At 36.6% G+C, this 72,089-nt stretch overlaps 1 protein-coding gene across 1 annotated transcript; it reads right to left on the bottom strand.

The window, feature by feature from the left end:
* Window positions 1-31,442: 31,442 nt before the first annotated feature.
* On the bottom strand, window positions 31,443-32,105 carry LOC149213608 (putative sucrose-phosphate synthase 2). Its single transcript, XM_089389087.1, has one exon. The coding sequence runs from the start codon at window positions 32,103-32,105 to the stop codon at window positions 31,443-31,445; it is 663 nt and encodes a 220-aa protein (XP_089245213.1).
* Between the last annotated feature and the right edge of the window lie 39,984 nt (window positions 32,106-72,089).

Genomic DNA, 72,089 nt, shown 5'->3' with positions numbered 1-72,089 from the left:
CAGACTCTCTAAAATTGAAAAGGACCGAGTTATCTTTGTCGTTAAACTCGTTAAAACTTAATAGCGACAAACTTGTCTATAGACGAGAATGAGTTTCACTATCGCTAGGCTCGTTAAAACATAGCGATGGGTTTACCCGAAGGGCAAATTATAGAACAAGCATATGTTATCTTCCTCAAGCTTGACAAAAATAAAGAGGTACTGGTCAGCAATGATTGGGGAAAAATTGGGAAGAAAACTTGAAGAAACTTTGTTGGTAGCAAGTCGCTCTTGAACATGACACTTTCACTCCGCATCCTAGTCGGGTTGGGTTGTTCCATTCACTGGTCACATCACCATGGTTCCATCACACCATGCACATTTGGGGTTAATGCTACCAATCCATCATGTCAGTGTCGCCGATATGTTTAAGAGAATTCACTCAGAGAATTCACCCGTGTCTCACCCGCTGCAATACATTCACGCTCCATTCTTTCATGACCGCCACCCTGAGCCTTATATCACCAGATCGTTTTCACCTCCATTATAATCATTTGCTCCGTTCCATGTCATTGATGTGGGATTTATTAAGGCCCTCCTATGATGGATCGCTTCTTGTCAACATCAGCTCATTATCCAAGAAGTCGATCTAGGAACACCCCTTTCAGTACTTTGAAGCTTGCATGCCTTAATGGCAAGTTTCTCACTTCTGGCGACAGGTTTACATCAATGGCCTTCGACTGAAAGATTTTGCGTGGTGTTCGACGCCAAGTCCTTTATTCACACCACATGAATTGTACTGTAGTACCTTGAGGATCATTATCATTATCGGTGATTCCTCTCGCGCCTGTTAACAGCTTACATCATTGGCTGGTAATCAGGCAATGTCTTTCCATGTTCGACTCCAGAACATCTCTCACATGGATCGACTTGTACTTTGAGTGAAGATCGAACGAGATTGAAGACCCCGGATCTAGTTTCATCCATCCGGGCTGTGATATATATTCAAGAAAATAAAGACATCAAATGTACATCATTGCTACACAGATAATCATCCAATCAAAGGGATGATGGCTCTACCAGAATCATTAGTCTACACTCAGACGATTGTCTGTCCTATGTACATGAAAATGAATTTATAAAACTGAGCATGGGAATGCCCGCCTCAGCTAGATCATGAAAATATTATGAAGATAATGTATTGTATTGTATCTTATTACAGGTCTCCTCTCAGCTTGAAAGAAACTTCAGATCCTCATGATAAAGCATTTCACCCGACATCCAAAAAAGATTAATGACCTCATGCTTTAGGGGGCAACTGTTATAGACATTTTTGGGCACTGCAACCCCAAGCATAAAATGTCCATAAACCAAGGGCTCCTAAGTCCCTAAAAGTGTTGTTCCAACCCCTAAAGGAACAAGGTCAACTAATTACATCTTCTCCTAGAATTTCTCCATGAAAAACTACTCAGAACTGGTCAAAACAGGATCATTTCACCTGCTACATAGGCAAAGTGCGTTGCATTGCACCTAACTACACTCAGTGGGTGCGTTGCATTTCAAAAAGCCCTTCTATGGGGTGCGATGGGTGAGAAGAGACAAATGGCAGTGTCAATTCGCAAGGTGGAAAAGCATGGAATCTTCCATAAGCTTCTCCTGTGACACTTGCCTCTCTGAATTCGACCAAGGATGAGTAAGAGATCATCAATCTCCAAGTGGAATCAAGAACTATCAGAGAGAAGACACTAATCAAAAACCTAGAGCTGACTCACGCCTCTGCAAATATCTATATATAGATCTCTCATCCCAGAGATCCAGAGGTTGAAGGGCTAGAATTTTGCATATTGTAAGGAATTGCTGTTGGTTTCTTGAGACAACATCAGAGTGTTGGGTGATCTAAGCTTGGTATGAGGTGAAGAAGGGCTTACTTGCTGAGAGGATGATGCTGGGTCAGAACAGTTGGTTGTAACTCTCTTGGCTTTTTCTTGATTATCAATAAAGCTATTCTAGTTTTCTTCCATACTCTTGTGTAATTTATGTTTTGTGCATTTGTATGGTCAATTTACATTTGACCCTAGATTGTTTATGATAGTAGATCCATGTTCTTGTATAGTTTTATGTTGCTGTGATCCTACAGGTACTCTATGAAGCTGGGTATACGAGAAGGCGAGTAACAAAAGACCATCAGAAGAGAGAGGAACCGAACAAGGAGCCAAGCGCAAGACAGAGGTTGGTCTCCTATTCTGCTCTCATCTATCTTTCATAAAAGAAAATGAAAGTAGACTTTACTTTGTTTGTTTCTAAGGTAGCTACCACACCTTAGTGGGATAGAGCAGTTCTATATAGACACTTTTCCCTGTAACATGATGGGTGTACTGGACTTTGGGCCAAGGGTCTATTTTGTTCATAACTTCATATTTCAGTTGGATCTAGGCATTTAGTGCATAGGGGATTTTTAATGTTGCTCCTATGTTGACATTATGGTAGTGGTCGATCTATTCAAGCCACACATTCACACAATGGGTGGTGGATGATGGATCTAGTGGGAAGGTATGGGTTTGTTGGAGGGTTACATGTTTGAGGTGGCATTTAACTGGAGGGAGGAAGATGGATACAATCAAAATCTGTGACCAAGTTCCTGGTGCAGACAGGGAACCTTGGAGGGGCTGTTAAACAAATCTTTGTACGAGGAAGAATAGAGGTAGCCCTGTGCCCCCAACATGGTTGACATAGAGGGGATTAGAATATATGCAGAAAAGACAGAATTCAAAGGCCAAGGAGAAAGCAGATGAACCGAGTAGACTGCATCAGATCTTTATAGGGGGTGCTCAGCACAAGCTACTGCACTTGTTCAAGTGAACCCAATCATATTAACTGCAAAAAAGGATTTGAATAAAAGAGAGAAGCATCTTTATGTTGGCTGCCTCTAGAAGCAACAAAAGAAAATATTAGAGTGTGATAGGAGAGGGCATTTTCATATGAGTGCAATGCTTAATAAAACTTAGACGACCATTTTTTTCTTAAAATGCAATAAAGAGAAGCATTAAAACTTACTACACTGGAATTTTGCACAAGAGACACATAAGCTTGAACAGGATAATAGGATAGTGATTAAAACACAGTTAACAGACTTATAAACATTTATCAAATACCATCACACAAATGGCATGGTTAATATCAACAAAAGGCACGGCTATTAGTGCAGCAACGATGAAGCATTTGGCACACGAAGAATACAGCAATGCAGTAGCTAGATATAGTATTTGAAAATGAAAAATAGGAGATACTAGAATGCCATAGTTGACATTGTAACATAGTGCTTGGCACAGTTAAGAAAGAAAATAAACATAGTTAGAAAAGGCTATTGATTGCAGCAAAGTAGGCACTTGGACATAGCGAATTCAGATGTCCCATTTGTGGTTTGATATTCCTTTTTTTTGCTCTGCATAATGAATTTCCGGAGGAAACCCACTGGGTACTTCCCCTCATTCTGAGAATGGTAGCCAGGGTAAACTGGATTCTTCAGGGCTCAAGGCCAGCTCAACTGTCAGCAATTAGCTCATGAAGAGAGCAAGCATGTCACAAAGTGGAATATGAACCCATATTTAGGAGGATAACTACTTTCCTCTCAAAACCTAGAGCTGCACCCAATTGACTTATGGTTTTATAATTGGCTAAATTTGATATCTCTTTGTAAGACAGTTCTCTCATGGGGAGTGGGTACAGTAGATGGAGAATTACATTAGATCAAGTCAGAAATGTGAGAGTAAATAGCCATGAGAGAAAAATCTATGGGAGACAACTTTTTCGTGTATGTAGAGAAGGATACTAAGAGCAAGGCTTAATGTGCAAAGGTGGTGGTACGCAAAACAAAGAAAGGAAAAAAAAGATCGAGGGGATAAACAAAAATGTCTCCTCTTATTTATATATTTTGCTGATTTGAAAAAAAGCTTACTCATTTTCATTCTTCTTCCTTGTCTGTTTGTTGTCCCATTTTCCGCTGCTGTTGACTTCTTTCTCTTTGAAACCAGCCCATTTCTTTATCTCTTTATGTCCTCATCCATTCTCTTTCAAAATGTTTCGATTAAAGGTTTGCTCCATGAATTTCACATAAACTCATCATCGATATCTATTGATCTTCACCATTTGAGTCTCAGCAGGACCATTTTTGTCTCTGATACCTATTGCCATGGTTCTTTCATACCTTCAAAGGAGAAGTAGCTTCAACATGCACAACCATGAGAAAAGCACTGGGAAAAGATGAAGAAGACAATGGAGATGTAGGACAGCAAAAATATCTCTATTTCTAATTGATTAATTGCAAATAAATGATAGTCTCAAAGTGTGGTAATTGAAAGGACAACTGCCTTCAAAGTAAGTTCATTTTTTCCCTTTTTGAATGTAACATGGCATATTAAGGTTTAGGAATCTCTTGATAGGAAAGTATCTTTGAATTTAACACAACATATTAAGGTTTAGGAATTCCCCGATTGGAAAGTACTACTAACGAACACTTAAAAATGGAATTACCATACGCTATGATATCCATGATGGTTGGATCACCAAGAAACTAGTACTATTATGCAGCATGGATGGACTGTTAAATTTGAAGACAGAGTATGGTTGGATCACCAAGAAACTAGTACTGATATGTAGCATGGATGGATTGTTAAATTTGAAGACAGAGTATAGTAAGAAACATGAATTCTCATTACGCACTAGTTTAAATCAATGTTCATTGCAAATGAGATAAGGTGTCCTTCAAATCACATTATACACTTGTTTGAATCATCACTGCATTGAGCCATTGCTAACAAACAGTTTGATAACAGAGACAGTTTGCTAACAGGGACAGTTTGATCATATGTTCCAAGTACAAACTCAAAATACTAATGGAAGACAGGTGATCCTCATGCATTGGAGACATAACATATATGTTTTCATAGACGTCATCTTTTCACAACTAAAAATTAATTCCCTATGGGCCTTTCCACTGTACATGATTAATTAGCTTTACAAAAAACCCCTTTTCCAATCTATCTACTACCTGAGGTTATATAACCTTATATTCTTCAAAAAAATCCTTACTTTATAACAGAAGGAACATGATAGGAAGACTTCAAAAAAAAGTCTGTAGAATCTTTCATCACACCATCAAGAACTTGTAAATATTTATGGCAACAGGGGACAAAGTCAAAGTCTCCTTTGATAACTCATTCGCTGAAGTATTGAGTTCATGAAGAATGTCCTTGAAAGAATCTTTGTCAAAGTTTGTTGAAGTGTTGAGTTCGTGAAGAATGTTCGTGAAAGAATTTCATTTAAAAGATATAATTGAGTTATAAAAGTCCACCAACAAATGACATAGATTTATATTTATTAATTGATGCTTTCCTATTGGCCTAATCAATACAAGCTTGGAATCACTCATGATCTGCAACTTCTTAACACCTCTAAGCATAACAACCTCAATAAGTTTTCTTAGGGAAATAAACTATGCTTGGTTAGTTGATCCTCTATCGAGAGAATATTGAATATGGAAATAGTGATCAGGAATGAGAAAAAGAACAACACATACCCCACAAATGCAGGGATGGTCTTAACTAACACCATAAATAAATAAACTCAAAATCCAAAGCTATCATTACTGATAGCTTAGGCTTCCTTGTGGGTATATCCTCCAACCTTTAATGAGCTAGATATAATAGAGCCAACAGTAATAGAAAGAAGAATGTCCTTGTCTTGAAAAATGCTAGAGTTCTTTGTTTACCAAATACCATATATGAGTAACACTACAAGAGCTTCAAAGAATTTAAGAAACTTATTAAAGAACTAAGCTTATGCACATTCCATCAAAATAACATAGGACCAGGAACCTTTGGCTTGAGCTCAATGAAAAATTTAAATAGGATTTGAACAATATAACGACAAGAGATAAACAAATGATGAACATTTTCCTCATTGTTTTTGCACAACAAACATTGATTAGGCCCAACCTAACCTATTTTAATTCCACTTGCCCAAGTGAGAAGTTAATTTGATAAAGCTAATTACAATGTAATTATAATTTCCAAAGGAACATGTAGTTATCATAATAAATCCCACCACCACTCACTTCTCTTGAAAATTGAGATTCCATAATTACCTTATACCTTGTTTAATAGTGAAATCACTTGTACTAACTTTTTTACACCAAAGTGGAACATCTTTTATATCATCTTTAAGATTTCCTTGATCTTATGCTTGACATTCTGGGTTATGATCTTCCAGTGATTTTTTTTTTTTAATTATTTGTGTTTATTATTATTATCTTCTCACTAAAAGTCTTGGTAGGATAAAATTTCAGCTCTTCCCACTTTGAAGTAGAATGATTTAAAGAAAATGATTTGTTGATATTCCTACCTGGGAACAGAACTGGCAGTTAAGTTCTCATATTTGGCTGCTCCTAAGATTAATCATTACATCATAGATGTGCGTAGGTTATACATTAGAAGATATATACAGTCATGTATATCCCTTATCACTGGGAAGTGCAAATGTCATAATTCAACGGAGCACATGCTGTACTACCATTAAGGTGCATTACAAAACATGAAGTACAAGTTTGATACATCTTTGAAGTCAAGTCCACTAGGAACTAGGAACTATGTCTGATCAACGAGATTTTTGTAGGTCTAACAAATCCACAGTTGTGAATAATTATTCCCTACAAATACATGCCCAGGTGGACAAAGTTGCAATGGATCTTCAACATTTTGTTAGCTACTTGAGCATTGAAGAGGTGCCTTTTGCATAATGAGTAGGGTCCCGGCTAATGATCATCAACTTTGCTACTTGTGCCATCTCAATGCTCAAGACAAGGCTTTGAGTAGTGACAAAGTACAAGTCAGTGAGTGTGAGAAATAAGGGAGAGGTGCTAAGTTTGGCTATGCCACTGCCATAACTACATCTAGTAGAGCATACTTTGGATGAAAAGGTACCCTGCATCCTCTTGGGGTTATCTAATATGTTGTGACCTCAGGATGATGTTAATGAAGGATGGAACTTCCAGTGATAGTTATGTTTCCCAATGTTTTGGGATGCCCTTCAAAGCTAATCAATGATGACCCTCCCTATTCTACTACGGTGCAGGTGTTCAAGTGCCGTATCATTTATTGTTCATTATTTTGTTGATGCAACTCACCCTTCAAGGTTTTAATTATGTTGATGGTTGTACTGGACTTTGGGCCAAGGGTCTATTTGGTTCATAACTTCATATTTCAGTTGGATCTAGGCATTTAGTGCATAGGGGATTTTTAATGTTGCTCCTATGTTGAGATTGTGGTGGTGGTCCATCTATTCAAGCCACACATTCACACAATGGGTGGTGGATAATGGATCTAGTGGGAAGGTATGGGTTTGTTGGAGGGTTACATGTTTGAGGTGGCATTTAACTGGAGGGAGGAAGATGGATAAAATCAAAATCTGTGACCAAGTTCCTAGTGCAGACAGGGAACCATGGAGGGGCTATTAAACCAATCTTTGTACGAGGAAGAACGGAGGCAGCCCTGTGCCCCCAACATGGCTAACATAGAGGGGATCAGAATATATGCAGAAAAGACAGAAGTCAAAGGCCAAGGAGAAAGTAGATGAACCGAGTATACTGCATCAGATCTTTATAGGGGGTACTGAGCACAAGCTACTGCACCTGTTCAAGTGAACCCAATCATATTAACTGCAAAAAAGGATTTGAATAAAAGAAAGAAGCATATTTATGTTAGCTGCCTCCAGAAGCAACAAAAGAAAATATTAGAGTGTGATAGGAGAGGGTATTTTCATTTGAGTGCAATGCTTAATAAAAACTTAGACAACCATTTTTTTCCCGAAATGCAATAAAGAGAAGCATTAAAACTTACTACATTGGAATTTTGCACAAGAGACACATAAGCTCGAACATGATAATAGGATAGTGATTAAAACATAGTTAACAAACTTATAAACATTTATCAAATACCATCACACAAATGGCATGGTTAATATCAGCAAAAGGCACGACTATTAGTGCAGCAACGATGAAGCATTGAGCACACGAAGAATATAGCAATGCAGCAGCTAGATATAGTATTTGAAAATGCAAAATAGAAGATACTAGAATGCCATAGTTGACATTGTAACATAGTGGTGGGCACAATTAAGAAAGAAAATAAACATAGTTAGAAAAGGCTATTGATTGCAGCAAAGTAGGCACTTGGACATAGCGAATTCAGATGTCCCATTTGTGGTTTGATATTCCTTTTTTTTGCTCTGCATAATGAATTTCCGGAGGAAACCCACTAGGTACTTCCCCTTATTCTGAGAATGGTAGCCAGGGTAAACTGGATTCTCCAGGGCTCAAGGCCAGCTCAACTGTCAGCAATTAGCTCATGAAGAGAGCAAGCATGTCACAAAATGGAATATGAACCCAGATTTAGGAGGATAACTACTTTCCTCTCAACAACTAGAGCTACAGCCAATTGACCTGTGGTTTGATAATTGGCTAAATTTGATATATCTTTGTAAGACAGTTCTTTCATGGGGAGTGGGTACAGCAGATGGAGAATTACTTTAGATCAAGTCAGAAATGTGAGAGTAAATAGCCATGAGAGAAAAATCTATGGGAGACAACTTTTTCATGCATGTAGAGAAGGATACTGAGAGCAAGGCTTAATGTGCAAAGGTGGTGGTACGCAAAACAAAGAAAGGAAAAAAAAGATCGAGCGGATAAACTGAAATGTCTATTTTGCTGATTCGAAAAAATGCTTACTCATTTTCATTCTTCTTCCTTGTCTATTTTTTGTCCCATTTTCCATTGCTATTGACTTCTTTCTCTTTGAAACCGGCCCATTTCTTTATCTCTTTATGTCCTCATCCATTCTCTTTCAAAATGTTTCCATTAAAGGTTTGCTCCATGAATTTCACATAAACTCATCATCGATATCTATTGATCTTCACCATTTGAGTCTCAGCGGGACCATTTTTGTCTCTGATACCTATTGCCATGGTTCTTTCATACCTTCAAAGGAGAAGCAGCTTCAACATGCACAACCATGAGAAAAGCACTAGGAAAAGATGAAGAAGACAATGGAGATGTAAGACAGCAAAAATCTCTATATTTCTAATTGATTAATTGCAAATAAATGAGAGTCTCAAAGTGTGGTAATTGAAAGGACAATGGCCTTCAGAGTAAGTTCATTTTTTCCCTTTTTGAATGTAACATGGCATATTAAGGTTTAGGAATCTCTTGATAGGAAAGTATCTTTGAATTTAACACAACATATTAAGGTTTAGGAATTCCCTGATTGGAAAGTACTACTAACGAACACTTAAAAATGGAATTACCATACACTGTAATATCCATGATGGTTGGATCACCAAGAAACTAGTACTGTTATGCAGCATTGATGGACTGTTAAATTTGAAGACAGAGTATAGTAAGAAACATGAAATCTCATTATGCACTAGTTTAAATCAATGTTCACTGCAAATGAGATAAGGTGTCCTTCAAATCACATTATACACTTGTCTAAATCATCACTGCATTGAGCCACGGTATACGAATTGTAGGGATACCCAAAGAGCAGGCAGTAGCTAAAATTATTTATGCCAACACTATGGATCTAGAGGGAATGGATTCAATGGAGATCAAGACCTTACATTGTGTTTTTGTAAGTGGAAGAGGTCCCTAGAAATTAAAATTTTCCTGGAGATAGGGACAAGCAACTAATAACAAGCAAAAGCACTAACAATGCATCAAGGAGTCAGGTTCGTGAAGGACACCTCGAATTGATGATCTATATCAGTATATGTCAAACAAAAAATAAATTCAGACCGCTTCAGTCTAATCCTAAAAAAAAATTATTGTAGGCAAACAAATTTGCAACTAACCAACCAATGTGAAATGAATTTTCAATGAAATTATCAAATGTACTACACAAATTGATGATATATATACGAAAGACAGAGAATTTATCAACCAAAATTAAGACATCACATCTGTAAAATTCCAATCATTGTACAATTGTTCTCTGTTTAAAAAAGTGAATACAATGAGAAGTACCTGTATTTTTCATGAACTCTAGCTTCCAAAAGAGGAAAATCTAAACCCTGCTTGTAAATTTGAAGAGTTGTTCTTCTGAAAATTAGACAAAATCGTGCATGGAAGTAAGTTTAACAGCTCAGTTGTGGTGGGATCAATCTTGGGATCAGAACTGCTCTATTTATACTGAGTGATGAGATCAGATCAGATGATGGGGAGGGGTCAACACTTAGTTTATTATGAGCAACTTTATTCTTACTAACTATTTTCAGTTACTTCAACAGCCTACATTTACTCACAAAATCGTGCATGTATTTGCTGACAAAATAGTGCAGTAGATGCAGGTTGTTATTTGTAATGGAATTGCAAGTAAAATTTCCATTTGAATGCATAAAAAATCTTATTTTTTATTTTTTTTTAATTAATATCAAATAAGGAATTTAGAAATTACTAAAAGAAAAAAAATTAGAGATTTTTCCTTATTTCAAATAAGGAACTAGTTCAAATAAAGAATTTAGTAGTTATTAAAAAAGCTAAAAGTAGAGTTTTTTCTTTATTTCAAATAAGGAATTTAAGAATTTATTAATTATTCCGTATCTCTATTTTTCTAGCAATATATACTTGTCTTATATAAAACCTCAAGCAATAGGCTTGGTAACACCCCTGAAATAATATTTTCTCTCATTTATTAAATATTTTGTATTTCCACTTTTCAACTTGAGTCACAAAGAAATAATAAATCTAGTTAATATGCCAATATCGAGGACAAGTTTGACATGGAATCTAGGTTAGTTGGGGCTTTTTACACAATTAGGTGATGGGGAGCACTATTTGCCATCATTATAAACCATAGGTATATAGATGTTGTATGGGTGTTAATGTGAGGATAATTTTTCCCCACAAGGATGGCTTTGTTTGGGGCCTTGGACATCATCTAAGGAGAAACACCATTATCATCCCAGGGCATATGAGTGGTTTTGGTTGGTTCAATAATAATACAGACTATGCACATGGTACAAAACCACCTCCCAGTGCCTCTAAGGTGAATGGTTGGCCTAGTGGTGCTCATCGCCAACATCAAGGTTTCTTGTTGGTGGCTAGTGTCCTACTTACTAATGTCTACTACCCAATATTGTGACATTTTGATAGGTCGATGTACCAACTAATACATTGCATTAGTGTTGGTTGACCTTGAGGTGTCCTTGATACAGTTAGCCCGAAATTTGACCTAGACTTGATGGACTATAGTCCCCAACCATGGAGTGAGAGTCCTTGAACCCCCTATCTAGATGAGCTAATGGATAATGTAGGATGATATGCTAATATCGAGGACAAGTTTGACATGGCATGTAGGTTAGTTGGGGCTTTTTTCACAATTAGGTGATGGGGAGCACTATTTTCCATCATTATAAACCAAAGGAATATAGATGTTGTATGGGTGTTAATGTGAGGATAATTTTGTCCCTGGACAAGGATGGCTTTGTTTAGGGCCTTGGACATCATCTAAGGAGAAACACCATTATCATCCCAGGGCGTATGAGTGGTTTTGGTTGGTTTAGTAATAATACAGACTATGCACATGGTACAAAACCACCTCCCAGTGCCTCTAAGGTGAATGGTTGGCCTAGTGGTGCTCATCGCCAACATCAAGGTTTCTTGTTGGTGGCTAGTGTCCTACTTACTAATGTCTACTACCCAATATTGTGACATTTTGATAGGTCGATGTACCAAAAACTAATACATTGCATTAGTGTTGGTTGACTTTGAGGTGTCCTTGATACAGTTAGCTCGAAATTTGACCTAGACTTGATGGACTATAGTCCTCAGCCATGGAGTGAGAGTCCTTGAACCCCTTATCTAGGTGAGCTAATGGATAATGTAGGATGATATGCTAATATCGAGGACAAGTTTGACATGGCATGTAGGTTAGTTGGGGCTTTTTGCACAATTAGGTGATGGGGAGCACTATTTTCCATCATTATAAACCAAAGGAATATAGATGTTGTATGGGTGTTAATGTGAGGATAATTTTGCCCTTGGACAAAGATGGATTTGTTTGGGGCCTTGGACATCATCTAAGGAGAAACACCATTATCATTCCAGGGCATACAAGTGGTTTTGGTTGGTTTAGTAATAATACAGACTGTGCACATGGTACAAAACCACCTCCCAGTGCCTCTAAGGTGAACGGTTGGCCTAGTGGTGCTCATCGCCAACATCAAGGTTTCTTGTTGGTGGCTAGTGTCCTACATACTAATGTCTACTACCTAATTTGTGACATTTTGATAGGTCGATGTACCAACAACTAATACATTGCATTAGTGTTGGTTGACCTTGAGGTGTCCTTGATACAGTTAGCCCGAAATTTGACCTAGACTTGATGGACTATAGTCCCCAACCATGGAGTGAGAGTCCTTGAACCCCCTATCTAGATGAGCTAATGGATAATGTAGGATGATATGATAATATCGAGGACAAGTTTGACATGGCATGTAGGTTAGTTGGGGCTTTTTGCACAATTAGGTGATGGGGAGCACTATTTGCCATCATTATAAACCAAAGGAATATAGATGTTGTATGGTTGTTAATGTGAGGATAATTTTTCCCTTGGACAAGGATGGCTTTGTTTGGGGCCTTGGACATCATCTAAGGAGAAACACCATTATCATCCTAGGGTGTACGAGTGGTTTTGGTTGGTTTAGTAATAATACAGACTGTGCACATGGTACAAAACCAACTCCCAGTGCCTCTAAGGTGAATGGTTGGCCTAGTGGTGCTCATCGCCAACATCAAGGTTTCTTGTTGGTGGCTAGTGTCCTACTTACTAATGTCTACTACCCAATATTGTGACATTTTGATAGGTCGATGTACCAACAACTAATACATTGCATTAGTGTTGGTTGACCTTGAGGTGTCCGTGATACAATTAGCCCGAAATTTGACCTAGACTTGATGGACTATAGTCCCCAACCATGGAGTGAGAGTCCTTGATCCCTCTATGTCGATGAGCTAATGGATAATGTAGGATGATATGCTAATATCGAGGACAAGTTTGACATGGCATGTAGGTTAGTTGGGGCCTTTTGCATAATTAGGTGATGGGTAGCACTATTTGCCATCATTATAAACCATAGGTATATAGATGTTGCATGGGTGTTAATGTTAGTATAATTTTGCCCCTGGACAAGGATGGCTTTGTTTGGGGCCTTGGACATCATCTAAGGAAAAACACCATCATCATCCCAAGGCCTACGAGTGGTTCTGGTTTGTTTAGTAATAATACATACTATGCACATGGTACAAAACCACCTTCAAGTGCCTCTAAGGTGAATGGTTGGCCTAGTGGTGCTCATTGCCAACATCAAAGTTTCTTCCTGGTGGCTACTGTCCTACTCACTAATGTCTACTACCCAATATTGTGACATTTTGATAGGTTGACGTACCAACAACTAATACATTGCATTAGTGTTGGTTGACCTTGAGGTGTCCTTGATACAGTTAGCCCGAAATTTGACCTTGACTTGATGGAATATAGTCCCCAACCATGGAGTGAGAGTCCTTGATCCCTCTATCTCGATGAGCTAATGGGTAATGTAGGATGATATGCTAATATCGACGACAATTTTGACATGGCATGTAGGTTATTTGGGGCTTTTTGCACAATTAGGTGATGGGGAGCACTATTTTCCATCATTATAAACCATAGGTATATAGATGTTGTATGGGTGTTAATGTGAGGATAATTTTGCCCCACAAGGATGGCTTTGTTTGGGGCCTTGGACTTCATCTAAGGAGAAACACCATTATCATCCCAGGGTGTACGAGTGGTTTTGGTTGGTTCAGTAATAATACAGACTATGCACATGGTACAAAACCACCTCCCAGTGCCTCTAAAGTGAATGGTTGGCCTAGTGGTGCTCATTGCCAACATCAAGGTTTCTTGTTGGTGGCTAGTGTCCTACTTACTAATGTCTACTACCCAATATTGTGACATTTTGATAGGTCAATGTACAAACAACTAATACATTTCATTAGTGTTGGTTGACCTTGAGGTGTCCTTGACACAATTAGCCTGAAATTTGACATAGACTTGGTGGACTATAGTCCCCAACCATGGAGTGAGAGTCCTTGATCCCTCTATCTTGATGAGCTAATGGATAATGTAGGATGATATGCTAATATTGAGGACAAGTTTTACATGGCATGTAGGTTAGTTGGGGCTTTTTGCACAATTAGGTGATGGGGAGCACTATTCACCATCATTATAAATAATAGGTATATAGATGTTGTATGGGTGTTAATGTGATGATAATTTTAACCCTAGACAAGGATGGATTTGTTTGGGGCCTTGGACATCATCTGAGGAGAAACACCATTATCATCCCAAGGCCTACGAGTGGTTTTGGTTGGTTTAGTAATAATACAGATTATGCACATGGTACAAAACCATCTTCGAGTGCCTCTAAGGTGAATGGTTGGCCTAGTGGTGCTCATTGCCAACATCAAAGTTTCTTTTTCGTGGCTAGTGCCCTACTTACTAATGTCTACTACCCAATATTGTGACATTTTGATAGGTCAATGTACCAACAACTAATACATTGCATTAGTGTTGGTTGACCTTGAGGTTTCCTTGATACAGTTAGCTCGAAATTTGACCTAGACTTGATGGACTATAGTCCCCAACCTTGGAGCGAGAGTCCTTGATCCCTCTATCTCGATGAGCTAATGGATAATGTAGGATGATATGCTAATATCGAGGACAAGTTTGACATGGCATGTAGGTTAGTTGGGGATTTTTTCACAATTAGGTGATGGGGAGCACTATTTGCCATCATTATAAACCATAGGTATATAGATGTTGTATGGGTGTTAATGTGAGGATAATTTTGCCCCACAAGGATGGCTTTGTTTGGGGCCTTGGACTTCATCTAAGGAGAAACACCATTATCATCCCAGGGTGTACGAGTGGTTTTGGTTGGTTCAGTAATAATACAGACTATGCACATGGTACAAAACCACCTCCCAGTGCCTCTAAGGTGAATGGTTGGCCTAGTGGTGCTCATTGCCAACATCAAGGTTTCTTGTTGGTGGCTAGTGTCCTACTTACTAATGTCTACTACCCAATATTGTGACATTTTGATAGGTCGATGTACCAACAACTAATACATTACATTAGTGTTGGTTGACCTTGAGGTGTCCTTGATACAATTAGCCCAAAATTTGACCTAGACTTGATGGACTATAGTCCCCAACCATGGAGTGAGAGTCCTTGATCCCTCTATCTCGATGAGCTAATGGATAATGTAGGATGATATGCTAATATTGAGGACAAGTTTGACATGGCATGTAGGTTAGTTGGGGCTTTTTGCACAATTAGGTGATGGGGAGCACTATTTTCCATCATTATAAACCATAGGTATATAGATGTTGTATGGGTGTTAATGTGAGGATAATTTTTCCCCACAAGGATGGCTTTGTTTGGGGCCTTGGACATCATCTAAGGAGAAACACCATTATCATCCCAAGGCGTATGAGTGGTTTTGGTTGGTTCAGTAATAAACCCAACACGACTTCCTAAGAATAGTAAATCCTCCTTACTACTACTGCGTGGTGATCCAAGAAACAAGATCTGGGTTTTTATTGCTTTTTGGAGGGAAAGCATTCCTCCACTCAAGGAGTTTTCCTCCTATCCACTTGTACAAACAATAGGCTTGATTAGGATAATAGGATTAGAAGAAAATCATAGGAAAACATGTGAATAATACGAGAGGTTTAGATTCCAAGCATTTTTTGTAACTTTGTCATGTACAAAGTTACAAACAACATGTTTGTTAATCGAAGTGATATTTGATTTCAGCTCTTAGTTTAGCTTTCTTCTAAGGTTTTTAAGTTTCCTTGTGTTAACTTGGCCCATTGACCTAGGTGGTCAATATCCCTCTTGTATCATTTATGTTCACACATTTGTTTATGAGCAATTTTTTCTTACAGCTTATCTTAACATTTGTTGATGATAGTTGTAGCACTCTTACATTAGTTAGATAGAATTTTTACTTTGAATTTAGTTCATTTCCATTACTATTTTTAATTTTTTGTTCATTATGTGTTATTCATTGTTACTTACACTCTACTCTATTTTGCAACTACAAGAAACACTACAACCTTGCATTTTGGTAGATTAACCCTACCACAAGTTGTTTTAATGCATTGGATATGTTCACTTTCCAATTTTCCAACTTCTCATTAGCATCATTGCCATCCAATATCACATTTAGCATATTCACCTTCACATTAGACTGTTTCTTGTAGAAAAATAAGGACACCTGTAGCAGTTTGCAACCCGACTTCTAAGCTTGCCCAAATTCACACGAAACACATGATAATCTGTGATTCAACGATTTGGGAAACTTTTGAACAGACAGATAATCAGTGATCCGTGTGCTTTGATAATTCGTGATCCGTGTGCTTTGATAATCTGTGATCTGTGTGCTTTGAGGAGCGGATGCACACATTATCTCCAATATGGTCGGGGAGTATCCTGTAGCATTAACAGGTGAGGCGCATCTGTCAACAACCCTTTCGGATGGCCAAGACAATTTTATAAGCTCTGCATTTAATACCATTTTTTTTTCTGTGAGGCCGATCTTCCATAGTTTTTGCCTAAAACAGGTATGTGTTTAGGCTTTCTATTTGTTTTATTAAAAAATAGCTCTTTGAATAAATTATTATCATATCCTGTTGCCTGTTCAGATTGTTGGGGCTACCTTTAGATTATATCTTTTTGATTGTACATACTTTAAACACATATCCAACCCATTTCCTTGTAAGCTCTACTAAGCATAGGATGATAATACATTGCATTTTCTTGGATCAAATTCCAACTTAGTTATTTCCTCTACTTTTGGGCATATGTAAAGTTAAGTGCATTTTAATGGAATTTGATTGCTTGTTTCTTTGTGTTAAGATATTTGCAAATTTCCTTGCTGACACTCTGACATCAATGTAAGTTCATCCATATGGCACCAATAGGATGCTCATCAAACTGAGTCGAACATGGTCAACCCTTGACCCAATACAGCTCCCAAAAACACTGATAACTGCTTGCTGCACTAGCTATAACTACTTTATGAGATATGGTGTCAACATTCAATCCTCTTCCTTCACACAGTTACCAATCCATGACTTAGAGGTGCAGCTCCACCATTGTCATGCTTTCAAGTCAATACCTTTGCTGCTAGCTATGGCCTGTGGTCTAGCATAGCGGCAAGTCTGGCCTTTGATCTTCAGTCAACAAATAATATCAATGCAGTAGTATAAGTCGTACAAGGACTTGAATCAATCTGAGTGTACTGATTTGAACTTTGGTCTAGGATAGATTTCATCAATGTAATATGATTGTAGGTTACCAACCTTATAAATAGTCCTCAGGAATAGTTTCAATCACAATGCTGTCATCATCATGTTGCCACTGAAATACTAAGACGTGCTAGGTCTCCTTACTTGAACAACACCTAAAACACATCCTTTAGGACTGTGTGTTGAGTCTCTTTCTTATTGTGGATTAGGGGTTCATTTAGGCTCCCTTTGATTGCGTCTTAGCTGTGAATAGAAGACTGCAACTAGGGCTCTTTTGGAGCTTCCTTTGACAGTGTATGGAAGCCTCCTTGCTGTGATGAAGAACCTTCTTTTGGGACAGCGAAGGAGCCTCTCTTCACTATGATTTAATCCCTGTGAGTGCACCTTTTCCAGGCCCCAAAATTGTCCCTCAGCATTGACTTCATGTGGATTTGTTAGAGGTTTGTTGTCTACATTTCCTTTTAAAAATCTAGTGCATGAATGATTGTCCACATGTTCATGGAGAAGAGAACATATTTGCATTTGATGTGGTCCAGAGAGAAATTTTTTATTTGGTCAAGCTTGTATTCTTCATCAATGATTTTCTTGACATCGTTTTCATTCTCAGCACTGTAGTTGTATATGTCATTGAGGGTTTCATTACAGGTTTAATCAATCTTCTGGGGCTGTCCAACTTTGTTATTGTCAACAATAGAGCTATCTATAGGTGGAAATGGATTTGTATGACTTAAAGCTTCAATAATTGTGTGTTTATAACATACTCTTTGTTTGTCTACCAAGGAATATCCATCACATATGTCAATAACTTTGTCTTCCAGATGAGTATTGACAGTAAAAGGATGAGACTTCCTTATCCCATCTGGCTTGAGGAATAAATTCAGATCGTAGGCATAAAAAATAGCAGGACTATCGGATTCCATGATATAGGATCTTTTAGGATTGAACTATAAAATCTTTTAGGATTGAACTAGCAAATCTTCCCACAATCGTATTTAGGGAGTGCTAACCAAATCCATTTGAGTAGTGAATTTCCTTTAAAGCAGTCAAGGTAGTGATTGTACCGTGATTCAAATAGTTGAAAGACATTTATTTATCATAAGATGTGAATGGAAATGCCTCAAAAATCATTGAAATAATACTAGTATTCATGCTATCATAAAGGTGAATCCAATTTACCTCATTGGTTGAGAAAATAATTGTTCTTTTGAAAACTAAGTTGAGCCATCTTCACCCAAGCTTTTAAGGGCACAGTTTATGGATTCCTATACTTACAACCATGACATGAGCTTTGCATGAATCTGCACAATGAGAAGCAGGAGAGCCAACCAATCAGAGCACAACCAGTTACAAGTTACAACCATGACATGAGCTTTGCATGAATCTGCACAATGAGAACACAATGTCTTAAGAGCACTTTTTTGCAATCCAAGTTATATGATAGGAATAAAATAAATGTACAAGATTGAAAAATACAAGCTACTTGACATATCATTCTGATAGGAATAAAATAAATGTACATTTTGTTGTTTCCATATCCTCATCCTCTTTAAGATTGTTCCAGCTACTTGACATCATTTTGTCTTGCCTTGAAGTTCTTTGAAGTACATTGATAAGCAGAAAAACCTTTATCGCTTCCGAAACATCTTCACCATGCACTTTTTGGGTAGAAATGTTAGGACGTCTTATTATTTTCAATGGCATATTACCACAAGAACGCTCGAGATGAGGGATACCCAGATTACATCCAGAAAATATACAAATTGGTGTATTTTCAATGGCATATTACCACAAGTCTTATTATTTTCAATGGTATATTACCACAAGAACGCTTGAGATGAGAGATACCCAGATTACGTCGAGAAAAGATACAAATTGATGGTTCTTTTAGTGACCTATCCCTAGCCAGTTTCTCAACAATAACTTTCACCTTTTTCTCAGGAAGACTAATTTGAGAGGCTTCCATCTTTATACGAAACCACCCTCTTTCTTTTCATGAATAGAAGATTTTGATATCATTGGGCATGGACTATCTATTGTAACAATTCCGAACATAAGTCGTCAAAATGGTCATAGATTTTGTTCAATAGCACAGTGCTTGACCTGCAAAACATAAACCCCGTTTGTTAATAACATTTGGAGCATTAAAAAACACATTTTCCTTCACAATGAAGCAACATATAAACCCTCAAAATTGAAAATATCCATGCTTACAAGTAGTGGAAAGACTAAACTGTAAGTCCCATCATAAGTCGTCAAAATGGTCATAGATTTTGTTCAATAGCACAATGTCTGACCTGCAAAACATAAACCCCATTTGTTAATAACATATAGAGCATTAAAAAACACATTTTCCTTCACAATGAAGCAACATATAAACCCTCAAAATTGAAAATATCCATTCTTACAAGTAGTGGAAAGACTGAATTGTAAGTCCCATCATAAGTCGTCAAAATGGTCATAGATTTTGTTCAATAGCACAATGCCTGACCTGCAAAACATAAACCCCATTTGTTAATAACATCTGGAGCATTAAAAAACACATTTTCCAACCCTCAAAATTGAAAATATCCATGTTTACAAGTAGTGGAAAGACTGAACTGTAAGTTGAAATTCAATCCAATCATTCTTGGGAGGGCCATCATAATAGCATTTTTATCGACATCATGTTGAAATTGGGGTAGGGCTCACTGCAAAATTATTGTTGCATTCTGACTTGCAAAAGTCATCTTGATCATGTGAATGTATTGACTTTGAATTATGAAGGCTTTTGTCAAGAAATTTCAGGCCCCGTCCCCTGGTTTCTTTCAAACAGTGTCTTTGTCAGTTCCACTGTTCATAGTTTGTCTCTATGACCATTGTAGCTATCATGAGATAGACAAAGCTCGGCATCTGAGATACCCTTACTACCCTAGTTCTCCACACAAACTGCATTTCCATCTACAAATCAAGACATAAGACTGGAATGAAAGAATTCACTGTGTCTTTGTTGTGAAGGTTGATTCAACCATAAGTCCAACATTTTGTTCTTGATGACCTATTTAGTTGAGGCCACATAGCTTAGGAAAAAAATAACTAGTATTTTCGGCAATTGGAGTAGACGATGTTATTGATATAGAACAAAAATCCCCACAATTTTTGTTTGGAATACTCGTATGGTTTGACTGATCAGGAAATAGAATGTTATTTTCTGTTGAACATGTTTGTCTTGTAGGACTCTCTTTGAAGGCTATCATAGCTAATTCTAGGTGCCCATGCAGTAGTTGCATGAATAGTTATATGATAGGAATAAAATAAATGTACAAGATTGAAAAACATCCATGCTTACAAGTAGTGGAAAGACTGAACTGTAAGTCCCATCATAAGTCATCAAAATGGTCATAGATTTTGTTCAATAGCACAATGCCTGACCTACAAAACATAAACCCTGTTTGTTGATAACATTTGGAGCATTAATAACCACATTTTCCAACCCTCAAAATTGAAAATATCCATGTTTACAAGTAGTGGAAAGACTGAACTGTAAGTTGAAATTCAATCCAATCATTCTTGGGAGGGCCATCATAATAGCATTTTTATCAACATAATGTTGAAATTGGGGTAGGGCTCACTGGGAAATTATTGTTTCATTCTGACTTGCAAAAGTCATCTTGATCATGTGAATGTATTGACTGTGAATTATGAAGGTTTTTGTCAAGAAATTTCAGGCCCTGTCCCCTGGTTTCTTTCAAACAATGTCTTTGTCAGTTCCATTGTTCATAGTTTGTCTCTATGACCATTGTAGCTATCATGAGATAGACAAAGCTCGACATCTGAGATACCCTTACTACCCTAGTTCTCCACACAAACTGCATTTCCATCTACAAATCGAGACATAAGACTGGAATGAAAGAATTCACTGTGTCTTTGTTGTGAAGGTTGATTCAACCATAATTCCAACATTTTATTCTTGATGACCTGTTTAGTTGAGGCCACATAGCTTAGGACAAAACTAACTAGTATTTTTGGCAATTGGACTAGACGATGTTATTGATATAGAACAAAAATCCCCATAGTTTTTGTTTGGAATACTCGTATGGTCTGACTGATCAGGAAATAGAATGTTATTTTCTGTTGAACATGTTTGTCTTGTAGGACTCTCTTTGAAGGCTCTCATAGCTAATTCTAGGTGCCCATGCAGTAGTTGCATGAATAGTTATATGATAGGAATAAAATAAATGTATAAGATTTAAAAATATCCATGCTTACAAGTAGTGGAAAGACTGAATTGTAAGTCCCATCATAAGTCGTTGAAATGGTCATAGATTTTGTTCAATAGTACAATGCTTGACCTGCAAAACATAAACCCCATTTGTTAATAACATCTGGAGCATTAAAAAACACTTTTTCCAACCCTCAAAATTGAAAATATCCATGTTTACAAGTAGTGGAAAGACTGAACTGTAAGTTGAAATTTAGTCCAATCTTTCTTGGGAGGGCCATCATAATAGCATTTTTATCGACATCATGTTGAAATTGGGGTAGGGTTCACTGCGAAATTATTGTTACATTCTGACTTGCAAAAGTCTTCTTGATCATGTGAATGTATTGACTTTGAATTATGAAGGCTTTTGTCAAGAAATTTCAGGCCCTATCCCCTGGTTTCTTTCAAACAGTGTCTTTGTCAGTTCCACTGTTCATAGTTTGTATCTATGACCATTGTAGCTATCATGAGATAGACAAAGCTCGGCATCAGAGATACCCTTACTACCCTAGTTCTCCACACAAACTGCATTTCCATCTACAAATCGAGACATAAGACTGGAATGAAATAATTCACTATGTCTGTGTTGTGAAGGTTGATTCAACCATAAGTCCAACATTTTGTTCTTGATGACCTGTTTAGTTGAGGCCACATAGCTTAAGACAAAACTAACTAGTATTTTTGGCAATTGGACTAGATGATTTTATTGATATAGAACAAAAATCCCCACAATTTTTGTTTGGAATACTCGTATGGTCTGACTAATCAAGAAATAGAATGTTATTTTTTTTTGAACATGTTTGTCTTGTAGGACTCTCTTTGAAGGCTATTATAGCTAATTCTAGGTGCCCATGCAGTAGTTGCATGAATAGTTAAAGAATTCCTCTTCCTCTTTGATCTGCTCCCTATTGACAGTCCATGAAACAACAATGTTGATCATTTAATTGCTCCAAGGTGGAAGAAACAAAATACCAAACCCAGGTAGTGGAATTACTTCCTTGCCATTCTAATTTTTTTCTTGGAGGCCTTTGAGAGATGACATGGTTCCTTTATTGAGACTACCGAATGCAGAAGAGGTAGACTCTTCTTGACATCATTAACAACATGTGCTATCTATTTTCTAGACTGTAAGTTATCATAGACATTCTCCTGTCTCCCCTCTACCTCCTGGCCAAAAGGTTATCTTGCTTTTCATAAAGAGACATACACATATAACTAGATAGACATATAGTTCGAACAGAAACTGCCTTAATGTATTTTGTAAAGTTTAAAGTGAGTTTTCCCATATCTAGCCTTTATTTTTTACTAGAGATGCATGAAGCATTATATAAACATAATGAAATGTTTTGGTAAGTCCATTCAAATGTGGAACATTGCTATGGAAGAAACAAAATCCCATCTAAATCCTATCTTGCAAATTTAGGGTGCATCTTTATGTGCATTTGTGGCTTCTTCAGCACAAGCATACAACACATAGATGATTTGGTTTTGGGCTTGTGCTAAGGTGAGAAATGGCATTTTATGAACAATGCTGCTCAGTGTTCCTTGAACAGAGTTTATATTGTTATAATCCTTGTGCAATTCAGTACTAGTTTGGAGAATTGATGGCTATTTCATATTTGTACAGGTCATGCTCGGAGGCTATTTTGCTTTGAAAAGAGTTGAATATCCATATACAGACTTATTGAATCCATTTCCATTTGGAATCAATAAACCATTAAAAAGTTTTTTCACCGCCTTTGGAAGTAATAAATACCCTATTGATATTCATTTTTATCTCTAGTATATCAGCATTATTTATGGAGGAACAGAAAAAGGGACTGATGTAGTATGGTCGGATGTGTGCCAGCATTTGCTTAATTATAATTTATCATTTATATTCCCATAATGACAGTTTGCAACTTGGTAAAACCTTAAAGTTGGATCTTTGAACTAATTAGGCTGGTGAATTGGGGTCTCTGAATTATTTTTGTTGTCTTCGGAAGAAATTAGCAATCTATTTATTTCGATATTTATCTCTATTATATGAACATCATATATAGAAAGACAGAAAAATAGGACCCGTTTAATATGTTTGTGGTAGTTTTCAGTTATAATTTAGTTTTCAACATGGCACTACTACTGTGTGTAATTCAAAACTAGTTTGGAGAATTGATGGCTTGGACTTCCTTGATTGGATATGTTATGCCAATAGCAATTTGGCATGTTCTGTGATGATTAAGGCTAGATGTAAGAATTATTAATTAACCCTATTTCATGCCAAGCAAATCTTCCCACAATCGTATTTAGGGAGGGCTAACCAAATCCATTTGAGTAGTGAATTTCCTTTAAAGTAGTCAAGGTAGTGATTGTACCGTGATTCAAATAGTTGAAAGACATTTATTTATCATAAGATGTGAATGGAAATGCCTCAGAAATCACTGAAATAATACTAGTATTCATGCTATCATAAAAGTGAATCCAATTTACCTCATTGGCAGAGAAAATAATTGTTCTTCTGACAACTAAGTTGAACCATCTTCATCCAAGCTTGTAAGGGCACAGTCTATGGATTCCTATCATAGCTAATTCTAGGTGCCCATGTAGTAGTTGCATGAATAGTTAAAGAATTCCTCTTCCTCTTTGATCTGCTCCCTATTGACAGTCCATGAAACAACGATGCTGATCATTTAATTGCTGCAAGGTGGAAGAAACAAAATACCAAACCTAGGTAGTGTAATTACTTCCTTCCTTGCCATTCTCATTTTTTTCTTGGAGGCCTTTGAGAGATGACATGGTTCCTTTATTGAGACTACCGAATGCAAAAGAGGTAAAATATTCTTGACATCATTAACAACATGTGCTATCTATTTTCTAGACTGTAAGTTATCATAGACATTCTCCTGTCTCCTCTCTACCTCCTGGCCAAAAGGTTTTCTTGCTTCTCATAAAGAGACATACACATATAACTAGATAGACAAATAGTTTGAACAGAAACTGCCTTAATGTATTTTGTAAAGTTTAAAGCGAGTTTTCCCATATCTAGCCTTTAGTTTTTACTAGAGATGCATGAAGCATTATATAAACACAATGCAATGTTTTGGGAAGTCCATTCAAATGTGGAACATTGCTATGGAAGCCAAGTTAAGCATTGATTTTAGATCTTGCATGCACATTTCATGGATTGTTGTAGTAGTGACATAATACTAGACTAGGTCAGTTATATCATATATGTCAAAGATAGTTTAACTCAAAGAATGAAACTGCCATTTAAGCTATAAACCTGACTAAATGGTCCAAACCTGAAACTGTGACCCTTCCTTGCAAATTGTATGTGCTACCAATTAATCATAGTTAAATGGTTTTAGATTCAATATGAGAGTAATCTTATGGAGGAGCTATTGGGTTTGGAAAGTCACCACAGAACAAAGGCCAGTGGGTTAATCTCCTAAAACAAGGTGTTAAAATAGTCTGCTAAGATGTACATTTTGCATCAGGATATCCCCTAGACTAATATCTTTTTATGAGGAAGCAAAAACATGGAAAATGTTTGATTAGGTAGGAATACAGCTTGTCAATTTGGTCTAGCTTGAGTGATTAAAAGAGAAGGTTGTTAGGATCTCCACCATTTCATGGATTGATATAGAGATGAGACAAAGGAGGCTCTCTCTTGAGAATATATGAAATAAACCAATCTTATCTATGCATTCATAAGCAACATCTGACAAACACATTTGGCATCTAGCCTTTAGTTTTCACTAGAGATTCATGAAGCATTATATAAACATAATGCAATGTTTTGGGACGTCCATTCAAATGTGGAACATTACTATGGAAGCCAAGTTAAGCATTGATTTTAGACCTTGCATGCACATTTCATGGATAGTTGTAGTAGTGACATAAAAATAGACTAGGTCAGTTATATCATATATGTCAAAGATAGCTTAACTCAAAGAATGAAATTGCCATTTACGTTATAAACCGTACTAAATGGTCCAAACCTGAAACTGTGACCCTTCCTTGCAAATTGTATGTGCTACCAATTAATCATAGTTAAATGGTTTTAGATTCAATACGAGAGTAATCTTATGGAGGAGCTATTGGGCTTGGAAACTCACCATAGAACAAAGGCCAGTGGGTTAATCTCCTAAAACAAGGTGTTAAAATAGTCTGCTAAGATGTACATTTTGCATCAGGATATCCCCTAGACTGATATCTTTTTATGAGGAAGAAAAAACATGGAAAATGTTTGGTTAGGTAGGAATACAGCTTGTCAATTTGGTCTAGCTTGAGTGATTAAAAGAGAAAGTTGTTAGGCTCTCCACCATTTCATGGATTGATATAGAGATGAGACAAAAGAGGCTCTCTCTTGAGAATATATGAAATAAACCAATCTTATCTATGCATTCATAAGCAACATCTAACAAACACATTTGGCATCTAGCCTTTAGTTTTCACTAGAGATGCATGAAGCATTATATAAACACAATGCAATGTTTTGGGAAGTCCATTCAAATGTGGAACATTACTATGGAAGCCAAGTTAAGCATTGATTTTAGACCTTGCATGCACATTTCATGGATTGTTTTAGTAGTGACATAAAAATAGACTAGGTCAGTTATATCATATATGTCAAAGATAGTTTAACTCAAAGAATGAAACTGCCATTTAAGCTATAAACCTGACTAAATGGTCCAAACCTGAAACTGTGACCCTTCCTTGCAAATTGTATGTGCTACCAATTAATCATAGTTAAATGGTTTTAGATTCAATACGAGAGTAATCTTATGGAGGAGCTATTGGGTTTGGAAAGTCACCACAGAACAAAGGCCAGTGGGTTAATCTCCTAAAACAAGGTGTTAAAATAGTCTGCTGAGATGTACATTTTGCATCAGGATATCCCCTAGACTGATATCTTTTTATGAGGAAGCAAAAACATGGAAAATGTTTGGTTAGGTAGGAATACAGCTTGTCAATTTGGTCTAGCTTGAGTGATTAAAAGAGAAGGTTGTTAGGCTCTCCACCATTTCATGGATTGATATAGAGATGAGACAAAAGAGGCTCTCTCTTGAGACTTGACTAGGTTATTCATAATAGTTGTGGTGTTGGTGCCTTAACTTAGCCAGAAAATGCCAAAACTCTATTGATGAACAAAATTTATTACTGAATCTACCTCAGAGTATCCCATAGTCACTGAATATGACATGCATGGTTTTACCAAGGAGGCCCTAAACTTTTGAACAATGAAACTTTACATTGGTATGGTCAACCTACATGGGGAGAAATGAAACTTTTTTTAATAAGATGCTAGCAAAACCTGGACACTGCTATGTGGGATTATTGCTTGGTACCTGTAGATTGCACAACGACCTTTGTTGGTTGAGCCAACAGGAATTGATTTCTTCAGGTGGATCTTCCTGGTACAAATGTTCCTTTCCTTGTAAGACCTTCATAGGGGTTTATAGATTCTTGTCAATAGAATGCATATTTGTCTGTATAGTTGTTTATTACATAATCATCTAAAGGAAAACTGATTACATGAATATGGGTTAGGCTGCCTCATAATTGTATAGTTGCTGAGGCTCAATTGTGATTACGTGATCTTGGAAGATTTTGAGAGTATATAAACTCTTCATGTATTATGATTTCTCTGGCAATGTTCTCAAGGCAACTGTTCCAAAAATAAATAAATAAATATATTTTGTCATTAAACAGAGATTGTTTTCCTTTAGAAACAGAGAGAGATTGTCTTTACAATACCTTCTTTTGTTTGTGGCATGTAAGGAGATCTTGAGAGTAATCTAGAATAGGCAAAATAGCTGGTCAACTTGTGATAAAGGTGAGTAACTGCTTGGACACTAACTTTTGAGCCTGCCACATTCTTCTAAGAACATTGGATCTAGAAATCTCGAAGGCTTCAACTACATTGATTATGTCATAGAAGTTGGAAGAACCAGAGATGTCATGGATGTGTAACTGTTAACATTATGAAGATGATAGCACGTGTGTCTTTCAAGGTACATTACCAATCATAGTGCAAACAACAAATTTTACCACTAATATAGTTCATCGATGTTAATTTAGGTATGTTCTATGCTTAGAGCAATTTATTTCAATTTTCATAGTTAGCTCAATATCTTTTCTAGATTAGCAATCACATCAGCATTAAAGTAAACTGTAGATAGAACATAAACATAAATCACAGAAGACAAGCCAAGATAAGAGGACACAAGATGTGGTGCTAGCTAGTGACAAACCCCAATGTGGGGAAACCCTTGATCAATTCTTCTTATATGTTCTTCAATAGTTCAATAGAGAGAGAGAGTACGTTTACAAAAAGTCAACATTTTGACTTTTCTAGATAAGTGCATAGATCATCTCTTAGAAGATGATACATGAGATCAGTTGAAGACATGTTGCTTCAACTGATTCTCCATGGTGGCTCCTTCACCTATCATTGTATTGCATTTCGTCATCATGTTGCACCTCACCGTGCTACACCATGCTGCACCGATCATCACTATGCTGCATCTCATCATGTTTCATTAATCATGACTGTACCCATCACTGTACTGCATTATGTGCCATTGCTGCACCATGTTGCCATACTGACCTATGTGCTGGCTGCATCTTGCTTGCTTGTTGTCTCTAGCTTACTTGTTGTCCTTAGCATGCTTGTTGTTGCATGCTAGTTGTCCCTTGCATGCTAGTTGTAGCATTGTATGCTTGGTTTATTTGCTGCTAAGTACCATACAACTGTCCCAATGTTGGTTAGTTGTCCCTTGCATGCTTCTTTCCTTCAAAGAAAGATGCTTTGGCTGTTCTGGTAGTTCCCGACAGTTCTAGAAGTTCCTGGCAGTCCTGGCAGTTCCGATTGTTCCCGGTAGTTCTAGCAATTCCGACTGTTCCCAGCAGTCTTAGCAGTTCCGACAATTTCGGTTGTTCTCGACAGTTCTGACAGTTTCAAAAATTTCGGCTGTTCCCGACAGTTCTGGCAATTCCGGCTGTTCCCGATAGTTCTGGCAATTCTGGCTATTCTCGGTAGTTCTGACATTTCCAGCTTTTCCCGGAAGTTTCGACTTCTACCCTCTACGTCAGCTTCCCAACTGTTTCGGCAGTTCCGGCTGTTCCCGACAGTTCCGACTATTCACGGTAGTTTCGGTAGTTCTGACTATTCCCGTCAGTTTCAACAGTTCCAACTTTTTTGGCTATTCCTGGCAGTTCTGGCAATTCTCGATAATTCCAGCAGTTCTAGCAGTTCTGGCAGTTCCAACAATTTTGGCTATTTCTGGCAGTTCCAACCTTTCTGGCTTTTCCGGCTTTTCCCCACAGTTCTGGCAGTTCCGACTTTCTCGACAGTTCTAGTAGTTCTGGCTTTTCCCGGCAGTTCTGGCAGTTCCGACTTTTATCCTCTATGTCAGCTTCCCGACTGTTCTGGCAGTTCCGGCTGTTCTCGACAGTTTCGACTATTCCCAGCAGTTTTGACAATTTCAACAATTCCGGCTATTCTCGGCTGTTTCGGCTATTCCGGCAATTCCAACAATTCCAGTTATTCCTAGCAATTTTGGTTGTTCTTGATAGTTCCGACTATTCCCAGCAGTTCTGACAGTTTTGGCAATTCTGGCTATTCCTGGCTGTTTCGGCAGTTTTGATTGTTTCTGACAGTTCCGACTATTCATGGAAGTTCTGGTAGTTCCGACTATTCCTGTTAGTTTCTACAATTCCAACTTTTCTGGCTATTCCCAGTAGTTCTGGAAATTCCTGACAATTCCAGCGGTTCTGGCAGTTCTGACAGTTTCGACAATTTTGGCTATTTCCGGTAGTTCTGGCAGTTCCGACCTTTCCGGCTTTTCTGGCTTTTCCCGACAGTTCCGGCAGTTCCAGCTTTTCCCTGCAGTTTCGACAGTTTAGCTTCTATCCTCTGCGTCAGCTTCCTAGCTGTTCCAGCAGTTTCGACTGTTCTTGACAGTTCCGACTATTCCCGACAGTTCCGACAGTTTCGGCAATTCTGGCTATTCCTGGTAGTTCCGACAGTTTCGGCAATTCCGTCTATTCCTGACAGTTACAGCTTTTTCGGCTATTCCCGGCAGTTCGAGTAGTTCCCGGCAATTCTGGCTTCTGTCCTCTAGATTAGGGCAACATTATCCCTTAGGATCTCTCCTCCTACTAAAACTCAAAGAGAAGTAGAGAGGAAGAGATTCCAAGTGTGTTAAAATGACTTGAAGGCCACCTCTATTTATACTATAACGTTGAGCACAAGTGGGGTTTATTTGGTTGCTAGTTTACCTTGACGAATTGTCCCATAACACAAATAAATTCATATCTCCATGAATACTTATCAGAATTGGATGATCTTTAGATCAATCCTACAACTCTCGATGAGAGGGATCCAAGAAAAATATCAGCTCCCGACAGTTCCGGTAGTTCCCGATAGTTCCTGCAGTTCCGGCAATTCCGGTTGTTCCCGACAGTTCTGACAATTTCGGTTGTTCCCTGCAATTCTGGAAATTCTAGCTTTTTCCCTTTGCATTAACTTTCTCGCATGTTCCAGCAGTTCCTAGCAGTTTTGGCAATTTCGGCTATTCCCAGCAGTTCCGACAATTCCTACTATTCCCGGCAGTTTCGGCAGTTCCAGCAGTTCCAGCTTTTCTTGACAGTTCCGGCTTCTGCCATCTGTGTCAGCTTCTTGGCTGTTCTGGTAGTTCCCACCAGTGATCAAATTTGAACACGTCAGAGCCCTTCAAAGGGCCTCTGGCATGACGCAGAAGTAGGAAGAAAATTTTGCTATTCAAAAAAAAATTTTAAATTTGAATTTTTCCATTTAAAAAAAAATTAGAATAATAGTATAATTTTTTTTAAGAAGGGTTGTTAAGTTGTCAACCTGTCCATGAAATTTTTTTAAATTTCATTTTTTTTCTAAAATCTAGATTTTGGGAATTCCAAATTCCAAACTGTCAGTGCACTATGGGTCTATCACAAATTACAATGGTTGAACTTGTGAATTTCCTTTCTCAACTGATGTTAAATCCCATTTCAGAAACAACAGTTTCCAAATTCGGAGTTGCTCCCATTTCAAAAACAACAATTTCCTTTTGAATTGCTTTTTCTAATTGTAACTTGTGCATATGATGCAAGTTAGCGGTTGTGCCTATGGGTTGCCTGTAAAGCAAAGTTTGACGATGATTGGAGAGGATTGTAGATTCATCATTCAGCAGACACCTGTCAAGCAAGGTTTAAGCACGATTTATGCTTGGAGAGGAGCGCATTCGAGAGACTTAATAAGTTCATAGCATACTGGATTTCACAGAACTTCACATTATGCTTCAATATATACATCTGGGTCTTGTTGTTTATGCAATGTGAAGGAGCAAGATTGAATACAAATAGATCTGTAAGTTACTCATTCTGCTTTGATATCTATATTTTTCACTTACCTCTAAGAATATGCAATTCAAACATCAAGACAAAAATTAAATTTAATGCCTTAATAGCATGAATGAATCAAATAGTAATAAGATTAAATTCCACTGTTTCACCAATACAATTTACATTTCAATTGAATCAAATAGTAATAAGAATAAATTACACTGTCTCACCAATATAGTTTACAGTTCAATTGAATCAAATAGTAATAAGAATAAATTAAATCTCACTGTCTCACCAATACAGTTTATAGTTCAATTGAACCAAATAGTAATAAGAATAAATTAAATTCCACTATCTCACCAATATAGTTTACAGTTCAATTGAGCTCTCATCATTAGAAACACCATCCAAATCAAAATGCTAACCAAAGCACCTTCAACTAATCCCTTGTTAGCCTAAGTCATTAAGTCCCAACTATTTAATATCCAATGAATAAAAAATTAACGAAATATATGAGTAGCATAAGTCATAATTCATAATGTCCCAGCAACCTAAATTATAAAAGGAAAGAAGCCAAAGTCCTCCCAAATTATCAGGATAAGCAGGAATTGCTGAATAGTAAAGTTCACTCCCACTGCTACAAATTAAATCATTGAATTCAAGAGGCAATATATTGCCAGAGTTCAACATCCCCAGAGTTTCATCAACTATTAATGCAGTTGATATGACAAGACTGAAAAATCTTGTTGTTGTTGCATCAAAACACACATCTTTGATTATCTCTTGAATTATTTCCAACATATGGGGATATACATTGCCACTGTAATCATAGCAGTCCACAGCTATAACAAAAAGCTTCTTCTTATTTCTCAGTGCAGGATACTTGTTTGAGACAATCAGGTTATTCGTTGGAGGCCTTGGCTTAGGTTCAGTTTCTTCAATGTTAAAAGATAGCGACACCCTTTTCAGTTTATCCAAAATAAGTTCTGGGTTGCCCTTTGGTGCCAGAAGTTTGTCAACTTCGGTAGAATTATCCAGAGAGCCATTGATGGAATATTTCTCGCCATCGACAAAAATCCAAAGAGACATGTCCTTCAGGGAATCACCCATTGATTCCTCTCCCATAGTAGTATCCATTACAGTGATAGTCTGCCATTGAGGATGCCTCATCCCGCATGCAATTACCTGAGACAAATATTTTCTACAATGTTCAGGCCATGCGAAAAGGTGAATGCTTCTTAACCCATTATAGCGGCATTCATTCCATGGGATTTTAGCTCTAGAAATACATTTTCTATGGCCTTCTGATCATGGGGTTCGACTAATAGTCCATTGTTCAAAGTCCGCAAAATTTTCAGAAATAGAGAATTTTTTAGAGCTTTGCTTTCTTTGCCACATGCTTAAACATCAGATTTGAAATTGAAAAAATTTCCTGGAAACTTAGTTTACCTGTCAAAATTATTGCCAGAACCTAATTAACACAAGGTGGAAACTCATAATATTGGTGGAAACTCAAACTAATTCTTTTTTGGATGTTCTTACACCAACCTCTGCTTATTATGACAGTAATTCAAGGAAAAAGACATAAAACATAACATTTGGTGAACATAAATGTCATGAACACAGTTGTCTTGTCACTTGTCAGTTACAATGTGTATGAATTGTACGATAAATACTGGACTTGCAGCTGTGTTGTAAGGGGTTATTGTTCTTGATAAACTGAGGAATATCTTGCAGCTTGCAACATTGTAAAGACATCAACAACCAATAGTATGTTGTCTTGGAACTCATAGCATTAGTTCCAACCAAACAGTTACTGATTCACCATGTGTTAAAAAAAAAGAAATTTGAAAATAATTTACTGTTGTCAGTTGAATTTCATTTTTTTGTGCTTTTCATTATAGAAGGGCGACCTCAATGTGTGCCCTTCTAAATAAAATTAAGACCTGCCCTTCAAATTTGATCATTGGTTCCTGTTGTTCCCGACAATTCCGATGATTCCCTGTAGTTCCGGCTCTTCCCGACAGTTCCGGCTTTTTCGACAGTTTCAACAGTTCCTACTCCCCGCAGTTCTGGCAATTCCGGCTATTCCCAACAGTTCCGACTTTTTCAGCTTTTCCAGCTATTCCCGGCAATTCCAGATATTCCCGATAGTTCAGCGAGTTCCGACATTTCCCGGCAGTTCCGGCAGTCAGCTAGTTCTGACTTTTCCCAGCAGTTCCAACTTCTGCCCTCTGTATTAGCTTCCCAGCTGTTCTGACTATTCCCGGTAGTTCTGGCAATTCTGGCTATTCCTGATAGTTTTGGCTTTTCCGGCTATTCCTGGCAGTTCCAGCAGTTCCCAGCAATTCTGGGTTCTGCCGTCTGGATTAGGGCAGCGTTATCCCTTAGGATCTCTCCTCCTACTAAAACCCAAATACAAGTGGAGAGGAAGAGATCCCAAGTGTGTTAAAATGAGTTGAAGGCCACCTCTATTTATACTAAAACGTTGAGCACAAGTGGGGTTTATTTGATTGTTGACTGACCTTGACGAATTGTCCCACAACACAAATAAATTCATATCTCCATGAATACTTATAAGAATTGGATGATCTTTAGATCAATCCTACACCTCTCGATGAGAGCGATCCAAGAAAAATATCATCTTCCATTAATAAGGTGACCCACATGGGTACTGTGATGTGTGGTTTGACGGTAAGTCTACTTGGGCGAAGCCCAGGAAACCGCAGTTCAAATCTCATTGAGTTCACTAACCTGTTGTGGCGGCAGCTCAAGGAGTAGATTCCCCACCCCCGCCTTGGCGGCATGAGAGTCTTGTTCTTGCTAAAATCATAGGATTTTAGTAGATCAACTTGCAGGTAGTTGGATGTCATCTTAGTGTTATAGAGGTAGCTACGAGGATTGATCCTGGGTCTCCCATAGATTAGGACTAGCAGTTACTGATTCACCATGTAGTTAAAAAAAAAAAAGATGACCCACATGGAGTTTGGCCCTAGTTGCCAATTTTAACAATCGGGCATGGATATCAATCAAGCCTAGTTAGCCTTACTTTCTTGGTAAGGAGATGAGGCTTCATGTTTTCCACCCTGTTTCCCCCAAAGAAGTTTATTCTGGCAGGAAGAATTATTCATTACTTTCCCCTCTCACAAGCAAACACTCGGCAAAAAAAGGATTTCACACCTGGGATTTTTTTGTAGGATAAAGGGAAAGGTGAGTGGGTATCTTGCAGTAGCTGCATTGGTCTTATTAGCATTACGGCACTTTTCATATGGGTCTTCACAACAGAGAATCACCATTACAGTTTGTTGATTTGTTTTAAAAATTAAACATAACACGCAATAGATTTCGTTTGGGATGAAATGTTGTTGTTGGTAGTATGATTGTATTTGTGTCACATGTAAAGCTAATATGCATTAAATTTATTTCACCTTGCAATATTTTTATTCGAAATGTGCTTGTGTTTGGGCTAGAAACTATGCTAGATTTCTTTTGCTTTGCAATAGTGTTGTTGTCAATTTGGTTGTTTATGATAAAAGGAAATCTAGCAAGTGTTAGATTTCCATCACTTTGGCAATGTTATTGGAAATGTTGTGCTTGTGTTTGGGCTAGAAGTTGTGCTAGATTTCTTTTGCTATGCAATATTGTTGTTTTCAATTTGGTTGTTTATTATAGAAGGAAATCTAACACGTGTTAGATCTCCTTCACCTTGGTAATGTGCTTTTGTTTGTGTTAGAAGGAAATATAGCATGCACTAGATTTCTTCTGGCATGAAATGTTGTTATTGGTAGTATGCTTGTATTTATGCTACATGTAAAGCTAGCATGCATTAAATTTATTTTACCTTGCAACGTTGTTATTGGAAATGTGATTGTGTTTGTGATAGAAGTTGTTGGATTTTGTTGGCTTTTGTTTGCCTTACAATGTTATTGTTGGCAATGTGCTTTTGTTTGTGCTAGAAGTAAATCAAGCGTATGCTAGATATCTTCTACACTGCAATGTTATTTTTGGCAATGTGATTGTGTTTGTGCTACAATAAACTCTAGAATGTGTAAGATTTCTTTTACTTTGAAATGTTTTTGTGAGTAATATGCTTCTATTTACGTTAGAAGAAAATTTAGCATGTGGTGGATTTCCTTCGCCTTAGAATATTGTTATTGGAAATGTGTTTGTGTTTGTGCTAGAAGGAAATCTAGCATGTGCTAGATTTATTTGACCATGTAATGTTGCTTCTAGCAATATGCTTATGTTTGTAGTAGAAGGAATGATATTGATTGTTAGCTTTCATTTGAGTAAACAATGTTTCATTACATACAACATGACTACCGTACTATTTTTATTTTTGCATCTATATTGCTTTTTCGTAGGTCGTGTGTTTTTGGGAAAATATAAAGTCACACTTTACACAGTTCATTCTTTTAATTACAAGTTATGATGTAATTGTTGTTACAGAATTGATGCAAGCTACAATGGAAAATATAATTTTGGCAAAAGGGGACTATGTTGATCTCCTTATTAATGATCAAGTCATTGGGCTAGCAAGGGTTGAATCTGCAGAGTCTGGAACTTATTATGTTGGAGAAAGGGTTAATGCTGGTTATGTTGCAATTTTGATAATTGATGTCATTCAACCACATTTGATTGATGATGATGATAATAAAGGGGACATACATCCATGGAAGATTGTGGATCTGAGACACCACATAGGTAAATCAAAATATTGAAGCATGTGTTATATATTATTGATACTATAATAAATGTTTTTTTTTTTGAGTAAATACTAACATTATTTACATTTGTTTATAGGTACAAATGCTTCTTCTACATTTGCTATTGGAGACAAGGTAAATCTTCTACAACATGGAGTGAAGGTGGGTGAGGGCTCCATATTCAATACAGAGCTTGGGCATAAAGTGCATGGAAAGATGGTAAAGAAAGGATGCATAGTGGTTAAAATTGAAAAGGTGTTAAAACATAATGCTCCTCTACCACATCCAACAGGATTTGAGCATACACTTGGGGGTGCATTAGAATCTTATGAAATTTGGCCAGAATCAGATTTGGAGCCTCACTGTCATGATCATGCCATAAATATTCCCCAAGATAGGGTTAAATTCATATGTGCAAAGGTTTCTCTTACACATGAATGCATGGGAACAAGCATGTGCATTGCCAAAGGAATGCTAGTTAATGTCCACGAGGATGACATTGTTGAGGGTGAAACACTAGGTGAAATGGATTTTGGTGTTTTTCTAGAAGAGATAGATGGAAATTGTGATATATGCAGAATTGGTGATAAGTCTATACATTTTTTGGTTAGATGGCCAATAAATAAGTTGGTGGACAACAAAGGTGTGATATTAAGGGTTAAGGAAAAGTTTAAGGAACCACCCAAAGAAATGGTGATATGGGATGTTATAGAGGACACAAATCCATTAAACAAATGGGATGGGTACCTTTGTAATGAAAAAGATAGAAACTCAATTGATATGAATGTAACAAGGCCATATAAAAGGATTAAACGAGTTATGGCTACAAAAAAAATTGCAAAATGTCAAACAAAAATAGATGAAGAGAAAGAAATTCGACTTTTGGCAGCAGATGTATGTTGTAGAAAAGATTGTCTTTAACATGTGGATAGGAAGGCCATTGCAGGTGCTAGAAGGGGTATGAGACAAATAAATACAAATGGTATTAGAGAATTTGTCTTGAATTCACTCATGTCAAACACAGTCATGTCAAGCGGCCATGGCCATGGCCATGGCCTACCACCTATTGCTAGAAATCTAAAGGACATGAGATTTAATGGGAATATTATTTGTAAAAAAGCATGGTATAAGATACATAAAATTCCTCAAAGCACATTCTATAACTACCAGCATTATTTCCAACATGGATAGATCAAAGCTATTCATGGTAACACCAACACATGCAAAGCACGAGCTCACACAGTGGCAGCCATAGAAATATTGCACAAAATTGTAATGGATAATTCAGATTTTTCACCAAACCAAACACGTCAAGTTGAAGAAGATGGAACATCTGCTCCTTTAAGACTGATTCCTTCGACTTACACACAAAATTCTTTGTTAAAAGAGATCAATGAGGCTCTTCAAAAGCTCAATTACCCATTAATATCACAACCAACAATGAGCAAGATCTGGAATACTAAGTTTCGAGATGTGGCATTTTCAAAGAACACTAACTTCAGTAAATGCAGTGAATGTATTGTGTTGAAAGCACAAATGAAGTCAGCAACTACAAAATAGTTGGAAGAAAAGGCACGAGGTAGGTTGACAAAACATAACAAGATTGTTATGTGTGGAAGATATTGCTACTATGCAGGGAAAATTTTAATAACCCCCCCTAAATTTACATGTATAATAAATGGGCGAATCTCCATGGTATATAGGAAAAATGGAAGGCGATTTTATCAATAATATGATATGTATATATAATTTTTTGGCGAATCTCTCACCAGGCATGGTGAATATTTTACTCAATTATAAAATCTTGTGTTTATTGAATACACAAATGAAATCATTGCATTTCTTTAAAATATCTTTTGAAATCAAAATTACCAAATTATATATCGATAACCTAGTGGGTGTAGGATAAAATTCACCCGTGCCATTCACAGAAAGCATGAGAAAAAACCTAATACTATATATAAAACCAAGATAAATTCAAATTCATCACTTCTAGGGACCTCGTAACCACCCTGCCAATACACAAGTATGTTCCTGTTTGCAATTAGAAAAATTACCCAAATTACAATCTATTTACTCCAGCATATGTTGGAAAGTTATAGAAGGATGACTAATGTAATCAATCCATTCCTTTTAGCCAAGATTTGTTTCAGTTTAAAGCATAAGTATACAAATATACTTGTCCAATGTCTATGCTTTAACCATTCACCTTAAGATGTTTTTACAATATAATTTCCTAAGTCTATTTAATATCTTCATTATCATAAAAACCAACCTATATCCATCTTAACTCCACATCTACCACTCTTAGGGGGATGAAATCTATTTATCCCTCTGAGCACTTGGTAGACCCAGAATTAAGATGGATCTAAGATGATAGAATTTCCCCTTTAAATAGTCTATGCTCACATGAATACCATGGTATTACCATGGGTTATCATAAACCTAGAGCTTAAAAATTACTATTAGTAATTTATAAAAATTAATAAAATTAATAGTTGATTTTTATTTTATTTTTTATTTTAACCAAGCTAAAATGTTTAACATACATTAAATTACAACATCCATTTTTACTCTTGATCGGATCAAATATTTTCTCGCTCTATGCTAGTTTGCATATCACGATATTTGATACCTCTCAGGGGTTAGTAGATCCAGAGTAAAGATGGATCTATGCTAGTTTAATTCCCCCATTTAAATAGGCTACATTCCAGGTGAATACCATGGGTCAATACCATGTGCCATTTTGGTGAATACCATGGGTCAATACCATGTGTCATTTTGGCGAATACCATGGGTCAATACCATGTGCCATTTTTATTTTTATTAATACTAATATTAGGGTTAATAATGTTTTTTATGCATGATATTAATAACAATCTAGTCCATAGTATTTGTCCCATAGTATTTTGCCCATAGGTTTCACCTAAATATAATGCATTTTTTGAGTGTTCGTAAATATAAGGTGACTTATGGAGTAAATATAAAAAAATGTTTTATTTGTTTACCATACCTCTTGCTTATTTATATTTTTATTAATTTACCATACCTTTTTTACAAATATGGTATTTGGCCCATAGGATTCACTTAAATAAAGCCTCTTTCTTGAGCCTTCATAAATAGAACGAGGGTTATGGACTAAATATAAAAAGAGGTTTTATTTATTTACCATGCATCTAGTTTATTTATATTTTTATTTATTTACCATACCTTTTGAGTAAGTATAAAAAGACGTTTTATTTATTTACCATACCTCCACTTTACTTATATTTTTATTTGTTTACACCCTTGCATGTATATAAGGTGACTTATGGAGTAAATATAAAAAATGTTTTATTTATTTACCATACCTCTCATTTATTTATATTTTTATTAATTTACCATACCTCTTTTATAAATATGGTATTTGGGCCTTTGGCCCATACGATTCACTTAAATAAAACCTATTCTTGAAAATGGGCGAATGGAAGGTTGTAACTCCTAGTTTCAAGGGCTAAATTTACCTTTTTTACCCTCTCCCTTAAAATAAGGTGGGCTATTTAAGGTGATTTGTAAAAATGTACTATGATACAAAATATTCGCCCACTAAAAATTTAAAATCCCTTAATTTCGCCAGAGGGCGAACATTCGCCCCTAAAATTTTCTATGCTACTATGCCCATAGAATTATGTCAGAGCGGTTTCCAAAGGAGTATTTGAGCATTATGCATGATAAAATGGACAAAACAAAGACTTCAATCCCAAGGCTACATGTCAAATCGAAATCTATTGTAGGAAAAAATTTGGGTTTGTCATTGATAGGTATGCTTACACATGGGCATAAGGTGGGAGGTTTTGGTCATTTCTCCTTATGATTTGTCCATATGGGATCACAATTTACTATTACATCCCTTGCAAAGTGCTTAAGGGACCTTGAAGATCCACAAATGGATATGTATGGTGATCTACTTTATGAAAGTGGAATTTCAAGAAACCCACTTACAAATGCATTACTTGACACCTCTATTTACTCAAAATGTCAAGGGTACAAGGATGATTTTATATCTCATGGAAGTTCAAAAAGTCAAAATGTTGATTTTAAACCTCTTCCTCCACATTTGTTGTTATAGTTGGACAATGCAGCAAGTGATAATAAGAATCGCTATCTTTTCATGTTTCTATCACTTTTAATTGCACTTGGTGTCTTCATCACTATTGAGGTTGGGTTCTTGCCTGTGGGGCACACCCATGAAGACATAGATGGAACCTATGGAAGAATGTCTTCCAACCTAAAAAGTAAAGATATTTATTCTTTACCTGAAATGATGGATACATATCACATAATTGAAGAAAATAGAGTGTTTCCACCTACACATATTGACAAGGTCTATGACTTCAAAAGTTTCCTTAATGGATACATTAAGGAGGGAAAAAATGCACTAGTTGGACTTCTTAATGTCCAATACTTCAAATTTCTTATACTCAATGATGTTCCAGTACTAAGGTATAAAGAATCAATTAGAGATATTGAGTGGTCAGAACCAGTTGAGTTATGGAATATAGATGATGAAGGTCGACCTATAATTCCCATAGGGAAGCCATCTTTCTTAGCTTCCAAACAGAATGATGTCTATTTAAAAGAACTAAAGGAAGGGATAAAATCATACATAAAAATGTGGAAAGACACTATTGGGAATGAGGATTCACCAATTGTTACAGAGGAATGGAAAAATAAAGTAGTGTATTGGGAAAAAGTTCTTGATACATTAGATGGAATCTATAATGATCATAGAATAATAGATGGAAGTGATTCATCTTCTGAGGATTTCTGGCCCAAGACAAGGCACATTGTTGATGTTGATCGTAATGCACTCCAAGTAATCTCAAGTATTATGGATGGAGATTTTGATAATGCGATAGATGAACCAATATATGTTGGACCCAAATGCAACAAGCCAAAGCCAACATTCAATCCAATGATTGATGTTGAGAAAGGAAAGATTGTTGGAATTATGTTTTCTGGTATGGCTATATGTTACAGATGTTGTACTTGATGGAAACTCCCATGACAAGGCTCTCAATTTATGGAAAAATTAAGAAGGACGCAGGATATCAGTTCAGAAGGTGCGTACCCGCAGGTACACCATGCAGGGACCGCGTCCCAGGACGCAGGCCAGCTGTTCAGGAGGTGCGTCCACCCAGTGCACACATTTCTAGGCAGAGAAAAGCCCACGTGGGGGTTTCTTGTGTTTTACTCTTGGTATCTAGCCGACGGTATTGTGTTATTATGGTGTCGGCTCGTGGTATTGTTCCATGATTTGAGGAGGAGCTTGCCTATATAAAGCAAAGGAGATCATTTGGCTTAGGTATGTCTTTGGTTGAATATCTTATGGGGTGAGATCTGGTCTAGATCTAAAAGGCGAATCTACTGAAGGACTGAGATCTCTTTGGCGCAAGATCAGATCTGTAGATCTGACTGTTTGGGTTACACTTAAAGTCTTGAAATCATTCATACCCAAAGGGACGCAGGTACAGTGAAAGGAAAGTGCGCCGGGACGCAGTGCAGTAGGAGGAGACCTGCGTGGGGACGCAGGGTAGACAAAGTTCAGGTGCGTCCGGGACGCAGTTCAGTAACTGGAGATCTGTGTAGGGACACAGGGCGACCAAGGTTCAGGTGTGTCCCTGAAGCAATAGGACGCGGCGCGATAGTGTGTTTTGGGTGCGTCCCTGCAGCAACAGGACGCGGCGCGATAGTGTTTTTGGGTGCGTCCCTGAAGCAACAGGACGCAGAGCAGTTGAAGGAACAGTGCATGGGCACGCAGCGCAGCAGAAGGATCTCTGCGGGTGGTCGTAGGAAAGCAGAAGGTGAACTGCGTCTATACGCAGGTCACAGAAGGGAAAGTTGCGTCTCTGTCTTAAGATGTTCTATTGATTGTATTTCTCTGTTGATAAGGTGTTCTGGGTGAATTCTGTTATTACTGATCTGATAACAGTAATTGTTATGTACTTGATGATCATTTGATGCTTTATGAAAAGAAGTAGGGGGTTGTAGCTCCCTTCCAGGAGAGACTGGAAAAAGAGAGAGAGTTGTAGCTCTCTGCAGGTTGCAGCCTGCGTACTGGTAAAGGACTGCACCAGTACAAAACCATTGTAACAGAAGTTTCTAATTTGAAAGAAGATAGAGACATATTGCAGCAGGTGGTTTTCACCCACATTGGGTTTCCACCTTACATCTTGTGTTCCTTGGTGTGACTATCTGTGTTCTTTGTTCATGCTGATTATTTTATGGTACTGACATGCATAAATAATTCAAAGAACAAAGAAGGAAGATTTGCAAAAGAATTAGATAATACTGATTCATCCCCCCCTTTCAGTATTATTTCCAACAATTGGTATCAGAGCAGGTCCTTTCAGAGGAAGCTTAATCGCTTGAAGGAAAAGATCCATCAGAATGGCTAATCCAGAAAGAGAGGCACACATCAGGCCACCAGTCTTTGACAGGAACAATTTTACTCACTGGAAGATAAGAACCACTGCATATCTGCAATCACTTGGAGCAGAAGTTTGGGGAATCGTAGAAGGAGGATACAAATTCCCATCAGCAACTCCTACAGATCCAGCAGAGAAAAAGCAATATGAGCTCAATGCCAAAGCCGTTACTGTCCTATTGAGTAGTTTGACTCAATCAGAATTTATGAAGATCATGCACTTCAAATCAGCTAAGGAAATATGGGACAAAATCGTTACAAGCTACGAAGGAGATGATCAGGTAAAAAGAGCAAAGCTTCAAACTCTCAGAATCCGGTATGAAACTCTTAAGATGCGTAATAATGAAAGCATAGCTAATTATTTCCTGCGTATGGATGAGATTGTGAATTGTATGAGGGATCTAGGTGAAGAATTTGAGGAAGTTGTCTTAGTTGAAAAAGTTTTGAGATCTTTGTCTGCTAAATTTGATTCTAAAGTATCTGCCATAGAAGAAAAGGAGAATGTGCAGAAAATCACCATGTCACAACTTCATGGGATCTTAACTGCTTTTGAAATGCGACAAGAGGTACCACCAGAGGCCGCATTTGAAGTGTCAGAGGAAGAAGATGAGGTAAATTTTGTCAAGAATCTTGAACGGGGAACTGGATGGTTCAAAGGTAAGCTACCTTTCAAATGTTTTCTATGTGGTAGAGTTGGTCACTATGCTGCTAGATGTCCTCATAACAAAGGAAAGATATCTGAAGAAGATGGTAGAAGCTATTATACCCACATTAAAAGTTCATTCAATGATGAAGAAGATATTAGAAGTCTCATGGCACATAAGAAGAAGAATGCTTCATCCAATAATAGCGAAGATATTAAAAGTCTCATGGCTCATGAAGAGAAGAATGCAGAAACTGAAGAAGTTGCCAAATTAAAAGAACAATTGGAGACAGAAACCAGGGTAAGGGAGCAATTGCAGGATATAGTAAAGGATCAGAGCACAACTATTCAGAGACTTGAATCAAAGATCCTCTCTCTAAAAGAAGATCTTGAAGATCAAGAACATGAGATGACCAAACTAAAGCGACAAGTGGAAGAAGGAAGAAAAGCTGAAGAAGACCTAAGAAATCGATATCTGAAAAAGGAAGAACAACATCAAGTTGAGGTAAATATCTTGAAAGGTAAAATAGAAGAAAAGGATAAGCTTTTACGATTTCAATATAGTACTAAAGTCTTGGATGATATTCTTAATAGTCAAAGGTATCCTGCTATCAAGACTGGTCTTGGTTTTCATGAATATGTTGAAGGTGAATCTAGTTCACAAGGTGAGGCAAGAAACTCTAATGAGAAGTCTGAAATGGTCAAGGAACAACCAAGGAAAGAAATTTCTCAAGGAAGATCCTTTACTCCTAACTATGGACGTGATAGACGATCATTTCCTCCACTAAATAATATTGAATGTTATGTATGTCATAATCTTGGACATGTTGCAGCCAGATGTAGAAGTAGAATGGTTCAAGAAAGATCATCGCATCCCAGGTATTTCAGAGGATATTGTTTTGCCTGCAATGCATATGGACACAAAGCAATTGATTGTGATAGAAGGAACATGAAAAATGTAAGATGTTATACATGCAACAACTATGGGCATAAAGCAAGGGAATGCAGGAGCAGATTTCAAAATTCAAAACAAAAGGACCATACATCATCACAGCTGCAGGAATTGAAGAAGACAGAGACAGAAAGGTGTGGCATAATCCAGACAACTGACACAGGGGAATCTGAAAGTAATGAAATTCAGTATTCCATCCTGCATATGCTGATATAATAAAGACAAGTCGCGTATATACGCGAGGTACAGGCTGCAAAGTCGCGTATATGAAGAAAGGGCAGCAGAATAGATCCAGGTTCAGTCATGATTGGCTCAGGCTCAGGGGGAGCAGAACAGACTCAGGAGATGGTACAGGTTCAGGGGGAGCATATAATGCATTGTTGGCATTATGGAGGATGGAGATCTTGGAAATAGCTGCAATATGTCTCTATCTCTTTCATGGTGGATTATGGTTCTTTGTTGCAGATCTGGTTCTTTGTTTCAGGGGGAGCATGATCTTAGGGGGAGCATACCCCTTTGCCCTTGATGTCAAAGGGGGAGAATGAAGCTGAAGTTTGTAAGGTTGCCATCAAGTCCAAAGGGGGAGATTGTTGGCATTATGTTTTCTGGTATGGCTATATGTTACAGATGTTGTACTTGATGGCAACTCCCATGACAAGGCTCTCAATTTATGGAAAAATTAAGAAGGACGCAGGATATCAGTTCAGAAGGTGCGTACCCGTAGGTACACCATGCAGGGACCGCGTCCCAGGACGCAGGCCAGCTATTCAGGAGGTGCGTCCATCCAGTGCACACATTTCTAGGCAGAGAAAAGCCCACGTGGGGGTTTCTTGTGTTTTACTCTTGGTATCTAGCCGACGGTATTGTGTTATTATGGTGTCGGCTCGTGGTATTGTTCCATGATTTGAGGAGGAGCTTGCCTATATAAAGCAAAGGAGATCATTTGGCTTAGGTATGTCTTTGGTTGAATATCTTATGGGGTGAGATCTGGTCTAGATCTAAAAGGCGAATCTACTGAAGGACTGAGATCTCTTTGGCGCAAGATCAGATCTGTAGATCTGACTGTTTGGGTTATACTTAAAGTCTTGAAATCATTCATACCCAAAGGGACGCAGGTACAGTGAAAGGAAAGTGCGCCGGGACACAGTGCAGTAGGAGGAGACCTGCGTGGGGACGCAGGGTAGACAAAGTTCAGGTGCGTCCGGGACGCAGTTCAGTAACTGGAGATCTGCGTAGGGACGCAGGGCGACCAAGGTTCAGGTGTGTCCCTGAAGCAATAGGACGCGGCGCGATAGTGTGTTTTGGGTGCGTCCCTGCAGCAACAGGACACGGCGCGATAGTGTTTTTGGGTGCGTCCCTGAAGCAACAGGACGCAGAGCAGTTGAAGGAACAGTGCGTGGGCACGCAGCGCAGCAGAAGGATCTCTGTGGGTGGTCGCAGGAAAGCAGAAGGTGAACTGTGTCTATACGCAGGTCACAGAAGGGAAAGTTGCGTCTCTGTCTTAAGATGTTCTGTTGATTGTATTTCTCTGTTGATAAGGTGTTCTGGGTGAATTTTGTTATTACTGATCTGATAACAGTAACTGTTATGTACTTGATGATCATTTGATGCTTTGTGAAAAGAAGTAGGGGGTTGTAGTTCCCTTCCAGGAGAGACTGGAAAAAGAGAGAGAGTTGTAGCTCTCTGCAGGTTGCAGCCTGCGTACTGGTAAAGGACTGCACCAGTACAAAACCATTGTAAAAGAAGTTTCTAATTTGAAAGAAGATAGAGACATATTGCAGCAGGTGGTTTTCACCCACATTGGGTTTCCACCTTACATCTTGTGTTCCTTGGTGTGACTATCTGTGTTCTTTGTTCATGCTGATTATTTTATGGTACTGACATGCATAAATAATTCAAAGAACAAAGAAGGAAGATTTGCAAAAGAATTAGATAATACTGATTCACCCCCCCTCTCAGTATTATTTCCAACAAAGATGTTGCTAGTTAGATCAGGAAATGAGGATGCAGGTGAGATGATTTGGATGGAAAAATCCATCTCAGATACCTTTAGGGATAATGAAAGTGAGAATCTTCATGTAAAGGTTGACTGGTGGAAGCCTATGTCAGGGAAATATAACAGAAAATTTTTAGAGCAATATTGGATACCAAATCCTGATGACAAAGAACTTGGCTCTATTCCAATTAATACCATAGTGTGGGCATGAATGCCAAAGAAAGAACATTGCAAGAAGACTAAGATAAATAAATATGGTGTAGAAGCCATTCTTGATCTACTTGAGCGAATATCTTAAGAGTAGGTTTATATGATACATAAATGTAATTTTTTTTTTGGGAGGATCTATTAATATACATTCAGACACATTTTTCCATATTTGTTGTATAAATATTCTCTTCATATTTTTTTTTGAAGGAGTTTTATATTATTTAATATTTCAATGTAATCATGTGTTATACAAATTACATGACAATGCCATAAAATATTTAAGTTTTCAAAGCTTTATTTGACCAACATGACTTCTCACCATATCAAATATGCATAATCAAATTCAATAATGCACCTAAAAACATCTTCTAAACTTGGTATATTAAAACAACAGTGGAGTACCTAATTAGTATTCTATTTAATATAAACCATTTAAACACTTAATGAATAAATGCTAGACACTTGATATAATGTTTGAGGTGAGTTTTCCTTAATTTTCCTTATTATAATTGATATAAATCAAATTCCCTATTTTGTTGCACTCTAATTTATAAAAAAAATATTTTGATCATTGAACAACACAACTAGAATTATAAAATATTTCCTCTTATAGATTTTGAAGTGGTGCCAACATTATACTAGTATAATTAATTTGTACTCAACTTAGGAAAAGTAGTTAGTGTCAATTTAAAATGGTCAATAATAGTAAGAAAAACAATATTAATATATTGTTAAATAACTTTATAGGTAAGATTTTTTTTACACAATCTAGTATTCACGAGTCAAATTTAATACATAAATATAAATGTTAATGATAATAGAAATAATGTAAGGATCTAAGTTTTAGATGAATGTTAATATTTCTTTTCAATATAATATCCTTAAACATTACAGGGATAAAAACTAAACATTTGTAATAAATATCTTAATCACTTTTCTCTCTTTCTTGTTGTATTTGAAAATAATCAAATTGTACTACTTTGTTACTATTCTAATTCATGATTGATTTTGATCTTTAAAATGATTAGTAATTGAGACGAGAGGCTCATTTTACAGCCCAATATGGAGGGATGTGTAAGTTTGTCAGTCCATCTGTGCCCCTTTAAAATAAAAATTATGTTCTAAATAGAAAAATATAAAAAAAATATTTTGTAAAGTAATTAGAAGTAAAAAAAATGTGTGAATTAGATGTTTAAATCTTATACTTTTCAAAAGTAACTATTTGAATATTTATGTTAACTAATTTATGTCAATATCAACTTCATATATATCTATATATATATAAAAAAGTTTTTTATGGTTAAAATTATTATTTGTTCATATATATACTCTATTTAGCATTCAAAAATATAGTTTCAACAATTAAAAATAACACATTGTATCTTTCACTCTAAAAATGTTTGCACTTGAAGAAATTTGATCCCTACATCTACACTTAAAATGGATCTATGATGGTATATATTGGACACATTACTATGATCATTTGTCATTAAATAACTTTATACTTAATATATAGCTTGCATATTAATCTATTATTCATTAAGTAAGCCTCAACCAACTTCGTTTTTTACATAAAAGTACAAATAATAAATAAAAATAAATTATATTCAACATTTAATTTGATCCTAAAAAAATATTTTCTCCTTAACTCTAAAATGGTGCAAACTTCCTACAATAGTATGTAATGATGATGGTGATAATGATGATTATCATCCACTAAGATCAAATATGGTATATAAGAAGGTAAAAGGATATTACTAAAAGTTATTTTGAGTTTTATTGTTATGCTAAAAAAGCATTAAAAGAAGTGTTTCAAGATCATCATAATTTTGTTTAGGTAAACAATCAAGAAGGTTGGTAGCATCACAAATGTTTTGAAATTTAATTCCAATATTTTAAATTGTGCCAACATTTTCTTAGTAATAATCATAACTTAACATATACATGATATTTACTATATTGGATTATAATTAAATCGGTTAATAATAGTTGCACACACATCATTATTTTCATAAAATAACCTTAACAAACTTATCTTTTTAATATAAACCATAAAAATATTAAAATAGATAATGTAAGGAATCCAAGATTAATATGTGAAATATTTTCTTTTTCAAGTTTATATAAATTTGTTTTATAAAGTTTATCATGATAATTTTTACACAAAAAATGGTGAATATCTATATAAAAATTAGTGAACTAAGTGACTTTCTAATTCCTCATTTTGAAAAAATATAATCTAGTTAAAGTTCTAAATAATGGTATATATTGGACACATTACTAAAAATTTCATTTGTCATTAAATAACTTTATACTTAATATATATCTTGCATATTAATCTATTATTCATAAAGCGAGCCTCAATCAACTTCTTTATTAACATAAACGTACAACTAATAAATAAAAATAAATTATGCTACTACTCACATTCAACATTTAATTTGATCCTAAATTTATTTTTCTCCTCAACTCTAAAATGGTGCAAACTTTCTACAATAGTATGTAATTATGATGGTGATAATGATGATTATCATCCACTAAGACCAACTATGGTAAATAAGAATATAAAAAGATATTATTAAAAGTTATTTCAAATTTTATTGTTATGCTGAAAAAGCATTAAAAGAATTGTTTCAATATCATCATAATTTTGTTTAGTTAAACAATCAAGAAGGTTGGTAGCGTCACAAATATTTTGAAATTTAACTCCAATACGAGTATAAACTCAATGATTTTTGAGAGTTTTTTAATCTTCAACCATAATATAACTAGTGTTGCAAAGGTCATAGACTTTTAAATTGTGCCAACACTGCCTTAGTAATAATCGTGACTTAACACATACATGATATTTACTATATCATATTATAATTAAATGGACTAATAATAGTAACATACACATCATTATTTTCATAAAATAACCTTAACAAACTTATCTTTTACTATAAACCATAAAAAATATTAAAATAGATAATGTAAGGAATCCAAGATTAAAATGTGAAAGATTTTCTTTAGCAAGTTTATATAAATTTGTTTTATAAAGTTTATCATGATAGTTTTTACACAAAAATGGTGAATATCTACATTAAAATTAGTGAACTAAGTGACTTTCTAATTCCTCATTTTGAAAAAACTTAATCTAGTTAAAGTTTTAAATTCTAGATCCACTGAATACTTCCATATTTAATGAAATATGTGTTATTTTAAGTTTTTATTATTTCATAGTTGGAAATAAACTCCTATATAAGTATTCTATTACATGTAAACAATAAAGGAACATTTCCCTAGCTCCTGTCAAGTGAAAGATATGGAAGTCAATATTAAATTCAATGATTCCTTTTAGTTTAGAGAAAAAAAAGAAAGAAAAAAATGATAAGTGTGTTAGATGAGGGGGAGGGGTTCAAAAGTGGTATCAAAGCCCAGGTTCCAAAATCGGACCTTGGGGCGAAAAAAAATGAACAAACTTTTCCAAAAGTTACTTCCTTCACTCTACCATTCTAAATATAGATAGGGAAAACATACTAAAATCAATTCATGAAATGTCTGGTCATAGTGTGAGATAAAGAACAACAAAGGAGAAAATTGGGTTGTCCTGATTTGAATATTAAGTTATCAAAAGAAACATTCTATAGAGAAATATATTTCTACCATTTTGAATGACTTCCAACATGAGATCCTCTGTTTGGAGATTCTTAAATATCTAATCATACAAGATCCCATTTGTCTCCAAGGAAAGTTTTGGCTCTTAACAATAATTTATGCATCATTTCATCTTTGTTCCCTGCAAAATAGAGGGGACCTGTTCTATTTCAGATGATTGTAGGTCCAACTACCACATGTTATGCACTCAACTGGCAAGTGCAACAATTACTCTGGTAAAAGAGAAGCAAGTGTACAAAATGGCTACTTAGGACATATAATTCTTGTTAGTCATCACAATTCTATGAGATGTGCACCTAGTAACCATGATGCACATATGTGTGGAAATTTGAAGGAGACAACTTTGCGATTGGAATCACTGGCAGTGATGAACTTATGTTCCCAGAAAAGGCTACCAATACCTTCAATAAATATTAAAGATAGATTATTAGGTAAGGAATTTTCACTATAATAACTTTTAGAACTCATCTATTTACATGATACCATAGATTTTATCCATGGTGACCATAAGCACATGAGATTGAGCCTAAATAGGTTTGTGAAAATCCTAAATAGGTCTTGACGCCAAACTCCATGCACCCTAGGGCCCTCAATATTCCTTCTCAACTATAGTTGGTGCATTATATTTTTAACAAATTCAAAGGCTTCTACTTCAAATTTGATATTTTGAACATTTATATATTAGATTGAAAGCACTGAACCAATCATATTAATAAGTAGATAGTAGCTTTGTTGGCTGTTAAGTACTTTCATAGTTCATTGATCAACATTTTCCACTCTTTCTTCTTTGGCCATCTTGTTTCAAAATGACCAATAATGGAAGAGTAGATTAGGTTATTGTCACCCAAATCCAAACTAGAGAAACTTGTCTCAAAAGTTCACCCAAAGAATGATGGATAAAACCTAGTGACCCCTCTAAAAAATTGTGACCACGTAACCCATAATAAACTCAAAATCATTGATAGGAAAGAAGTATCCAAGCACATGTTTTGGGTGAGACAATGATGCAAAGAATTTTTTGTCATAGGTTATGATGTCCCGAAAAAATAGAAAATTGTATGAAGCCATGCAGAACTGTGTGTATTATCATCTTCTTATGTAAATAGAATTATGATATTAGATTAACCTTACAAATGTGGCGAGTTTTTGTTGGTTAGAATATATTTTTAATTAATTCCAAATAAAATATGGTTCTTTCATGGCTTATCATAATACATCTATGGACATTTAGTTGTTTCTGAAAGTAGCTTTGATGTTGGTTGTTCTCTTTGCCCTAAGGAAATCAATGAGAAATCCATAGAGGGTAAATATAGCATAAATAACTTGATAAAGAGTAGTGGTTGGGTCTGCACCTTTCAAGCCAACACTTAGGTTCAACTAATGAATGTCCAAAACAAATATGACATCAATGAGAAATCCATAGAGGGTAAATATAGTGTATTGAATATATAAATGATGGAGAAACTTGGCTTGGTGGAGAGCACTTTTAATGATTAAAGTGAAGGTTATTTTTATAACTTGTTTCCATGGATATTTTCACCTTCAGTAGGTACGACAACCTACATCAGATCCGGATGTTTTGAAACCATCTCACAAAAAGATAGAAAAGATAGATCAACGCCTTAGAATTCAGCCTCTTCGAGGGGGCAACCTCCTTTACATTACACAAATGAATGATTCTTTGATGATTCAAATGACAAAACCTCCTTTCTATATATAGGAGTCTAAGGAGTCACAATATAACCCAACCGACCTAAAAATAATAATATAAAGGCACAAAAATAACAATAGAGGGATTCTATGGGGCACAGTAATAATAGTATGGGGACAATAGGTGTTGGGTCTTGAAAATGTCATTCATTTCCATTATACTTTCACTATTATGTCCATTATATCACCTCCATTTCACCTCCATTTCACTACTATGTCACTACATTCATCCCACTTTCATTATCATTGGGCCACATTTATGTTTTTCCAAACTTTATTAATTCTTAGCCTTTTTAAGTGAATTTGTGGTTAAAAATTAGAAAATAATGTACATATGCTTATACCTAACAAGTGGGTTGAAATTGTTGACATGTGTAGGTCAAAAGGAGGCTTCTAGAAGACCTTTATGTGGCACTCTAAGGCCAAATTCGAATTTGAGTGGAAAGAATCATGGGATCATGAGGATATGTGTCACATCTCTTAATTGTATTGAAACTCTAAAAAGACATGTGTCTTTTCAGTTCCTCTTTTGATTAGGACTCTAGAGGTAGAGGGAGAGATTCATGGACTCTCATTAATAAGATAGCTTCTCATCTTTTTGTATAAATAGGAGATCTCTCTCCTTCATTTGTTAGCTTGTTAGTCTTAGTCTTAGCTTGGAGTTTGTAGTTCTTCTTTGATGGCTTTGGAAAGCTTTAGAGAGCTTTGTTGTACTTTGTAATTTTGAAGAATTTGAATAAAGCTTTGATGTTCTCAACATGGAAGGAGATGTGAAGTAGATGTTATGGAGCACATTAGAATGTAAGGTAGAGTAGTTTTTATTTTGTAATTTTGCTTTGATTTCATTCAAGTATGTCATTTCATTGCTTTCAAGTTTGATAGATAAGATTTTCCATTCATGCAATTTTAATTCAGGTAAGTGTGATCAACTGGTTGATTGTAGATTAGTTTTTCTTTGCATCAAATAGTGACATGAGATTGGCCTCTCTGCTGACTTTGTTTTTTTTAGCTTTTCAATTTCAGTTATGCTTTGATTTCAGTTTTATTTATTTGCTATTGTTAGTTAGTTTAGATATCAATTTCTTCATGACATTTGACGTTATCTCTAGAGCCATGGCTTAACCCTGAAAAGCTACTTGGCGAGCTATCGGATTATGAGTGAAGTGATTTGATTTTACTTTCATTTTTGCAATTAGATATCAGGTTCTTCATGTTATTGATGTTATCTCTAGAGCCATGACTTAACCACGAAAAGCTACTTGGCGAGCTATCAGACTATGAGTGAAGTAATCTGATTTTACTTTCATTTATGCAATTAGATATCGGGTCCTTCATGACATTTGACGTTATCTCCAGAGCCATGGCTTAACCTCGAAAAGCTACTTTGCGAGCTATCGGATTATGAGTGAAGTGATTTGATTTTACTTTCATTTTTGCAATTAGATATCAGGTTCTTCATGTTATTGACATTATCTCCAGAGCCATGGCTTAACCCCGAAAAGCTACTTGGCGAGCTATCGGACTATAAGTGAAGTGATTTGATTTTACTTTCATTCTGCAAGTAGGTAATTTAGATATCAATTCTTCATGTTATTTGACGTTATCTCCAGAGCCATGGCTTAACCCCGAAAAGCTACTTGGCGAGCTATCGGATTATAAGTGAAGTAAATTGATCTTGATTTCGTTAATCTGCAATTTTTGGTTTGTTTGAGTGCAATAGTCTAGATTTTATTTATGTAATTAGATGGGTAGCAGAGACAGTGATGTCATGATCATTATTTCATATTTTGTTTGATTTAAGTAGCTGCATATTTACATTCCTGTTCAAGTATTAATTTTATCAATAGCGTGTTTTGAGATCTTTTGAAGTGCTAAGTTTTGGAAGTTACCATAAGGGACATAAACCTTGTCTTGAGATCTGCATCCATACTTGACCTTTAAAAGTATTCTTAAGACCTTAGAATAGGATTTCCATTTGCATTAAACACTTTAGGAAACCAACAAAGACAAAACCCCAAAAACAAAATAAAAACTATAAAACAACGAAGTAAGAAAAAAGGTTAACTAAGCACATATGGTGCACCACACTTCATCAGTTTACGATACTCGGATTGATAATTTATGTAGAACAATTTAAGACGTTAAATTGACTAGACATTTTGGCGCCATTGCCGGGGAAGTGTAATTAGGAGACCTTATTTCTTACATCTAAAAATAAATAAATTAATAATTTCTTGAGTATGCTCTCCTCCTGCACTTTGTGTGATCTGGAGGATCAGAAAAAGGATTGTTATGTTAAAAAAAAAAAAAGGAAGAAGAAAAATGAGACAAAATAAACTTCATCATTTCAATTGATTAAAAATAAATAAAAATAAAAAAAATCCAACTGCTTTGATAGGTTCAACTGTCCAAGATTGACTAGTTATGGCCTGTAGTGGTCCTCAAAACACTGTGTCCTGTTTTAATAAGATTCCACAAATTAGCTGCGGAATGCAACCTGATTCCGCAGCTAACTGTGAATTCCACAGCTAATTTCAAGTTTTAGCGGGTTACAGGCGTCCAATGAAGAAACTGACCACGTGAGCATTTCTGGAATCATCCCGACATGGATCCTATCCTAGTCACCTAGGCCAGATTGATAAAAAATCAGCTTAAGACCTGAGTCAAAGTCCTATTTTTAGTATATTTTACTTGAAGTCTTTGCTGCTTGTAATTGAAAATGATTAATCCTTCTTATAAAATTTCACAATTTCAAAGGAAAAAAAAGAAAAACAATCAATGGTTATCTCCAATTTCAGTTTCCACTGTAGCCTTAGTAGAAAATCTGCATTCCTGTTTGAGCTTTGGCCTTGAAACAAACATGCAAAAATCATCAAAAAAAAAAAAAAACCTACAATGTAAACAATTCTCCCATTTTTTTGCAGCTTGAAATATCCTCTGTTCTTCGGCTTTAACCTCAAAATTGAAAGTTGTGGGATTATTCTGAGTTGTGAAGAGCAAAAACAATCAAATAGTAGATCATCACCTTCACAGTTTCTGCACAAAAATCAGCAACTGAAGTCAACAGCTGTAGATGAATCGAGGCTCAGCTCCATGATTATAAACGATCAGGATTTTACTACCCTTTCTCCTGCTGAGCTTCAAAATGAAGATCTCACCGTGTCTGGCACTTGAACAGCTGAAACTTATCTTAAGGTTATCTGACAGAATTGAGGAAAACTTATAGCTAAAGATCGATGGAATAGCAGTAGCATTTGCTGGAAAACTACCCATAGCTCAACATGTGAAAAACTTAGTTTGTTTCTACGAAAACATGGGATAGTTACTGTAGAAGATGTTTACTTGCTGCCACTGGTTAGTGTAGATATTGCAAAATTTGAGAGGTCGATTGCTTTTGATGCTGGAGGACAATTGTATGCCATTTTGGAGATTTGTTTCACTAATTCATACGCTGAGAATACATCTGAAAACAATTTTTCTCTCAGAAATTCATTTCACAGCCGAATGCAGCAACCCAGGAAAAACGCAAAACACTGAAAAATGTCAAATTTCAACTACACGATCTGGCCAAACAGATATGAATTTTGGAAAAATAAAACATGGGTTTTTTTGCCAATAGGGTCAATTAGATAACCTAGAGACCGTTTTAAGTAATTTGAAGTGGTTTGGAAGAATTTATTGGTTCTTTAAAGCCTCTTTTTGCATGCCGCGTGAAGAAAAATGGATTTAAATTAATGAACAGGCTGTTGATTTAATTCGGCGTGATTGGAGAGAGGAATTCCTATTTGGGAATCAATTGTGTGGTGGCATTCAACTCCTGATTACACGCCTCCTGTATTTAATAAACTCATACTTCATCAAACACCTGTTTAACAGCAAGACGTATCCCAATTGAATACGACTCTTCCTCAAAGCTTTTCACATCTGTTGGCTGCACGGTTTGGATCTGAATTCTATCATGCAAAATTTTTATGTGTGGTTAAGTCGCTTGAAAGGGAATTGCTTACACACTTGCTAACTTGTAATTAAATGCTTCCAGACATTCATGAGAATAGATTGTTGGCTCGTGCTTTTATTGTGATTATCATGGTGGTCACATGCTTACACTGCAGGAGAGAGCACAATATTGGGACGGAATCACCTTACACGAGTTAGAAATGAGAAGAGTTTCCAGCAATAAACTAAGCAGTTTTCTGGTGATATTGTTGTTCTTGTTTTTCTGTGGACAGAGGAGAGTGCCACATTCAAATGAGCTAATTTGAGCTTCTGCCTAATTTGTAAACTTTCCTTTACTTTGACCAGAAGGGCTTGTTATGTCAGAGACAGATCTGCATGTTGGCTCTGCATTTGTCGTATGCTGTGTTAATTTTAATTGCAAATACAGACATTTGCTTGTTACCATCTGAAACCGTTTTGCTTCCACATAACCACTCTATTTTCATATATCTGTCTTCTACATTAGTGTTTATGCAGTAAAAAAAAGATAGAATGGGTCTCATTGTGAGGACAGAGCCCGAAGAAGTCATCAAAGTCTTGTGCACCGGCTGTGATCTTAGGCTCTCTCTCCCTGGTACTTGGCTACATAAAATTTCTTTTCCAATAACTTAAATTAGAAAACTGATGGTTGATTGTCTTTCAGCTATGGAATGTAGCCTGATTCCGCAGTTAACTGGCAATTCCGCAGCCATTTTCATACTTCTATAGGTTATAGGTGTCAAGAGACGAAACAAACCACATGGGTAGCTGGGAAAATGTCAGTACATAGATGCTGTCCTATTCATTTGATCCAAGTTGATGAAAAGGACCCTGGTCAAAGGGAATTCAAGGTGTGTGTTATCAATAAGTCACCACATTAAGTCGCCGCATGTTAAGAAAAAAAATAATAATTTTGAATCAATGAAATGAATAAGTTATTTGCTCACTTTTTTGAAGGTATTGATTAATTTTCGACTGATGATGAAAGATGAATGGATAAACTTTTTATTCAAGATTTTTAGCTACAGAAACTGTGCACATTCTGCAGCTAAAGTCCAATTCCGCAGCTAAACATCAAGTTGCTGCTGAAAAACCTCATTGTTCAAATCAGCCTAACATTCTCATACAAAATCAGATTTTGATGATTCAAGTATCGTTGGAAAGATCTCAACAAGATTTACACAATGAGAAATCCATAATTAGAGTTTGAAATGGTAAATAATGAAATAAATTGCTAAAAAGAAGCAACATTCAACTTGGAGCACCAATTCCAAAGCAGGTATAAATTCTTTTGATTTTTCCTTTGAGAACTTGTTTCATTAATACAAATACTTAGTTTTCTGTGTAAATGTCATAACTAGAGAGATTGATCACCTCTCTCCTTTGATAATCTTACATTCCATTACAGAACAAGTATTAGTTTTTATTGCAGGTTCCAAGAAGAAAGACAAATGACTACAAGAGAATGGTGTCTCTCTAAGAGACCAATTTTTTTCATAAGAGGATGATCAGCAACAAAGAGGAAATATGCTGATGCAAAATTAGATCCAAACACGTGAAAAACTTTCAGATACTATTGTCTCCATCACATCCATACCTCATATTAAACCATTCATCTCATTTTCCTCCATATTTTCCATTTACATTCACATACATTTTCCATCTCTTTTTGTCCATTCATAACCCACAAATAAAAGCAAGAGGCTCATTCACATGCTTATTGCCCATTACCATTTCTTCTCTCCATTGCCATCTTCCATTTTCATCTTCCCTTTCCTGTCATTTTCATTTCGCAAATAAGCCCTGCTTCAATGCAAATTATTGAGTCCATAGTCCTTTGAGTCTAAGTTCCTTGTAAAGACACCTTGAGGCTTGCATGCCTTAATGGCAAGTTCTCATGCTGACAAACAATGGGAATACATTAATGTCCCTTGTTCGTCAGATCTTCTAGGTGACTCGACATCGGCAAATTCATTCGTACCTAGCAAGATGTGTTTGGGCATCTTGACTCTCATTGTCATCAATGGTGAGAGTTCTCGTGTTGACTAGTGGCATCCATTAATGGTCACTAAGTCAACAATTTCCTGCTATGTTCGACATCAGAACATCTTTTCACATAGTAGGAATTGTGCCAATGAGTTTTGAAGACATGAAGACTATTATTTTCAGCATTTTGGAGCAGATTCAACAAGTTTTAGTAGAAGCAATAAAAAGTCATCTTAACTCTTTATCCATGATTCTTCTTGTTCAACCACTTGAAGAAGAATATGATTAGAATTTTGTAGCCACCACACATACAACTCATCCATTCCAAAGGGTAAGTTAAGGTACGTCATTTTCTAACTTTTGACCATAGAATTCCATAAAAAGCTAGAATAATAATTGTTGGAAAAACATTTCTCTTCCTCATTTCATAAAATTGCCAATACTATCAGTTGGGGGGAAATACATTCATATTCATATTTTTCCATGTCCATATCATACTCAAGAGCCCACATACTTCCAACATATATTAACTATTACATTGTTATTATGAGCATACAATGGCTTTTCAAAAAGTGCCTAAAGGATAAATTGGATACAAACAAAATCATGGTTGTCACATAGAAACCAACCATCATGCAATCCAATAAAGATATACTTTACAACAATAATCAAAATATCATTATGCAAAGTTCAAAGATCAAAATAGAATGCAACAAAAAAAATGGTTGTAACACAAGAACCAACTATGTTGCAATTCAAGTAAAACACTTTGCAAAAAAATATGAAATTATCAAATGATATCATGCAAAGTTAAGCCAAGGCTCAAGGATCAAAAGAGTTAATGTAATATATATTGCATGAGGACATGCAATAACTTCAGTTGGGGGGTATGTTGTGTCTTGAAAATGTCATTCATTTCCATTACACTTCCACTATTATGTCTATTATATCACTTCCATTTCACCTCCATTTTACTACTATGTCACTACATTCATCCCACTTTCATTATCATTGGGCCACATTTATGTTTTTCCAAATTTTATTAATTCTTTGCTTTTTAAAGTGAATTTGTGGTTAAAAATTAGAAAATAATGTGCATATGCTTATACCTAACAAGTGGGTTGAGATTGTTGACATGTGTGGGTCAAAATGAGGCTTCTAGAAGACCTTTATGTGGCACTCTAAGGCCAAATTCGAATTTGAGTTGAAAGAATCATGGGATCATAAAGATATGTGTCACATCTCCTAATTGTATTGAAACTCTAAGAAGACTTGTGTCTTATCAGTTCCTCTTTTAATTATGACTCTAGAGGCAGAGGGAGAGATTCATTGACTCTCATTAATAATATGGCTTCTTATCTTTTTGTATAAATAGGAGATCTCTCTCCTTCATTTGTTAGCTTGTTAGTCTTAGTCTTAGCCTGGAGTTTGTAGTTCTTTTTTGATGGCTTTGGAAAGCTTTGGAGAGCTTTGTTGTACTTTGTAATTTTGAATAATTTGAATAAAGCTTTAATGTTCTTAACATGGAAGGAGATGTGAAGTAGATGTTATGGAGCAAATTAGAATGTAAGGTAGAGTAGTTTTTCTTTTGTAATTTTGCTTTGATTTCATTCAAGTATGTCATTTCATTGCTTTCAAGTTTGATAGATTAGATTTTCCATTCATGCAATTTTAATTCATGTAAGTGTGTTCAACCAGTTGATTGTAGATTAGTTTTTCTTTACATGTTTTTGCATCAAATAGTGACATGAGATTGGTCTCTCTACTGACTTTATTTTTTTAGCTTTTCAATTTCAGTTATGCTTTGATTTCAGTCTTATTTATTTGCTGTTGTTAGTTAGTTTAGATATCAAATTCTTCATGACATTTGACGTTATCTCCAGAGCCATGGTTTAACCCCAAAAAGCTACTTAGCGAGCTATCGGATTATGAGTGAAGTGATTTGATTTTACTTTCATTTTTGCAATTAGATATCAGGTTCTTCATGTTATTGACATTATCTCCAAAGCCATGGTTTAACCCCGAAAAGCTACTTGGCGAGCTATCGAACTATGAGTGAAGTAATCTGATTTTACTTTCATTTCTGCAATTAGATATCAGGTCCTTCATGACATTTGACGTTATCTCCAAAGCCATGGCTTAACCCCGAAAAGCTACTTGGCGAGCTATCAGATTTTGAGTGAAGTGATTTGATTTTACTTTCATTTTTGCAATTAGATATCCGGTTCTTCATGTTATTGACGTTATCTCCAGAGCGATGGCTTAACTCTGAAAAGCTACTTGGCGAACTATCAGACTATAAGTGAAGTGATTTGGTTTTACTTTCATTCTGCAAGTAGGTAATTTAGATATCAATTCTTCATATTATTTGACGTTATCTTCAGAGCCATGGCTTAACCCCGAAAAGCTACTTGGTGAGCTATCGGATTATAAGTGAAGTAAATTGATCTTGCTTTTGTTAGTTTGCAATTTTTGGTTTGTTTGAGTGCAATAGTTTAGATTTTATTTATGTAATTAGATGGGCAGCAGAGATAGTGATTTCATGATCAGTATTTCATCTTTTGTTTGATTTAAATAGCTACATATTTACATTTATGTTCAAGTATTACTTTTATCAATAGCATGTTATGAGATCTTTTGAAGTGATAAGTTTTGGAAGTTACCATAAGGGACATAAACCTTGTCTTGAGATCTACATCCATACTTGACCTTTAAAAGTATTGTTAAGACCTTAGAATAGGATTTCCATTTGCATTAAACACTTTAGGAAACCAACAAAGACAAAACCCCAAAAACAAAATAAAAACTATAAAACAACGAAGTAAGAAAAAAGGTTAACTAAGCACATATGGCGCACCACACTTCATCAGTTTACGATACCTGGATTGATAATTTATGTAGAGCAATTTAAGACGTTAAATTGACTAGACAATAGGGGCACAACAATATTAATAAGGGATACAACTATAATAGTAATAGGGTAATCATTAGTATTATAGGGACCTAACATGCCCCTCTCCTTCAAAAAAGTGTTGTCCTCAATGCTTGAGTAGTTCTGGATGCTTCTGTATAAAATTCTCATCCTCCCATGTGGAATCTTCAGCGGATAAGTTCTTCCACTTAATGAGATACTGCGAAACTGATCGATTTCGTAGCTGTCGAGTTCTTGTTTCTGTGTCTGCTTCTGGTTCTAATATAATTTTTCCTTCCTCGTCAAGTTCTCGCAATATTGTTTGAAATGGGAGCTTGTTGCCTATAACCTTCTTTAAACATGAAACATGGAAAACTAGGTGCACTCGAGAAGCTGCAGGAAGCTCCAATTTGTATGCCATAGTACCAATCTTTTGCAACACCTTGTACAGACCATAATACTTTGGTGATAATTTATTATCCTTCTTAGCTTGCTTGAGGGACATTTGTTTATAAGGTTGTAGCCGTAGGAATACCCAATCACCTACATCAAAACTTCTTTCGCTGCAATGTTGATCTGCCTGTTGTTTCATTCTATTCTATGCCAATATGAGGTTATCCTTTAAGAGTTGGAGGACTTGTTGTTGATGCTTGATGTGATGTTCCACTGCTTGAACATTAGAATTTTCTCTTAAATATGATGTGATGGATGGTGGCTGATATCTATAAAGTGCCATAAATAGGGTCATTTTTGTTGTTGTATGGAAGGAAGTGTTATACCACCATTCAGCCAGAGGCAACCATTTGACCCATTGTGTCTGTTTATCAGATACAAAGCAACGAAGATATCCTTCCAAACATTTGTTTACTATCTCAGTTTTCCCATCAGATTGAGCATGATAAGATGAGTTATGAGCTAACTGAGTACCGAGACAAGAAAATAATTCTGTCCAAAAATTTCCAGTGAAAACGGGATCTCTGTCACTTACAATAATCTTTTTGTTTCCATGTAGCTTTTGAATTGTTTCCCTAAATGCAGTGGAAACTGTACTGGCTTTAAATGGATGTGATAATACAAAAAAGTGTGAATACTTGGTAAGTCTATCAACTACCACAATGATGACACTCTTTCCCTCAGACTTGGGTAAACCTATGATAAAATCCATTGAAACCTCCTCCCAACGTTGGCTTGGAATGGATAAAGATTGTAATAGACCTGAGGTCTTAATTGTTTCAACTTTATTTTGTTGGCAAACCAAACATTCCGCCACAAACTTTTGAATATCCGATTTAAGGCCATCCCAAAAAAATTCCTTCTTAACCCTATGGTTTTTTAAAAATCCTAAGTGCCCTCCTAAGGGAGAAGTGTGCAATTCCATAAGAATCTTTTGTTTGAGTTGGGAATTCTTATAGAGGTATAAGCGATCTTTATACCATAATGAATCATTTTGCTAGCTAAATGTATCAGATGTACTGGAATCTTGTTGTGACTTTCGAATAAGTGCCCAAACTTCTTCATCATTATTCCATTCCTCCCTTGCTTCGTTTATCCAATCTAGTTGGATAATAGAAATGGCGCACAACAATGCTTCCACATCCTCATCCTTTCTTGATAGTGCACCTACCACCACATTTTTCTTCCCTTTTTTGTAGATGATTTCAAAGTCATAACCCAACATCTTTGTGACCCACTTTTGTTGCTCTTCAGAGGATAATCTTTGTTCTAAAAAGTATTTAAGACTATCATGATCCGTTTTTACCTTGAAGTGTCTTCCCATTAGGTAGGGTCGCCATTTCTTGAGTGCATGTAATATTGCCAACATTTCCTTCTCATAAATATATTTGTGTAAAAACTTTCCCTTGATTGGATGACTTTCAAAAGCAATGGGTCTTTCATCTTGCATTAAAACAGCACCAATTCCATTTCCTGAAGCATCACATTCCACAATAAAGGTTTTTGTGGAGTCCAGTGTAGCTAAGACCAGTGCTTGGCACATTGCCTCTTTAAGATGTTCGAAGGCCTTTGTTGCTTCTAGAGTCCATGAAAATGCATCTTTCTTCAATAATGTTGTTAGATGTGCTGCTATTCTCCCATAATTCTTAACAAACTTGCGATAATACCATGTCAACCCGAGAAATCCTTGCAGATGCTTTATGGATGTGGGGATTTTCCATTCCTTAATGGCTTTAATTTTGCTAGGGTCTACCTTAACTCCTTCATGAGATACAATATGACTCAGATATTCCACCTCTTGTACTCCAAAGAAACATTTGGATCTTTTTGAATATAATTGTTTCTCCTCCAATAGTTGTAGCGCCCTGTCAACATGTTCAACATGATCCTTCCAAGATTTGTTGTAGATTAGTATATCATCAAAAAATACTAACATAAATTTTGTAAGGAAGGGTTTGAAAATGGAATTCATCAAACCTTGAAATGTATAAGGTGCATTGGTAAGGCCAAAAGGCATGACCAAAAATTCATAATGACCCTCATGAGTTCTAAATGTTGTTTTCAGAATGTATTCAATCTTCATTTTGATTTGATAATATCCTGAACGAAGATCCAACTTGGTGAAGTAAATTGATCCATGCAATTCATCTAGTAATTCATCAATGACAGGAATGGGAAACTTACCTTTAATAGTGAGCTTGTTGAGCTCCCTATAATCTGGACACATGTGCCATGATCCATCCTTCTTGTGCACCAATACTACTGGAGCAGAGAAAGAACTTTGACTAGGTTGAATTATACTAGCCTCTAGCATTTCTACAACCACACGTTCAATTTCACTCTTTTGGGCATAGGGATATCTGTACGGCCTGATGTTTGGAGGAACACTTCCTGGAATTAGATGAATAGCATGATCATGATCACAAATAGGTGGGAGACCTTTGGGAGTCTTAAATACCTTAGAATGATTGTCCAAGACTTTTTGGAGATCTGTACGGCCTGATGTTTGGAGGAACACTTCCTGGAATTAGATGAATAGCATGATCATGATCACAAATAGGTGGGAGACCTTTGGGAGTCTTAAATACCTTAGAATGATTGTCCAAGACTTTTTGGAGATCTCGAGAAATAGATGATTTCAATGTGGAAACATCCAGTGAGCATAATTGTGCAATTACACCTCTTTGTTCCCTTTTTAGAAGCTTTGTCATACTGTTATAGCTGATTATCTTTCCTGGTTTCCATGTAATACCCTTTAATTCAAATTCCTTTCCTTCCACAAAAAATTTAATGAAAAGTTCTTGAAAATTAAAAGCTATTGTACCCAAGGATTGTAGTCATTGGACTCCTAGTACAACATCAACACCTCCCATTGGAATGGAAAGCATTGAGCTAGTCAATACATATTCTCCCATGGATAGCTTGATGTTATGGCACTTTCTAGAGCAATTTATTGTTCCTCCATTTGCAACCATCACTTGACACTCTGGTGTTGGATATAGGAAGCAATTCAATTCTTTTGCTATCTTACAATGAATAAAATTGTGGGTACTTCCTGAATAAATCAACACTATTACCTTTTTCTTCTTGATTTGTCCTTCTATCTTGATGGTTTGAGAAGTGGTAATTCCAGCCAAAGAATTACAAGATATGGTTGGATTCATTTCTTCTTTATCTAGGCTTTGTTCCTAGAGTATATCCTCTTCTTTTGACCTTCCTTGCTCTTTTTCTTCTTCCTCTTCACAATCTATGTAGAATAATTTCTTCTCAGCACACTTATGACCTTTAGTGTATTTTCTATCACAACTGTAACAAAGCCATTTTGCTCTTTTTTCTTCCAATTGTTGTGGTGTTAACCTTATAGGCTGTGGAAGACTAGGGGCAACAACACTTCCATATTTATAGTTGTGAGTGGTATGCTTCCTGGTTGCCATAATTTTGCTTTCCATTTTTCTTGCTAACCTAAATGCCTTCTCTAATGAATCAGGTTCCCAAAGGCGAACTTCATGTTGGATATTATCCTTTAAAGTCCCTATGAGCACATCAATCCTATGCTCCTCTAGAATATTTTTTACTCTTATGTTCAATTTTTGGAACTCCTCAATGTGCTCCATTATTGAACCCTTTTGTTTGAGACTTATCAATTGGTTAAAAAAAGTGTTGCTTTTTGTATCCTCATAATGTGTTGTCAATTCTTCCGTAAAAATTGCCAAAGTGATAATTTGTTTACGAGATCAAAGCCATTGATACCATACAAACTAATTTGGTTCCAAATATAAAGTTGCAATATGTACCTTTTGTGTGTTTTGCACATTATTGAGATCGAAAAATTGCTCCATCTATAATATCCATGTTGCGAGATCCTTGCCATCAAACTTCCTCATATCGATTTTTGGAATATGGTGGGTCTTCGATCCAACATTGGAGTCTATGAAATCATGATTAAAATTTCTTTTGTTCGCATCATGAGTTTCCTTTATTAACCTTTCACCCTTAGTAAGTATTTCTTGTAGAAAATTTGTCAAATCTTTCTTTTAATCGTCAATCTTAGCTTCCGCGCCCTTTATCTTAGATTCCATGCCATTTATCTTAGCTTCTGTTAGCTTTTGTGAGAGTGAAATTTGTTGCACTTGGTCTTGTAATTTTGATATATCATGTAGCATTTCTTCCTCTTCTTCATGAGTCATGCTAGAGCTTTCAGGTTGCTTACTAGGTGTTTTCATTTTCTTTCCTCAAGGCATCAGTTACCGATAATAATACTTTACTATGCCCTTTGAATTCCTTCAAAATATTTTTTCAAACCAAGCTTATGCAAAAATTTAAAAAAATCTACACACCTTTTTTCATTTTGTAGGAGCTCGATATTGCCTCTGATGTATCTTTGTAATTTCAGATTATCAAGTTATGAAATTACGACCTACAGTAGCCCTATATGTCCTCTTTCTAATGCCACCAGTCTGATCCCAATTGAATTCTCCAAGGAAGAGTTATGCCAAATCTCCCACAGTGACCTGATTATAGACTAGTTCAATAGAGCGAACTTGTACGACATGCCACGTGTCCCTGTTTGGACCTTTGGCTCAGAAAAATATATACAAGAAACTGTAGTCCGTCCTCTTTCTGTACCTTCTTATGAAATTTCAATCCAATACTCAGAGAGAAAGTTATGATGATTTTCCCCAGGTCACCTGTTTGGAATGTAATTCAGGAGTCTGCAAAAAGACCAACTTCCTCAGATCATATCTCCGCAAATATAGCACGAAAAGCTCTGAAATTCGGACCCGAGGTTCAATGCGATGTCTTCTCAAATGGGTTTTTGTTTTTGCTTCTGAAACGTCGCAGAAAAAGGGTTATAGTGAAAATTCCATGATGACCTATTTGGAAGAGCGAAACCCTAGAATCCAAAGCTCTGATACCAAATGTTATGAAACCATCTCACAAAAAGATAGAAAAGATAGATCAACGCCTTAGAATTTAGCCTCTTCGAGGGGAAACCTCCTTTACATTACACAAATGAATTATTCTTTGATGATTCAAATGAAAAAACCTCATTTCTATATATAGGAGTCTAAGGAGTCACAATATAACCCAACTGACCTAACAATAATAATATAAAGGCACAAAAATAACAATTGAGGGATTCTATGGGGCACAATAATAATAGTATGGGGACAATAGGGGCACAACAATATTAATAAGGGATACAACTACAATAGTAATGGGGTAATCACTAGTATTATAGGGACCTAACACCAGAACTGTCAAAGCTCTTGTGTGTGGCAGAGGTATTTGTATTGACAACAGGGATCTGTTCAAGGCTCAAGAGAGGTGCAACAGTCTTATAGAGTGTCATCAATCATAGGATTGTATACGTTAACCTTAAGAGCAATGTTATATTTAGCATAGTGGTTATTTTAGTGTGTTGTTCTAGAGTTAACTGTGTGCTTTTTCAAGCTTTAGTCAACTATTGTTCTAGATTTGGATTAGGCACTAACCTTAGGAACAGTGTTATCGTTAGCATAGTAGCTATATTAGTGTGATCCTTTAATTCAGTTAATGACTACCATGCAACTGAGGTTCATATCGAATTTGTGACAACACATAGGCTTAGGATGGGTTTGTTGGAGGTTCTAGAAGCCAAGTGGTTGTGACTTCTAGAAATGCCTAATATCCTAAGGTTGAAAACCCACCCTTGCATACCAACACCACCTAAAGTAAAATTCGAAGGCACTTCTACTCAAGTTGTGACCTATGGAAAACCTTCTGAATATTTTCTCTAGTTGGAGGTTAGTTGGACCCTATACATTCAGTTGAATGAAATAGAATTAAGGCACGGTATGTAGTATTTTTTTTTTCCCATCTCTTGGACTAATGTGTGAGTTATTTGAATTATCTATTGAAATTTGGCCTCCAAAAGTTGTGAAATCGAGCTTTCCACATCTTCTTTTTCTTAAGTACTAGCTTGAAAGGTGCGGACCCAACAACTACTCTTTATCAAGTTATTTATTATTGGTGTTGTTGTTGTTAGAGTGCACATGGTAAATTACCAAGTGTTCATTAAAAGGTGTCAAAATATATTCAAAGTTGAGTTTCCAGTAGAGTTTCCAAGATCTATACAATATGAAAAATGCATGAAAAATTAAGAAAAATCATGGAAAATTTGGATCTCAATTCAGTATCTATCTGTCTAGGCTTGAATTTTCTAGATTTCCTTCTTATTGTGACTTTTTAGACATCATTAATACGATTATACCCAGCTTTAGGTTTTTGTTTATTATATGCTAAGTGGCCAATGTCATGAAGATCATAAGTTTTATAAACTTAGAGTATATAAAGTTAGCTCGAAAATAGATTTAGAAGTGCTAGATGTTTTAAATATGAACACCACTTAATTCAACCATTTTATAACAACTAATTACATTTTCTCATTTGAGCACATATAATAGTGTCATTTTCTTATGTCCCGTTGATGAATATTAGCAGAGAAGTTAAAATTGTAGATTGTACTCAATTTAAAGTTCAAATTAATAGCGAATTCAAACTTTAGAGGCATTGATATGTTTTCTGCAGAAGTATATGTGTTTTCTATAGAATTATCCATGTTGATGAGATGGATGGGCCATAGGCCTACAATTTATGGTACAGGTCCCTTGGAATTATGGAAAAGTACTTGTGTGCTATCAAAATTGTTATCACCCCAAGAAACTCTCCTAGGTTGTAGCTTAGAGATGCTCGGGAACATTACAAACTCAACATAATGTTGGAAATGGATGAATGGAAGGAATGATATTTGTTCAAGCCAGATAACCACTTCTACTATGCTTAACTCCAGACATCCGTGAACACCCCCAGACTACAAGGCTTTAGACCACCAATTACTCACAGTTTAAGGATTTGGTGAATATGGAGAATACTGACCACACCAACAGATGCACAAGACCATGTGATGGCCGGCTGTAACCAGTAAAAAGGTCTGCAAATCTATTTCCTAATGCATAAACAGGATGATAGCTCTCTGGCACTAAGTTAACAGAAACCTACATAACACATTCAATGATACATACTAGACTTCAACACAGAGATAGGATGACAGCTCCTCTAATGCTAAACATCAAGAGTACATGAAAACTGCATAACAGGCACAACCTAGAACAGAATAGAAGTGGAAAGTGAGAAATTAACAGTAAAAGAAGCTTGTATTAGCTGAAAATGAAGATGAGACTCTGAAAGTATCAAAGTAGTTACAGTCTCCAGAAGTTGAACCTTACATCAAAACAATAACCATCAACCTTGATTACATATGTGTTCTGGGTATATATAGAGTTTGATTACAAAGATATTCTACTGTTCTATGCATGGAGGGGTCATAATGGATCACCAACTGCTTTGACTGTCTGAAAGAGTCTCTACTGCAATCTGCTTGCTTTCATGAATGAATTTGATCTTTTCTGATACTCTGTTGTCCTTCTTGAGCAGATGGAGTGTTGTATGAAAGAAGCTCCATAACTGATAAATGCTGCGATTTGCTCAAGGCTGGTCCTTTCCTTCTCAGCCATTCTTCATGTTAAATGCAGTTGTTGAGGATCTATTATGTCGAGTGCTGGATACTGGCCACCTTCTTCCTTCGGATCCACGGGACAGGCTATGGACGAGTTGACTGCATGGCGGAACAGATATCAGTTGTTGGATCAAGTGAATGGAGGGCAGAGATCTGTTGGCGAGAAGAATCGAGCGGAAGAGGGAGTAGAATTGGACGAAAGTGGGAGAAAACAAACGTGATCCATCAGATCGCGGGTGGACAGATCTGACGGCCATCGGGCAGAAGAGTAGCACGGGAGATAATGAGCGGGGACGGTAAAATGGGCGGTAAGCGATATGTATCGCACCGCTTTTGGTGGGTGAGTGGTAATTGTACAAGGGTGAGCGATCACAATCATCGGGTGACGCGTGGCAGACGGGACGGGATGAAAACCACTTCGATTGTGAGTTAATGTGCGGGCAACTTATGGGCACGGGAGGTGCAAATGTCGTTGGATTAAACGGATGGAAGGTGGAGATTGGTTTGCAGGAGATATCTGGAGATATGAGAGCGAAATGGGCGTGGGCCGTTGGATCTTGTCGGGACTGATTGGACGACAAAGGAGTGATCGGATGAGTCACTTTATCGGGTGCGATGGGAGTCGTTGCAATATCGCATCAGCGGAAGTCAAGGGGCGTAGCCTTTATACACACATGGATGCGATTTGCGATAGCGATTAAATCGCATCACAATATCACATCGGCGGAAGTCAAGGGGTGTAACCTTATACACACATGGGTGCGATTTGCGATAGCGATAAAATCGCATCGCAATATCGCATCAGCGGAAGTCAAGGGGTGTAACCTTATACACACATGGATGCGATTTGCGATAGCGATATGGGCATGGGCCGTTGGATCTTGTCGGGACTGATCGGACGGCAGAGGAGTGATCGGATGAGTCGCTTTATCAGGCGCAACGGGAGTCATCGGATCAGCTTTTTCCTTTGATAATTTTAGGCCTTTACACAGGGCGATGTGCGATTGCGATTAGATCGCATTGCAATATCACATCGATGGAAGTCAAGGGGTGTAGCCTTATACACACAAGGATGTGATTTGCGATAGCGATTAAACCCGGACCCGATAAAGGAATTAAATGTTTTTAAGACTAATGAAGGGAGAATAAGCGATGCAAGGGAAGGAGAAAATGACTGTTGTGACGGAAAAGGGCTTATGAAAAGTGAATGGTCACACGATCACGGTCTTATGGGTTTAAAATTTGTGCCCGAGGACCTAAGGGAAAGCGGGTTTATCCAGGGTTTTGGAGGAAAACAGAGATAGCGAGGGCTATGAGAGTATAAGGAAAATGAAGGAGAAGAAGGAAACAGACTGCTGCGAGCTCCCTTTTTTCATAAACACACGGCCAAGCTAGTATCTGGTCCTCCAAATGCTGAAGTATGTAGCAGAGCTAACACTGGCTCCTTCTGGGGATGAGATCCTCCCTGTGAGGTCTCAAGAACTGCAGACCAATGCCTTCATACAAAACAAGCTTAAAAACATTGCCTAGTATTCCATTGGGCATGGAGTCTAATTAAGTCTACGCTAAAACCTATAAAAGAACATGCTTACAATCATTAAGGCTCGAAAACCTTAAACAACATAAATCTTTAAAAATTGGCCATCTACTGGACCATCAAAATTGTTTCTCCTCCTCTCAGCTGGCCTATCAGCCGGTTCATCAAAGATCTGCAAAATTGGGTTGATTTGATCCTCTACCTCAAAGAGTTTAGGGCATTTGATCTTATCAGGTAGAGATAGTTTATACTTCATCGCCTCTCTGTATGCTCTCATCCTCGGAAGTTCTTCATAGGAGCCTTTGTACACTTGTTGAATAACAACGGTTGTCATGTACTTGTCTGTGTCATCTGTGGCCTGCACGATTAATATAAATGGTGAACCAATGCATTCTTGTGTGGAGGACACAAAGACTTCATCTGCTCCTGCATCTTTCTTAGAACAGTCCACATCCAAGGAGGTGTCCCAAAACTGTGCACCCTCTTCCTCTGTGATCTGGCAAACTGCCCTTTCAAGCTGTGTGGAGGCCAACTAGGTAGGCTCCGAGATATCAAGACAGATATTATCCATATCAGCCTTGGGCATTAAATTCTGGCCTGCCTCAGTGTCTAGGAGGCAACTATGAGGGATTGTCTCTTGAACAGATAGAGAAGCACAAGATGATGGGCAACTAACTTCACCCTTTTTTATCACTGGGCTGGCAATAACAGCAGGTTGGTCAATTTGCAGATCTGCATAGTCATTGGAAGCTGAGCTGGCTTTGGGCTCGGACTTTTCAAGGATGGTGGGATCTGCTGCTAGTTGCTTCTGCTTACAAGCTTGTTGTTTTGCAGGTACAACAAAATCATAAGCAGGGCCTCTGGATAATGCTTTCTCATAAGCAGCCCTGGTTAAGAAAGGAGCATAGTCATTGTCTTCCCCACCATGGACCTCATCCTCTTCTTCATATTTCTCTTCTTCCATGACTATACTTTGAAAAAGGGTCTTCACCCTTTGGTCTTCGTTAGCATCTTTGCTTCTTTGCAAAATCTGTAACTGCTCCCGTTCTCCTCTATGTAGATTTGGATTTGGAAGAGAAAAGGAACAAGAAGCTATTGCTTCTCTATAATGCTGCTCAACCCTTAATTTGGAAACTTCAGAGGCTAATGACTCTATCATCCTGGCCAATTTATCGATCTTGAGCTCTAAGGATGATGAGGACTCACCCCTCTGTCTTCTCTTGTCAGCATTACCTTCGAGCCTTTCTGCAGCCATGATGTTTGATTCTACTTCAAAGGCTGCATCTTGCATATCATCTAAAGAAGCACATCTTCTTTCTCTTAACAGTAGGTAGAAATGAGAATCGAAGGCATTGGCATAAGTGATCATAGCAGAAGTAGGGGTGGGTTTCACTTCATATGGTATTCTGTTGTACATATGGTTGAATCTCTTGTTGAAATCGGATAGCATCTCACCATTCTCCCTCTGTACCAGTAAACTTAGGCATATATTTCTGATAATCTCCTACAGGCATGGCATTTAAAGGAACAGGCAAGACCAAGGGTCCATACCTAGCAGCTATAATTCTTTCCATCTTTGTGGGTGCTTGCTGGCCTGCCATGACTGGGAAAGGTGGAAGGGTACTGGTCGTTTGGATGATAGAAGGTTGAGAAACAATCAATAGAGCAAGAGGGCATTGATGGACTATATAGGGGACTTATTGAACAAGGAGCTCTATGAATCCCTTAAGGTATTTCTTCACTAGTAGAGATACATGGGATTTTTTAGGCTTACCTGATCCTGATGCTCCTTTCTGCAAAGTTTTCTTCTACTTAACGATCTTCTCAGGGTCAGGCACTGGGTCAGGTGGTGATTTCTGAGGATTTCTTCGAGTATGCCTCACAAACTGAGCCAGGACTAAAATTTGGAGTTGCCAAAGGTTGGTATTTCTCCAGTGGAGTCCCCAAATAGATGATTACAACCAGAAATGTGTCCAGACTTTGTCTATCATCAAAATCTGGAACTGTTTCGTTCTCTTAGGGAAGCTGAGCTTCAATCTCCTCTACCTGGCAACGGTGCCATTTAATGTTATCACCCCAAGAAACTCTCCTAGGTTGTAGCTCGGAGATACTCGGGAACATTACAAACTCAACATAATGTTGGAAATGGATGAATGGAAGGAATGATGCTTGTTCAAGCTAGATAACCACTTCTACTATGCTTAACTCTAGACATGCATGAACACCCCCAGACTACAAGGCTTTAGACCACCAATTACTCACAATTTAAGGATTTGGTGAATATGGAGAATACTGACCCCACGAGCAGATGCACAAGACCATGTGATGGCCGGCTGCAGCCAATAAAAAGGTCTGCAAATC

This window comes from Pinus tabuliformis, chromosome 1_1, assembly GCF_031772625.1.
Source record: "Pinus tabuliformis cultivar Carrire ecotype Pingquan chromosome 1_1, CPIR1, whole genome shotgun sequence".
In the NCBI taxonomy this organism is placed as follows: domain Eukaryota; kingdom Viridiplantae; phylum Streptophyta; class Pinopsida; order Pinales; family Pinaceae; genus Pinus; species Pinus tabuliformis.
The sequence above is the reverse complement of the archived record's forward strand: the minus strand, read 5'-3'. Positions and strand labels throughout refer to the sequence as shown.

Excerpts from the sequence above, each read along its gene's own strand:
- LOC149213608 (XM_089389087.1), bottom strand. The coding sequence starts at position 32,105 with ATGGATACTACTATGGGAGAGGAATCAATGGGTGATTCCCTGAAGGAC.